At 34.0% G+C, this 72089-nt stretch overlaps 1 protein-coding gene and 2 non-coding genes across 6 annotated transcripts; all 3 read right to left on the reverse strand.

Moving 5' to 3' along the window:
• Nucleotides 1-12535: 12535 nt before the first annotated feature.
• LOC147404375 (small nucleolar RNA snoR8a) lies at nucleotides 12536-12625 on the reverse strand. The gene has a single exon (XR_015178151.1). It is a non-coding gene; the product is annotated as a small nucleolar RNA snoR8a (small nucleolar RNA).
• Nucleotides 12626-12663: 38 nt separating this feature from the next.
• On the reverse strand, nucleotides 12664-12763 carry LOC147404376 (small nucleolar RNA snoR126). Its single transcript, XR_015178146.1, has one exon. It is a non-coding gene; the product is annotated as a small nucleolar RNA snoR126 (small nucleolar RNA).
• A 4034-nt stretch (nucleotides 12764-16797) lies between these two features.
• CW7 lies at nucleotides 16798-58637 on the reverse strand. Of its 4 annotated transcripts, XR_015177737.1 has the most exons (14): nucleotides 58376-58636; nucleotides 52367-52556; nucleotides 52181-52255; nucleotides 48163-48269; nucleotides 47092-47152; nucleotides 46246-46380; nucleotides 45815-45874; nucleotides 45647-45721; nucleotides 29430-29582; nucleotides 27282-27336; nucleotides 23553-23675; nucleotides 18848-19083; nucleotides 17597-17694; nucleotides 16798-17072 (listed from the first exon to the last, which is right to left on the reverse strand). XR_015177737.1 is itself a non-coding variant. In XM_086440309.1 (13 exons), the coding sequence occupies exons 1-13, from the start codon at nucleotides 58405-58407 to the stop codon at nucleotides 17671-17673; spliced, it is 1188 nt and encodes a 395-aa protein (XP_086296435.1). In that variant the 5' UTR covers nucleotides 58408-58637; the 3' UTR covers nucleotides 17392-17670. The 4 variants fall into 4 exon arrangements, 3 of the variants coding, with proteins under 3 accessions (XP_086296435.1, XP_086296433.1, XP_086296434.1); XM_086440309.1 differs by lacking the exon at nucleotides 16798-17072 and having other exon boundaries at nucleotides 17392-17694; nucleotides 52367-52418; nucleotides 58376-58637; XM_086440307.1 differs by lacking the exon at nucleotides 16798-17072 and having other exon boundaries at nucleotides 17392-17694; nucleotides 58376-58635.
• Between the last annotated feature and the right edge of the window lie 13452 nt (nucleotides 58638-72089).

The raw sequence follows: 72089 nt of genomic DNA on the forward strand, positions 1-72089 counted from the left end.
TTTGTAAAATAAAGTAGAAAGTAAACAAAATATAAATTTTCGAAGGTTGAAATGAAAACTAACTAAACAACTTCTCAATTACTTAAAATTGAAATATATAAAACACATGAGCTTGAAAGTAAAAATTGGAGTGACTATAGATCTAAACTCAGTCAATTCGATCAGACCTGGGTGGGTTGATTTAGCCATAAAAATTCTCTTTATTTGCTTTTTTTTAGTTTATTTTTCTTTAGAAAATCATGAGCAATTTGTTCTACATCTCTTTTTGAAGTATCTATCAACCTTCGATGAAGGATCTATTGTCCCTTTAATGGAGAGGTTGATTGCATTGGTATATTGAATAAACATGAAAAAAATCTGAAAGTTTTGCTCCAAACCCAAACAGGTTTGACCGCATTTGAAAATGGTTTGTGGACTTTTGCAATGTATATCATCCTTTTAGGTATGATTTATTATCACTTTGATTGAAGGTTTACTGCATCAATATTATGGATCAGAACATAAAAAACCTTGATATTCTCGTGACCATATGAATTTTTAAAAAATAAAAAAATATTGGTAAGCTCTGCTACAATGACTAGTTTGTGAAGGATCTATGAACACAATGTAGACATACATGTCTTTAAATGTTAATAGAGCTACCATAATTGACAAAATTTATGATTTTTGAATTTTTCTAATGATAGAAGTCTCAAATGTTCGATGAGGTACATTTTTAAATAATCTGCTACTTATAAAACTCTAAATCAACGTCAAATTATGTTAATAATATTGTCTAAATTGATGATTTTGAATTTTGCATTGACATAATTCTCAACCATTTGATTGTGATCATTTTTAAACATACATACGATTTTCATTGCCCTGAAAATACTTCAGATTTTGTTATTAATTTTTTAATCATTTATTAGATTAAATACAAATCAATGCCTATCTCAATAAAATTGGATGGTTTACTATCTAGCCACTGTGTCACATTAATGTCAAATTTTTTGATAAATGTGTAGATACAATTGCTTTTCAATTACTTTTTTTTTTATGGCACGTCAATAATTCTCATTAGGTATAAATAGGGCTGGCAATGAACCACTTTGTATCCATTATCCAATTAATCCAAAAAAATTGATTTGGATCAAGAGCTTGGATGGATCGGATTTAGATTAAAATATATAGATCCATTAAAATTTTGGATCGGATTGAGATCAACCCCAATCTAATTTGATATATACCCAGTCTGATTTTTTTCTCAATACATAACCCATTTATCTCACGTTAAAAATAAATAAATCTTTTTTTTTATCTCTCTCTATCTCCTTTTACAAATAAATGTCTTTGGTAACACTTATGAAGTCTAAATGGAGGTGGTCCACCATTAAAATTCAGACTTCAGAGGTTTGAAACATGTTTGTTTAGGTTCAGACTTCAAAACAAGGAGATTTCAGACAAATAGAATCAGTGATGGAAAGTCGCTGGATGAAACTTCTGAAATCTAAAAAAAATAATCCTAAAATTCCCTCCTCAAAACCTTGATTTCTATCACTTATCTCTTCTTCTTTTTGAACCCAAAAACCCTTATTTTTAACTTTTCTACCTCTTCTTTCTTTTCCGCATCTCCTTCTTCTACAACTGTGTTGTCAAAGTCTCTCCCCTAACACAGTAAGATCTCACTCTATCTTTGAATTTGGTGAGTTTGAAATCATGCATTTTTGTTTCTGATGGGGTCTTACTGTTGATTTGTTTCAATTAAAAAAAAATACATATCTGCTGTTCTATATCTTGTCCACCAAATTTAAGATTTCTCTATTATGGATCTTCATGATTTGTTTAATAGAATTGAGAATCTATCTAGAAAAATTAATAAGCTAGATAATCCATGGCAGAATTGTCTATGATATTTGTAGGGATTCTTCTATAGGACCTAAAGACTATGTTTTAGAAGGTAAAGTCTATAAAGAAGCCTATCAAGTAAAGCTCATCAAGCAAAGCTATAAAGAAGTCTGTAAGTCTATAAATAAGCCTATCAAGCAAAGCTCGTCATTTCTACAATTCATAATCTTTTTTTTGCCAAATTTTGTGTCATTCTTGGTCCAACAATACCAATATTATCCTTGAATTAACCGCCCACTAGGCCCAGGATTTTGTTTGTGGGCTTTTACCCCCAAAAGGCCTAGGTACTATGTAAGGTCGATTTGCCCCTTATGAATACTTCAAGCACTGCATTCCTTGGCGATGTGCGACTAAATCCCTCACCCCCGTGTAGTGCTACCTCCAGGAGTAGGTTACTACATTTTGATATTAGGTTATGCTTTAAGATCGTAATTGATTCAATTGGTTATCTATGTTGATAGATTTTGATTTTGATTTTGATGGGGGTGAGATAGATTGCAAGTTTATATCATCATGATTTGATACATTATGTTGAATATGGATTTTAATCAATCTAATCAATTACGATCTTAAAGTAGAACCCAATATCAAAATTTGGCAAAAAAAATATTGAGCCGTAGAAATGATGAGTTTTGCTTAATAAACTTCTTTATAACTTTGAGTTAAGATTGATGAACCTGAAAGATTTCACTTTTTTTTTTGTCTTTTGGGTGGATTATAACTAATTACATTCATGAAATATGCTAACCCATGTTCTGATTTTGCTTTTGGGCATTATTTTTTGGGTTTATGTTGGTTGAGATTATGTTGGATATTCCTCCAAGTTGTGTAATTTTTTGGTTTGGTGATGAAGTTCTAAATTGTTAATCTACGGTGGTTTTGATCTATTGGTTAACAATTCCTTTTCAGATTTACATAGCTTATGGTGGGGTTACTTGTGGGACTCCCATGTTTCTATTGTTCTTCTTAGTCTCCATTTGATTGCATTCTGTGTCGGCATACATTTTTCTCTTATGGATGAATAGACCCCTCACAGTCTCAACACATTTGGAAATGTGTAGTAGATGAGTGGGTTAGGCTTGGGCCAGGGTGATTGGATGTGAATATCTCTAGTAGAATGAGCGAATGATCGATCTCACTAGAATTGATAACACCCAAAGCTATATATATATATATATATAATGACATGTATAAGAGCCCATTATTAAATTCATGGGTATATAAAGAAAACTAGAATCTAAATAGATAGAGAAGTCTTGATCATCAAATGAATATTAGATGATGTCCACTATCCATGCTCCATGTACTTTTGATAATTAGGACAAAAATGGTTAGATTTAAAATTTGCAATATACGACATGGACGAATTTCTTATGACAAACTGAAAAAATGAAGATTGACCATACAAACTTTGGAGTTAAAAATAGTTTTCAAATTCATCAAAAGTGGATCATGTTTCATTGTTATTCATACTTATGACTTCCAAAAATAAGGGTAAGAAAAGAGTAATCAAAACTCTCAACAAAAAGAGTGTTGATAGAGCTGATTTTTCTACGGACTACTAAAAAAAAGCACTTCCTTGAGTTGTGCTTGAGTAAGGTGAACAAAGAAGGGTATAGAGGAGTATCCCTTATACTGCTTCATGAAAAAAACTAGAATCTAAATTTCATAAGGTATGTGGGTAAACTATAATCATAAGGTGTTCAAAAATCAATATGATTACTTGAGGGCTGATTATAACATATAACAAAAACTTGTTGAATTATTTGGGCATGGACTTAGTACGGATAACAATACTATAAATTGATCTTCGTAGAAGTGACATGACATCTTAGAGGCAAGTCTCTACCCTTAACTACATATTTTTAACTTGATTAACTAGTTTAAGTCTAATTATTTTTATATTAATGTTTGAAATATAGAATCCTCGAAGCTAAGAAATTTAGGAATAAACCTCTCGTATATGTTAAAAAGATGATGGGTATTTTTTGAAAACACTTTTTCAAATGGGGATAAAGCATGGAGCCCCTTCTTATTAATCCCGCACCCCACTGTTGATAGATATGTGAATGGTCCTAAACCTGTGGAGTACACAAATTTAGATAATGAAGATACTAATGATGACCCATTTTTAGGGGAAAGAGATATATACTTTCAAGGTGTAAGTGTGGAAGGCACCCATAATATCACAAGAATGAATAATGACATCAGTGTCATCCTACTTGAAAAGAATACATCACAAGATCCGATAAAGAAGAAGCGTAGGAATTTGAATTGTGATGACACCATTGAAAAAAACTTAGAGAAACTTATTAATATTGTTGAAGAACAGATTAATGAAGAAAATGCTAGCAAGGGACCTTGTTTCAAATATGTGAATGAAGTTATGAAGGATTTGAAAAACTTAAAGGTGAAAAGCATCCATACTTACCATGTTTCTCTATTGAAATTTATACAACTACCAAAATTGAAATAAGCATTTATGGACTTGGATAATGAAATAGAAAATTCAATTTTTTGGAGTTTATTGTAAATAATTAGTTGAAGTAACATATCTCTTTTTCTATGAAAATCAATGATGTATTGATTATTTTGATATTTTTGGATAGTTATTATGTATGATTTTTTGTGTTGTTATCATATATGATAGTAGGAAAATTTTAACTGTTTAATTAAAATTATTATCTTATTACCTAATTAAATAAACATGTTATAACTTACTATATGAATTACATGTTTGAATAATCCCTTTTTATAGCTTCAATTAGTACTAACTTTTATAACTTTTCATTGTATTTTAGTGATAATGATGTTAAAGTAATGGTTATTAATGAGATTGATAACATTATTTTTTATGCTTAAACTAAAAATTCGTATGAATGTTTAACAAAGTTTGTGCATATCATTACTTTCTGATAAGGCATATGTGTAGAAATTTTTGGAATGATCTTCGACATAAATGTACATGATCTTTAAGATGAAGAAGAGTGTTTTCGTACAACTATGTGAATATTTTCGACATAAATTTGACTAAATGATAGTAGGTATATAGACGTAGAAGAAAAAATGACAATGTTCTTGATGACAATATGTCATAATTGTCGGAATCGATTAGTAAAATATCGATTCCAACATTCTGAAAAATTGTAAGTAAGTATTTTCATAAAATGTTGGATGCAATGATATAGTTTTCACGAGAGATAATAGTACCCCCCAACATTTGACAAGTCAATGGGAGAAATTCGATCTCATATACATCTGAGAGAATGGTTGTTTAAGGGTGTTGTCGGTGCATTGGATGGCACATTAATTGATGCGTACATTCTGCTTGATCAACAAGTTCCATTCAAAGGAATAAGACAGGGAAAATGTTTTCAAAACGTTATAACGATGTGTGATTTTGATATGAAGTTCATATATGTGATGACTGGATGGGAAGGAATTGCACATAATTCAAGGGTATTAAATGAGACATTGCGTAATTCGTCCAACAATTTTTCAATCCGTCAAATTATATTTTTGGAATTAATCTTACAATCAATAACAAAAGTTTTACATATTTTTTATATTTGTTGTAGATATGTATTATTTGTACAACACTGCATACACACACACACACAAGGAGTTTTATGACTCCATAATGCAACACACGATATTGGCGAAGAATATATATCGAGGAACGCATGCAATGGATAAAAAAAAAATATTTTAACCAAACACACGCTCGGTTAAGGAATGTCATTAAGAAGACTTTTGGTGTATGAATTTTTTTTTCTTCCAATTTTGAACAAAATGTGTTCATATCATTATCACACCCAACGAGGCATTGTTATTGCATGCATGACAATACTAACTTCTTACATTTTATTTTTTTCCATGATGAGTTGTTTCGACAATACAACGTTGATGTCGACCAAGCGAGCAATCCTTTAATAGATTCCAAACCGTCAGAAGATCCATCATATTATAATGAAATATTCTCACCGATACACAAACTGATATGATTACCTTATGTGTCAGATTGCAAATCAACTAGAAATGCATGATTATTTATTATTTGAGTATTATCTTGTTGGAATATAGTTTCTTATGTATGAATTCAATTTGAAAACAATACTTTTGGAGTGTTTGATTTATTAGAAATCGAAATTAAATGTGTAAATGATTTCCTTATGCATAACATTTTATGTTTTGCAGTTAATAATTTATTAGAATTACAAAAGGGTAATATTGTCAAAATGACCATTATGTTTTAAAATTATGTTTGTAACCAGAGATTTTTAAAAATGAGAAACAAACAATTTTTTCAGAACCAGATTTCAAATTTCAAATTTCAAAAAATGGAAACTAAACTTTAAACTTCAAATTTTAGACTTTAGAAGTGTTATCAAACATACCCTAAATTTTTTTTTATCTCTCTTCATGTCTTGAGCAGACTAGAAGCCATGAATGGGGAAGAGATTGTTTTCCTCTCAAAAGCCATGAATGTAACTCTTCTCCTTTTCACCCTCTCCAGGCACACACACACACACATACACACATACTCTTCTCTCTCTCTCTCTCTCTCTCTCTCTCTCTCTCTCTCTCTCTCTCTCTCTCTATGGTGTTCTTTTTGTTCTTGAAGTATTCGCAGTTTTCTTCATAATTTGTGGAGGTATTGTTGCAGATCTAAAGGAGATCGAAAGAACCAAATCTCAAGAAGTGTAGAATAAGTGATCGAATAAAAACCCTAGTCTTTTGTGAGAGAAAAGGATCAGAAACCCTAACCCTAGAGTGATTGAATTAAAAAAACTTAAAATATCTCTTATATTTTTTGTTTCAACAATGGACATGCTTTTTTTTTTTTCAATTTGTTAATGGATTTCTTTTATTTATTCTATTATTAATTTCTCTCAATTGTTTTTTTTTAAATTTCCTTGGTTTTATTTTCAATTGATCTATGTTTGTTTTTGAACCCTAATTTCTCAATCGATTTAATGGTGTTAATTCTGTTCGATTTTGGATCGTATGATAGCTTAATCGAATCTAGTTTGGTATGAAGTTTTATTCATCCGATCGGATCAGATCTAGATCATATGATAAAATTTTTGAATTGACAACAGGTTGATACTAATTCGGTACCGAAACAGGTTGGTACTAATTCGGTACTGAAACGATCCATTGCCAATCCTAGGTATAAAGGTACTCTTGTGATTTATTATTATTTTTAATCATTTCTTGAACGAATATAAAACAAAACATATCTCAATAAAATTGAATGGATGACAATCTAACCATCGTGTCACCTCAGTGTTAGATTTTTTGATAAATGTGTATAGAGGCAATTGCTTTTCATGAGTAATTCTCATTAGGTATAAAGGCAAAATATTGATATTGTAGTGAAATAAATTGTATTTAATTATTTGGGAAATTTCATTTTAAGAATTGAAATTAGTAAGTAAATTTTTCTAAGAATATTTTTATGATTTAATATGAATGTATTAACAATGCTTAACTTTCTTTCATTAAAACAAACAAGTGGGTGGCATGTGCAAAGCTCACATGTATCAAAGGGGCTTATTTTCAATTTAAAATAATGATTAAAGGGTTTTTGAAGATTACATAGTAAAAATCATAATTTTATAATTTTAAAAACTAACTATGTGTTTGGATAGAGCTTCTAGACGACTTCTGCTCTTGCAGGGAGCTAGCAAACGTTTGGATAGATTTTTGCTCTTACGGGAAGAGGTTTTTTGCTTTTTGTTGAGAAACTCCAAAAACGTACTCTTCCGCGGAGAGGTTTTTTACTCTTGAGGGGAGAGATTGAGTCTTTGTTCTTGCGCGGAGAGGTGTATCCACACAGGGCCTAAGTCAACATGATTAAAGGTTGTGGGATAAATTTTTCTTAGTTTTTGACCAAAATGACTTTAATTACATCTTTACTATTATTATGAGAAGAGGCAAGTAGAAGTGGACAACAAATTTAATATAATCAAGGTGAATAAGAAAATTGCAACCTGCAACTATATAATCATGTTACTTAGTTTTCAAAATTATAAAAGTATCCTTTTTTAATTTTTAATCTTCAAAAATCTTTTAATAAATATTTCAAATTACAAATAAGTCATTTTGATACATGTGTGTTTTGCACATGCCACTTCTTGTTAAGTTTTAACGTAAAAGTGGAGGTAGTTACGAATAGGGCTTAAAATGGGTAAGATTTTATTTAAAATCCGAGTGATCCAATCTGAATTTAGTGGGTTTGATTCCTTCAAGTCTGTCTAAATTAAGAAATGGGTCAGATATGGGTTGATATCCCTTGACCTGAGACGGATACGGATCCATCCCTTTATTTGCCTACATCTGAATGATATATTATTTTGTAAGTTATATTTTTATATTTTTCAAAATATCTTTCTTCAACCAACAAATGTTGGGCACAGTGGCCAAGGCCTCTTTTCAAAATAGAAGAGGCATTGAGTTCAAACCGCCTTTTGACTACAGTTTTAGCAATTTTCTTTGAAATAATTTTGAATGGTTCGAAATTATTTGACCTGACTAACCTAAATCAATTAATTTGATCCGGTTAGATTTGGATTTAATAAAAGTAAAATAGTTCGGAAATGGTTTTAGCTAGTAGGATTCGAATCTGAACTCTAATAAAAAAATTTGGATATGGATATGGATATACTCATATCTGACTTGAACCCAACCCATTTTAAGTTCTAGTTGTGAAATCATTTCCCTTCCCACTTTTATCATTGTAATTAAGGTTTAAAATGGGTCAGATCATATCCGAAATATGAGTGATTTAGATCCGAGTTTGGTGGATTTGGTTCCTTCAAGTATATCTGAATTAAAAGATAGGTTGGATATGAGTTGACGTCCCTTAACCAGAGTAGGATCCGGGTCAAATACGGATCTATCCCTATATCTGCCTAGATCCGAAGGATATATTACTTTGTAAGTTATATTTTTATATTTTTCAAGGTATTTTTCTTCAACTAACAAAAGTTGAGCATAGTTGTCAAGACCTCCCTCTAAAAGGGATGATGTCTTGAGTTCAAGTTACCTTTTGACTATATATTTACGATTTTCCTTAAAATAACCTTGAAAATTTAGAAATTATCCAACCTGACTGACCCAAATCATTTAATTCGATCAGATTGAATCCATATACAAGTTTAGTTGAAGCAAATGATTTAACTACGATTTTAACTTGTAGAATCCAATTTGGATCTGGATAAAAAAATTAGATATGGATATACTCATATTCGCTCAAACCTGACCCATTTTAAGATGGCATGTGCAAACGCACATGTGCCATAAGGACTTATTGGTAGTTTAAAATATTAATTATGGGGATATTGAAGATTACAAAGAAATTTTTTGTAAAATTTAGACAACCAATCAATCAACCTAATTATAAAATCATGGCAGTGTAATTTTATTGCTTTTTGACAAAAATGATCTTTGATAATATTAAGCTAAAATATAAAGGTGAAGGCATTTTGGTATTTTTCACTTAAAACTCTTTGGACAATAAACAAAATGTGCCAAAGCAAAGATATGGAAATTATGGGCCCATTTTGTTACTAGTAAAAAAAATAAATAAACAAATAAATATAATTCTAAATTTTATTTTATATTATTATACATAGATACATAGATCATTCTAAAAAACTTAATAAATTTATCTAATTTTTTAAAATTTAAATAATAGTAATTGTATTAAGCCAAAAACCATATTACATAATTTTTAAATTAAAAAAAGTACTTTTAACTAGATTTATTAATATTCATAATGATATATAATTATTTCTATAATAACTTAAAATAAAATAAAATTTTAATCTTTAAAACTCCATTGACAAAAAGTAAAATGTACAACAACAAAAAATACAAAGAAATCATAAAGCACATTTTATTACTTGTTAAGAGAATTTTAAAAAATTAATTTTTTTTTTTTTTTTTTTTTGCATTTTACATTATTATTATTTGTAAAGCATTAAGAAATTTATGTAAATATATCATTATTATTATTATAATAAGAGAAAACAGAGTTGGAGTGGATCGACACCAAAATTTGAATGGCCATAAATGCCCCCACTTTTATATTTGAGTTTAATAGAATCAAGGTCATTTTGATAAAAATCAAGAAAATTTTTGATTTCAAAATTTCAAGTATCCTTTCAACAATATAATGTACAAAAATCATTTAATCAATGTTTTAAATTACAAATAAGCCTTTTTTGCTCATACCACCTTCTAGTATTATATAATTTAAAATTGATAATTAATGAAGTTTTGTGTGCACAAATACCCTTTCTCGTTTGGCATCATTCACAACCACATTAAATAAAAAATTTTAACTATAAAAATACCTTTCAATGGATCCCTTATAGCATTCTAAAAAAAGCAAACAGACGAATTTTTTCTCTCTTCAACTTCATCGCCTTTTCTTTTTTTCTTTTCCAACATCTTGGCGAAAGAAATGATGGGCATGGTATGATCAAATCTCTCAAGATTTAAGGTTTTATCTCCATTTACTCGTATGGACAAACTATACTCCCAAACAAATCATAGATCTCAATTTTATTTACCAATAATTATGTATAAGGAGTATATCTTGATTGTCATTTCCTGCTCAAGCCCATCCTCTCCCTTACTAAACTAAACCTAAACCACACCAAAGAATATAAAAAAATACTTCAGATTTCATTCTAACTATAAATAAAAAAATGCATATGTTTTTAAAATCACCTCCATTTCTTAAAAAGTAACAACTCTAGCTCAAATTTCCTAGAATGGACTCTTTTCTTTTGCCCTCCTATTCTTCTCCACTGCCGGTGGTTGCACCAACAACCTACTCGAGAGGATGATTTTATTATAATGATAGAAGTGATTTCAAATATATATATATATATACAAAAAGTGGCATGTGCAAAGAAGGCTTATTTGTAATTTAAAATATTTTTGTATATTAGAAAAGATATAATAATAAAAGTTATTTTTATAAGATCAATGACCTAGTGGGGGACACACCGGGACATTTTGACATGATGACGCACACATGTCCATAGAAGCATTTTCTCTAAAATACAAGTAAAATGCATCTCGAGACGTGCACCACCACGTCAAGATGTCCTCATGTGTCCCCGTTGAGGCCATAGGTCACTCTAGCATTTACTCTTTCAATAATTTTGAAAACTAGGCCACATGGCATTTTTCTGAGTTTTTTTACTAAAATAATCCTAATTATATTAAATGTAAATATAAAAGTGGGGGCATTGATGACCAATTTTATTGTCAAACCACTTATACTTAGAAGGACTAATCAGTTATTTCTTTCATCGCCCCAAACATGCCAATATTAGCACTGATAGTGCGTAAATGTAATTCGCTGTTCAAACAACTATTCAGAGTTACTAGAGCTCCTTGTAAGGCTTGTTGGAAAACTCGTTGGCGGACTTGATTAATCGCTCTTTGTTGTTCAAACTGAATGGTTTCATTTTTGTAATTTTCTAATCGTTCCAAATTCTTAGAAGTTGAATTAATCAAATTCAATTTTTCTCATCTGCCCAAATTGAGCGAAAATAGAGCCAATTACTAATGGGATGCCCCGATACATTACAAAATTTCACTTGAGCCAATGATCCAATCAAAGGAATAATTCGAACTATGGTATCGAACTTCTTAATAGAAATATCTATAATAAAGATATTTTCTAATATTTGACTCCTTACCACTTAGTCATACATTTGAAAAATAGCCCAGAAAGTTGATGGAATGATTGGATAATTGGTTTATATGGATCCTATTTTGATACCACAAGTCAAAATAACATTGCTAGAGTAAGAAGAATTTGAGAATGACATACAAACCTTGGCCTAACATATTCACAATTCGACAAATCCTCTCACAAATGCAAGAATACCAAATGAATTCACACGGTGACCTCTTATCGAACCCATTCATAATATATCTTACAAATTTGTCATGAATGTATTTTGTAAGAAGCCACCAAATAAATCAATCTGATATTTTTTTTTGTTTAAGTGGGTTGAATCATGAGAATGGCAAGGCAACATGTTAACCATCAAAATCATCTATCCTAGAGTTAGTTTCTAAGGGTCTTTTTATCTACCAATGGAAAATGATTTTCCATGAAAAATCACATCTCTTGTTCAATTGCAATCTTTTCATTGGAAATTGATATTTCATTCTCTTCAAAAATTCCAACAAAAGTTAGATTTCATTTTCCGAATGATTTTTCCATTCCAAAAATCAAAACCCTAATCACCTCCACTTCCCCATCATCGTCCCCGACCACCTCCCTCTTTCTATCACTTCTCTTACTCTTACTCCTCATCCACCTCCTTCCAATTCCAACTTTGTCAACTTGTCCACCCCCTCCATCCCTCTCTATTCTTCTATTATGTTTAATTTCCCAAGTACAATCTAACAATGGAATCCACTTTTCCAAGGTTCCCAGTTTTCACTTAACATTTTTCAAGGATTCAAAAATCCATAGAAATTAATTTACATGCAATCAATCAAACCCTTGGTTTTTGAAAAATCTTATAAGAAAGAGTTTGTGTCAAAATAACTTGTCCAAAAAAAAATCTTCCTTCTTGAAACAAAGAATACTAAATAATAATAATAGTAATGGTGCTCATATTCTATGGGTGTATAAGGAGTCTATCATGCCATGGCAATAGCATTCAGAACGAGGAATTTTTATAATCATCGCACCACCATTTATCAATATTACGAAATAAATAAATAAAAACACATTAGGCTCAGACACGCACAAATACGGTCATCAAAACATTGGTCTCTTTAACGAGAACAAAAAATTATCAGAATCGAGAAATAAATTCAGTCATCACGGCCACAAATCTCTCAATGAAAAAAAAAAAAAAAAGTTTAAATGATGTGGAGGCGAGCGTAACCCTAATCTCTGGATTTGTTTAGTTTGACAGATTAGGGCTTTAAACGCCTCCAATATATTATTAGGAGTTGTTGGATCACAAGGCATCTGATGATAGAATCGATGCCCTGTTTTATTCACAAAACCTCACTCCTGCAAAATCAATAAACTCAAATAAAAAAACAAATAACGAAATCGAAATTGGATCTATTTATCCTTTGGGGAAAAAAGGCAGAAACCCTAAGCTAGTTGTGGCCGTGAGCAAGAAGGGAGCAATTGATAGATTCTTTTCTCGTTCGTTTCGATTTATATAGATAGAGAGGTAGTGATGAGTTATATTTCTACGAAACCCTAACTCCCTAACCCTAGATATAATTCATGGAAATGACGAATGTATCCTTTTGCTTTTCTTAGGAGTGTGAGCTACTGTGACTTTGGGTACTTGATTTCAACTTTCAAGGGTAAATTACACTTTGACACCCTGTGGCTTGTCATAATTTCATTTGACCCCTAATAGGTTTGCAGTAATTTCATGTTGATCCCTAATATTTTGACAATTGCACTTACCTCACTTTATAGTCTAGGGGTGTCAATGGGTACCCATTTAATCGAAAACCCCAGTTCTAATTCCCTTTTTATTAGAATCGGATCTAAAATGGAATCTAACCAATAGGATCCGGAACCGTTAGGTTCTATCCAATGAGTACCATAATCGATTTACTTTGTCATTTCTTTCATACTATAGATGATTTAAGGAATTTTCTTTATCAAAATTAATGCATATTATTAAATTTTTTTAATTTTTCATATAAATTATTGATTGGAAATTAAAATGAGTTATATCTTCTAACAATTATTACTTTTAAGTAAGGAAAAAAAAATCATTAATTTGTATCTTTAATATAACAAGTTATAACTGAGTTAATATGTTACTTTTTTAAAAAAAAAAAAAATTTATAATGATTTTGAAAAAAAATTTCTCATTCAATTCTTGAGAATCGAAATCGATGGATACTTGTGTTTATTGGTAGTTCCAGTTCCAATTCCATTATTTTGGAATCAGAACCAACCCATTGACACTCCTACTTTACATAGACAGTGTTAAAGTTCAGATGTTATTTTACTTTTTTACCTTCATTTTATTTTTTACTTTTTTTATATATAAAAAGTCAAATTGTAAAACTATAAAAATATCTCCATGTATGCATTCACAAGTAGTAATTCGATTCTTGATAATCGGAACCAATGGATATCTGTGTTTATTGGTGGTTCCAATTCCATTTATTTTGGAATCGGAACCAACCCGTTTTGAAGTTGAGATGTTATTTTACTATTTTACTCTACCATTCATTTTATTTTTTTTTTGTATAAAATATGTCAAATTTTATATATAAAAAAAGTCAAACTATAAAAATATCCCCATGCAGGCATTAACAAGTAAACTTATTTTTCATAGGAATATTTTATTTATAAAAAAGATAAATATTTTTAAAAAAGGTAAATATTTTAAAAAAGGTAAATTGGTCTAAAAAATTATTTTTTAAGTGTTTGATTGATGACAAGTAGTCGGAAAGGGGGTAAGTGAATATGTTAGATAACTATGGGGAAGGTAAGTGCAATTGTTGAAGCGTTAGGAGATTGATATAGAATTATGCCAAATTATAGGTGGTGAAAGTGTAATTTACCTTGGTTTCAAATCTCAGTTTGAATTTTCGTCTTCTCCATGGACAAGATCAAGTTGTCTCGAGATGAGGCCAAGTTGTCTCAAAAGTGTCAACTCATCTCGTATGATATAAACACCTTTAACTCCATTTATAATTATTTATAGATTAGAGAATGTTTTATTATAAAATTATATTCATTTAAAGAATAAATGTTTAAATTCTAAAATACATTAATTATTTCCATTAAATCTACAAAATCCCAATTGACTCGATTGAACTTTACTAACTTGGCCCTGATTTTCAAAATATCATCCAAGTACGTTTATCTCGCAAGATTCTACAGATGTGAGATGTCATGAGTCATCTTGATCTCAAGCAAGATTTAAAACCATACTTGCCCAACAAAGCTTTAGGCTGGCCATGGTGTCACGGCCCTATTCTTTCGAAGCGGGGTCGTGCGGCGCAAGGGGGTCAAATCCACTTGCAAGCCTGTAAAATGATCGTACACCACACACACGTAGCTAGCAAACAAGTAAACGAGGCAACACGAGATAAAGCCCGAAGGCAACTTTGTTGATATAATATTGATTACACGGTGTAACGCGGTATAAAAGCAAATAGATGCGTTACAAGCAATTGATGATCCTATGACACGCGGGACCTCCACGGAGCTGGGCTTCAAGGGCTTCAACAACGTGGGTGTAGGCCGGGGATTGGGACAGCACTGACACCCTTCCTACAAAGTGTATGCTAAGTCTTTACTAGATTTCCAGAAGGAAACATCAAAAGTAGAGGCCGGTCATACTCCCTTATTACTAAAATGCCACTAAGCTAACAAGTGTGCCCTGGCACGGGGCTGACACGTACCCTAAGCTAACAGATATGCCCTGGTACGGGGGGGACATGGCTTCATAACGAGCCTTACATGATATTACATGGGTGCTCCCGGGTAGCTCCGGGGCGAGCTTACACCTAACTCTAGGTGACAGATGATTTGGCCGTTACACATGGGCTTTAAAATTCTAGCCTTTCATTGTTTGAAGTGGACCTACGTAATCTGATCCACCAGATCTATTCATTCGAAGTCTTTGTGAGTAGAGCATGGAACAAGTGCACGGTGGGTAGGAACGAGAATGCAGGAGCATCAAGTTCAAAAATATCTTAAGGGGCACACCCTCATCACATAACCATAGATCATTTCCTCGGGATACACAAAAAAGGATTTATGATTATATGTATCCCAAGGCAAATGATCTACCATTCTGTGATGGAGACGTAGGGAGGCATGTGTCAAAGTAGGGCGTCATAAAATCATTACACTATTATTTTTTATGCTTGCTAACTAATTCCATCACCACTCATCTTCTATTGCAACGAGAGAAAAAAAACTTCGTTTACAAATTAGAATTGACAAATTTTAAGAAAAATAATATATTTTATTCAATAAATTTGACATAAAAAATATACAATCATCCACCATTATCCATTATCCATAGCTATCGTATTTTCACTCGCCTTACGTCCCTGGATTGGTTGTATTTTTTTATTTTTTTTATATATATACTATTTTTATAACTTGACTGGTATCACTTCCCCCACACTAGTAAGTTATAACAACACGGGGGTTTTTCATAAATATACCAATCCAAAGATCAAACATTCAGTCTAATTGAACCGTGCTTCCCACATTGTATCCATTTTCTATTTCAAATTTGCAGACTGTTTACATTCATATTTTATTTGTGCCCTTTTATAACAATGAGAATAATTTCAAGTGTCAGTCTGAGATCCTTGAGCTTAAAATATGTAGATGATGTAAATTAAATGGGTCCAGATGTGCATCACGTGACTAATCACATGTGAGATGGAAAAAGTATAGTGAATGGGAGAAGGGCAATTAAGTCATTTATTCCTATAAATAAGACAAGATGGTCACATTTCTCTCTTTGGAAGGATTATCACCACTTCTCTCCTACAGGGCCCTCTCTCACCGGACTTCATTCTCTCTATCTATAGTTTTACTCCTCTCACAAGGGAGTCTCCCTTTCTCAAATAATGTTATATTGTAATAACTTCAAATATAGTGAAATGGTTCTTCGGAACCCGGAGAAGTAATCTGGATTTGGACGAAGCCTGTGAATAAATCGTGTGTTGTCCTCTCTCTCTTTTCCGTTCTCTTTAATTATCTTTTTACAACTCATACCAACATAATACCATCACCGAATGGTCTTTAAACATGATTTAGGTGGTAGCAAGATAACTACCCAAAGTGCCACTCGGCACACGACTAATATAAAGGCCTTATCCTCCGTGCATATAACCAAAAAGTTGACATCGACAAAAGACGTACTTAAATATCCCTCAAGTTCATCAATCTTATCCCCACCATTGTCCAAGAGCAAGTTAACAACAAACAAGACGGTTAAATAACTATTACAAAAAATTGAGGGTTAATCACAAGTGATGAAAATCACAAAAAATAAAGGAGAATCAGAAAGAAACTTGAAGGTACCAGTTTGCCAAGTTGGTTAAGTTTGTCACTGTTGATACCATGACTTGGCTTCAAGATCGTGCTCACCAACTAATTACTGACCACTAATCTCACTTGCCTAGCAAAAAAAAAAGAGAAAAAAAAAAAAACCATTCTCAATGGGAGAATGCCTTTATATTAGTCACGTGATTGGAGAATAAACACATTGACCTGCATGAACAGCTTAGTAAGAGGTGACTTAAAACTCCAACTAAAGTGTGCCATGTAGACATTGTTTCTATTTTATAGGAACAGGACGCTGCATTGGATCCTGAGTCTTCTTAGAATGCATCAGCTTATTAAGTTGGTAAAGTTCGTCAATGCTGATACTTCTTGCATGAGTTCAAAATCAACCTTGCACCTTTGAGCTACCAGTATCACTAGGAACTGGCTTCCCATTATCAGCAAATCACTAACCCAAGAAGTGAAGTTTGATTCAAGATTTGATTGATTTTATGTAAATCTTGTCATTTTTGGCTGGCTGATCATTTACAAGATAGCCCTCCACTATTATGGTCCCATGACTCAAGTTACCACGAGAACACCACAAATATCAAGACTAAGGAGTTCAGGGAGACAATAATAGAACTTTAATTCACATACATTGACATTGCTGTATTGGTAGAGATCGAAGCTCCTGTCTATCCTGAACCTTCCAAAATAAACTTTGATGATGATCACAATTCCACTGGAGGGTTTCCCTGTGTAAGCATCGAAGGGAAAATTTTAACTCATATGGGTACACAAGAATGAAAAGCCAGTGCATTACTGATCCACAAAGAAAAGTTTCAAACCCATGACTGAGAGCAATTAGAATTGCTATTACCTTCCAAAAAAAATAAAAATAAATAAATGAATAAAGAATTGCTATTCCCCTCTATAATGGATTCCATGTAGCAGGGAATACTGTCAGGGAGACCTATTGAGATGAAACTTGGTATAATTTCTGTTACTTCAATTGAAAACCATTCTACTGTCAGAAATGGAGTACTTTGTGTCTATGTAACAAGGGCCTGACACTTTAAAAAAAATTCAGTGTCAAACATGTATGCATGTTGACACACACCTATGGTTATCAAGTGGGAATACAGGTTTAAAACGGTAAGAGAAAACTTTGTGATGAAGGTATATGAAGGATAAAGGTATATCGAATGAAAAAGAGGAGTATTGCTTTAATTTACCTGGTTCATCGGTTTGAATTCAGGTTTCATGGTTTGCTATTCGCCAGCCTAAAATGAACTCAGTTGGTAGGGGTAGATAGAGATAATTCTTTTCTTGGTTTGCTTAGGTTCACACATTCAATTTGCTAGTTTGGCTCATTTGTGCATAGATATAATGCATGCATTCAGGTTACAAATACAACTATAATGTTACAAAAAAATAAAAATTATAAAGGAGTTAAACAGAAGTAAGATTGAGAGATGTAATTGAATTTTTCAAAAAAAAAAAGCATGTATCATCACTATTTGATTAACCAAACCCAATGACAATTCAGCGAAACAGAATGGTTGCATTCACAAATTGGTTAGTACTGGGGGCAGGGTTCATTGAATTCAATGGACCTAACGGTTCGTGTCATACCTTTTCACAGTTCGGTCCTCTAGTAGGAAGAAAACATGCGTTTTGCTTGCATAATAGGTCAACATAATAAGTAAATAAGAGTTTTTGGATGTTTAATTAATTTAATAACTGAATTCAAGAGCATGTTGCTAATTTAACGAAAACAAAATTGTAACATAATCAGCACTCCAGCCTCTACTTGTGCATTGTGAAAGATTAGAAAAAAAAATACTTGCACATCACCCAAAGGGACTTCTATCATAATTCTCAGCAGACGGTACAACTTCAACTCACCTTGAACAAAAGATCATGTATGATATGTTCCCAGGGTAGTGTTATAGACATTAAGCAGCACTTGAGGGGCAACATCTCCTCATCCGATTTCCTGGTGGAAGCAGCCGCATATGCATGCTTCGCAGCCACAGAAGCAGCTTCAGCTGCCTTACGGACTATTGTACCCAGACCAATCCCAAATCCTCCCTTGGATATCTGAAGTGGTGAATGCGGGTCTGAGAACCGTTGGCTTTGATCTACATCAGAGTAAGATATGCATTTTGGTAAGTAATTAGTGGGTGAATGCAGGTTTTGAACCCAGGTCGTGGTATTAACACACACAAATGAACTTGGCAAGCTGGCACCTACAACTTAGAATATGTTTTTAAAGATACAGTAAACACCCATTCGGCCATTCCACCATAGCATTCAGGAGTATCATCATCAAAGCCTTGTCCCAAAAATTTGGGGTCCGCTTAATGAATTATGTTCCCCATTTGATTATGTCTAAAGCCATGCCTTCCTTTAAGTCAAGTGTGTTCATATTAGTTCTCACTACCTTAATCGGCATCTTTGTCATCTTCCCTGCCTCTCTTCAGAACCTATTCCTTCTAAGTGGGTGGAAATGTCTTTTAAAAAAACCAATAGGTGGTAGGAATAAATGTAGCTGTCTTATCTCTCAAAAGCAACTATGCTCACAATCTTGAGAGTTATGGATGATTTCAGCAAATTGATCTAAAGTCCACTGTACCCCTAAAGACTCCATTTGGGTATTGATATTTCTTCATTTTGGGTTTGGTTTAGGTCATACTTGGGTCTGTGCGATTGGTGCAAATGTCGACATATTGCCGCTTTCTCAGCGAGATGGCATATTCTATGGGGCTTGCTTCGATTCATTATTTGTTTGAGGGATTTGGAAGGAGAGAAATCACAGGGTTTACAAAGATAGAGAAGAAAATTGCTCACAAAGGTCTTCATGGATTTTAAAGGATTGTTCAAGGATTTAGTGTTCAGATGGTAAACAACTCTTTGTGGGATTACACATTTCTTTGCATCATTTCAAAAAATTTCACTTATCCAAAAAAAGGCTTTAGAATAAGTAGGACCAAGACTATATGGAGTACTTCATTTAGCAAAAAAAAAAAAATAGTTATGGAGTGCAACTTTACTAAGGACACATTGAGAGAAGAGTGTCCAATAAAAAGTGAAGCAAACATAATGCAAAGCGCAAATCAAGCCAACGGTCAAGGGTTCCAATAAAAAATTTATAATTATTTAGGTTTTCATTTATATGGATATAGATTTATCGTTTTTCATTCAGGATTATTTTAAATTAGTTATTTATTTAGTTTTTGATTTTCAGACTTTAATTTTATGTTTTTTGGGCTTATTTTCATGCTTTATTTAGGGGCAATTTAGTAACTTTAGTTTGTCTTTATTTAAGTTATTAGGATTTGAAAATTAGGAGAAAGAAAGTTACAAAAATAAGGTTGTTTATTTTGTATTTTAGTTTGACTAGGATTCTAAGAAAAAAAATTTATATATAAATTGTATTAGAGTTTTTTTTTTTTTTTTTAAATGAGAATGATGACTAAAAAAGAAAGCTTGAGCTTGATCTTCCTAACAATGGGTGTGGCATGAGATCATTTTGGAGTAAATCCAATAACATTCTTTTCTTCTAATCTTTATTTTTCTTTTCAATTATTCTATTTTTCCTGATTTTCTTTTAATTCTTTATTCTTGATTTTCTAGACATTGATTCTTCTTCAAGATCTAATAATGATGCCTCACATACGTCAATCTCACTCTCGCTTCAATCAGGCTCATAGATTTCTTCCTCGATTTCTTCATTACTCGCCTTGAGTTTGGGTGGATGGACTTTCATCCACCCTTTATCTATTATGCAATAATTGAAATAAAATTTTTATTTTACCGTTTGGGTTTACCCTATCCTAATCCAAATTATAAACCCAATCTTAAATCCTTAATACTTATCCAAATTTCCTAAGCCCCATATTTCTTTTCTCCCCTTACGGTATGAGATAGTGATGGAACAATTGAATCATAAATAAAAATTGTAGATGTTGTCTCCAAAAGATCTTCCTTAGGCTCTTTTGACGTATTTTCCACTTCATTATCTTGTTATTGTGTTGATTCTAGAGCTATAGACACACCATCTTCTAAAGCCGATGTATGATCTATTTTTTTTTTCCCTCATCGTCCTGCATTAGATTTGATATCAGAGCTAAACCTGGAATAGATAGAGATAGTATTGGAAGTAAAAAACCAGATTATTTTTTTTACCTTCTAGGAAGTTATTCAGGGTATTATGCAGTGATGAATATGAGGAAAACTTAATTTCGACAAGTTTTTTTGAGAAGATTTTGCAGAATGTTGAAAATAACTTATTGTGGTTATCGTGATTACGGCTGTGTCATCCAGTTCCGTCAGGAAAATTTTATCCATGGTGCTGAGTGCAAGGTGGTTCCTCTAAAAGACTGTCATATTGTGTTGGGTCGAGGTTGGATCTCACATGTACAAGCTACGTTCAATGCGGAACGAAATATTTTATGTGCTACTTCAGGCAGACAATATCTACTCAAGGCATATCCATGAAAATCAACTCTTGTGGTACCATTAGTCCAAGAGCAAATTGAAAAATAATCAAATTAGACATTAATTAGAAGATGGTGTGCCTAGAGCTCTAAAATCAACGCAATAACAAGATCATGGCGTGGAAAACACGTCAAAGGAACCTAAGGAAGATCTTTTAGAGACAACATCTATAGTTTTTGTTCATAATTCAATTGTTTCATCACTACCTCAAACCATCTTAATCATCTCAGATGAGTACAATAAAGACTTTGCCAAGATAGAAGATCACAATTTGAAGTTAATGGTTCAACACAACATTAAGATACGATAATGAATTTTCGCCAAAAGGGATGAACCATAAATTTTCATAATCATTCTCAAGCACTTTAAAACTCGAGGAAGAATTTTCTCCAACCATATGAGAATAATGTGGAACGCAAATCAAGCCAACGGTCAAGTGTTCCGATGAAAAATTTGTAATTATTTAGGTTTTAATTTATTTGGGTATAGATTTATCGTTTATCATTTGGGATTATTTTAGATTAGCTATTTATTTAGTTTTCTATTGCATGACTTTGATTTTATGTTTTGTTTGGGCTTATGTTCATGTTTTATTAGCCCATAGTCTTAATAAAATATTTAGGGGCAGTTTAGTAACTTTAGTTTGTCTTTTATTTAAGTTTATTAGGATTTAAAAATTAGGAGAGAGAAAGTTACGAAAATAAGGTTGTTTATTTAGTATTTTAGTTTGACTAAGATTCTTAGATTTATCTTCTTTATATAGATTGTATTAGGGTTTTTTTTTTTTTTTAATGAGAATGATGAATAAAAAGAAAGCTTGAGCTTGATCTTCCTAACAATAGGTGTAGCGTGAGGTCATTTTGTAGTGAGTCCAATATAACATTCTTTTCTCCTAATCTTTATTTTTCTTTTTTATCCTTTTGTTTTTCTTGATTTTCTTTTAGTTCCTTGTTCTAGGTTCTAGAAACTCTTTCTTGATTCTTGATTCTTGATTCTTGAAACTTACAAACCTTAGCCCTTAATCATTTCCCCATTTTCTTTAACCCTTATTTCATTTCTCTCTTTTCCAAATCTTTAACCCTTAATTTTTTCTTTACCCTGCAAACCTTTAACCGTTTTCATTGGGATTGGGGTCATACCTACAATCATTGTTTTTATTTTACCTTTTGAGTTTACCCAATCTTAAACCAAATTCCCTAGACCCTCATATTTGCTTATCTCCCCTCATCGTCCTGCGTCAAAACGACTATGTCCATGGTCTTGGTTCTATTGTCCGTCAGGATGGAGAGATTGAAAAGAATGTTACGCATAATACTGGGGCTGGATGGTTGAAGAGGTGTGGTTCTAGATTACTACCTGACCAACGCATCCCAATCGAGTTAAAAAGGAAAGCTTTATAAGAAGACAATAAGTCTGGTTATGCGTTATGGAGCTGAGTATGATGCAATCAAGAAACGACATGTTCGCATATTGAGTGCAGTAAAGATTAGGATGTTGAGATTGATAAGTGGGAAAAACAAGAAAGATAAAAATTAAATATGAAGGTAATCGTGAGAACATAATAGTAGTCCCTAACCCCAAGGGGTTGGCTCAAAGGGAATTTTGAATCCAATAGGCAGTGAGTGTTCGATACCCATTATGAGCAATGGCTCCTCGAGGCCACCCGTGGGGGTGTACCCTCACTTACCTGGTGCGTGTGATGTGCAAGCGTTGCACGTGCCCAGGGCAGGGACCCATATACCTTGGTCCAGGCCCTGATTCACCCAGTCCCACTAGTCGGACGTAAGTTTGGATTAACCCCATTAACAAAAAATAGAGTAGTCCCAATAAGTGATAACTAAGGGAAAGTCATTTGAGACATGAAAATATAATAGGAATCCCAAATAAGTGACAAACTAAGAGAAAGTCTTTTAAGATGATTGTGGTCTTGTACAATAAAAATATAAAACAAACTCATATAAAAGGAATGTTCAAATTTTCTCATTGTTCATCATCAAATCTAGGTTGTTTCAGATTAATGTTTCAAGATGTTATACTATGCATAAAACCAGCAACTTGAAATGCAGTTGAACTCCTACAATATATTAAGTGGGTGGAGTATTATGTTCACCTGCAATACCAGATACAGCTACTTCGACTTCTCCTCGTCCTCCAGGACCTTTCATGAAAAGCCTGTCTGTTTTAGCAGGAACATGACCAATTGACAGAAGGCTCCCAATGCGAGATTTCCCAGCTAAAATGGAAACAAATGAAGATTTAATAATTAAAAATATCAACAGACGTAGATAACAATTTATCATGTAGAGTTCTTGATAGTTGATACTTAAACGTAGAACATGGGAATTCGGAAAAACTAAATGATGAAGCTGAGAAGGACAAGTAGCTGAATAAGCGATAAATTAATCTGAAAAGATTCAATTTGCGCATCATTTTCACATTGCGGTAAGCATGTAATAAATATTCAAGCAAAAAAATAACAATTTACAAGGCTTTGGTTTATAAGTCTTCTTTGCAAAGTCAAAAAAAAAAATACAGCGAAATGTTTCTCTTCTGGTAAAACATATGGAGAACCCACAATTAGTATGCAAAATTGTCAAGCTCAAATGATTTTGGCAGAGGCCGGAATTAGAATAGGTGAACATTTCTCACAAATTTCCCAATTCATCAGTGTGCCTACATTTGAACTAGAGGAAAGGTAATACTTATTAGAGCATTAGACTATGGTGCAGCTAGGCCAAATCATTATCTTAGATTAGGATAGACAAAATACTTGGGATAATTATGGAGCTACCGAAGCATATTCCTATTTCTTCATTTAGTATAATCTAACAAAGATCACAACTCTCTTTCATTATACAGTTTAATTATAATTCTAACATGATATTAGAGCAAGTCATCCAAAGATCTATGCTTTACTGATTGTCACTCTCGGTATGTCCCCATTCCGGTGGCAACACCATTGATGTCCATCAAACGTAACACCATCTCTATTTAGAATTTTTTTCATTAATAAAATCCCCACATCCCATCATACAGTTGCTACTTCCCTCATGATCTCAACGTTCATAATTCATAATCTACACTGAGATATAAACAAGCGCATGATTCAATCAAATGCTCTAGGGAAAGATCATGACGAACGCAAACAGAGAAGGTGCCACTATAGGGGGATACGAAAGAGGAGATCATATTATTATTATTATAGTATATTAGGTCTGTTGGTCCTCCCAGAAGGAGGACGGTAAGAGTTTTGGCTCGTTCCAACACATTGAGGGAACTGATCAAGTGGATCACTGACTATGATATACACCAAGAGGGATGAGATGCACCAATGGTAGACCTCACAGGAGAGCGATGACCACTAATAGCATGATCGATGTTTTTAAGAAACATCAAGAATCCAATAAATGAGGTCAATGGGTATGATACTGAAAGTAAACAAATACATGTTCCGTTGTCAAAGGAACATGTGATTCCAGAAGGGTAATAAAATGATAGACAGGATGCATTGTAATGAGGTGCTTCTCAATAAACCAGTTGATCTTCTCATGAAGAATAGGACAAAAATCTTATTATGATCAAATTAGTTTAAAACTAAAGTTTAAATAAAATTAGGATTTCCTTGTATTGTTTTCTAAATAAATCAATAAGGTCATTGTAAGTTAACAAGAATCAAAGAATCTTTTATGTATTAAGGTATCAGAGATATTGCTTGTGTGATCAATCTCAAGATCCTGGCTATCATCCCCTGGAGGCGGCACCACAACCACTCGTTGGGCCCCCTTCGCAGCACCCAAAATTGTCACCATCATTATTATCCATCAACATAAAACATCATCACTGAATTTCAATTGTAACCGGTGCGTTCCTCATCTCACCACCTTTGCGGTGTTATCACAAGTGCTTACCGGCCAAAACTTTTCTCTGATGCCAAGATCGTACATCTTAGCTTACTTCCAAAGGATGGCACCTCTTGCACAAAGACAAAATTAAAAGGTTGTAGTGGATGTTGCTAACCATTGTGTTAGTTCCATGAAAAAGACTTTCCTAATGGGTTTTCCAAGGAACATCCCATGTGCACAGATTGATCCCTTGAGTACCCTGCTTCTTGCTATTGTTCCTCTAGGTGAGAATAGTTTTATTCTGATTTTAGAAGAAAAGAACAGAGAAGAAGCCACCTCCATGTACATTTTCACCCATTTTCATTGTTGCAAAACCACAAGGAGTCATGTATTGATCCCAAAAAGCACCATCAAGCTTGTTGTTGAAGCATTATCATTCGGGCATCCTAGGCACTGCAAACAACCAGAGCGAGCATCACATCATCACCATAATTGTACAAGAAGATTCACCCGTTCATGACAATTGAGATTGCCACAATTGTGAATAATCATCGTCATTGTTCATCCGACCTTACATTTTCTTTGATTTTATGATGAAGCTATTATTGTTGTGCATGCCCTAAATTTTCCCCAACAAGTCATCTGCTTCTACTGTTGTTGGACACTAGGATTCATCATCGTCAGAATTGAACCCAAAACCACTACCATGCTGCCTTGTCATGTTGAAGGCAAAGGTTTGGGATAAACTGCCCTCGGTGGTTGTGAGGTTGAAGGCAACCTCTTTGGTGTAGTAGAGAACTAGGTATTGTCTTTTATAATGATACCAACCGCCTATTACCAAAAAACTAGCCCGCATAAATAAAATCCCAGATCATTATTCTATTTTATGGCCCAATACAAAGGTTGGCCCAAAACTGACCAATATTTGTATGGAATGCCCATCTAAAAAAAAGCACATGGGTTTAAAGCCCAAATCAGGCCAACGATTGAACCCAAGATGGAGTCACATTGAGCCCATCTAAGACACAAAAGAGGCAATGGCCAATGATAGAGCCCCCAACGGAGCCTATATTGAGCCCTTTCTAAAGCCCATCCAAATATGTTTATTTTCAGGCTTGTCTCATCAAGTTTGGGTTCATTTGCGCTATCACTTTTCTCTTCAAGTCACTGATCATTGCAAAAGAATGGGAAATGCACCTTTGGAATTGGTGGTCACATTCTTCAACAACACTTTGTCAGCAATGTTCTTCATAGGCATCTAATCCCTAGGATTCATATTCCATCCAGCTCACATAGATCATTGGTCCCCATGGGTTATGGAAGGGTATGAGAGTATGATGCAGTACAATAAAGTGTATTGCAATACATGAAATCATTATCTCAGGTTGATTAAATAGTTAGACTAATTATGAAACTGCCTATACTTTCCATATTACTTTAATTAGTGCAATTATTCAGTTTGATTATAATTTTAACATTATGCACTTATGATTTTTCTTTTAAAGTTACAGGAGAAACCCTCCCATTCCATTCAACTCATATTAAGTCATAGTCACAATACATCAATAATAGGTTCACTTCACATAATCAAGCAGCATAGCATACAGTAATGAAAACTAATTAATGTAATACAACTAACGGGAACTAAAATTTGATAAAACATCAAATAAACCTACAATGCTTAAAACTCCCGCTCAATTTGGAGCAGAGACATTAATAATTCTCCACTAACATCAAATTGTACAATAGTTAAATAGTTATTGTTCCTTATTTCTCTTGAGTAATTCCTCACATTTCTCAATGAAATTGATGTTCAACATAGTGCGATAAAATTTATAACAGATGTGTAACTTGGGAAAAATTGAAAAGCACACCTTATTTAAAATCCAACATAAATCAGAGAATGATAAACCCATACACTACTGCATGTTAGTATAGGTAAATCCAAGTTTGATCTAAATAACTCAAACAAATATAATTTTGTGGTCAAGGGATACCATCATACGCTTCTCTAACCATTTGATGGCTAACGAATCCTGAAAATAAAGTAAGCTGCAATCACAAATAACAATGTCAAGAGATCCAGTAAGGTACCATTGCCTAATATTCTGCAAAATCAATGGATCGACAGCCAAGAACTCATTTCAAATTGAGCTACCCCATAATAAATGTCACTCTCTCAACTGAAAGACATTTGATGGGAACTCTTTAGTAAATGATTATCATGTGTCACATTTATGCTTACAAATTCACATTTACATCAAAGGTGCAATATTAATTAGAAGTGACAATTCTAGAGGACAACTGGAGTATTTTCTTCTTTTTTTCTTTGTCACAAGTCACAGATGTGGAGTTTAGTTGCACACCATCCCATGTGTGGTTATAGTAAGAACAATATCCTCCAACAACATTGTGTTCGGCTTCCTTTGATGGCAAGCATTATAATCTCAGCTTACAAAACTACCCCTCACCAATTCAATAGAAGAAAAGAAAACTTATATGAACATATTATGTTCTTGTTTCAAAGAATACAAACTAAGCTAGAGGAAACTTGAACCTACGAAGACATAGTCCAAAAGGAATTTTAGCCAAAATTGTAAAGAGTATTGACTTGTTTCCAGGAAATTTATTTGAAATGCTTGTGGCTTCCCACATGAACAAGTTGGTTGTCCAATTGTATTCTTTCACATAGAAAGGCTTGCATATTTGACACTTAATTGGTTTGTGTTTACGTGCATAAACATACGTACATTAGCCATGTCTTTGTTGTAGCTGGATAATATAGCACAAAACTAACTGGGAAAGTCGACCGTTGAGGTTATTATCATTGTTATTTAAGTTTTCACTATGAAAATTGATTGAAAAGTTAAGAGAAAAATGGGAGGGAAATCTTGGAATGATTTTTATTGACCTATAAAACCTTATAGCAGAGTTTCCTGAAAGATAATTTGTGGCCTTTGGAAGAAAATATTTTTGAGCAAATAGATTGGTATCTCTGTGGACATGTATTTGGATCATAACTAGCATAAAAATAAACAACTCATACAAGGTGATTACATCTGATCGCTTTGTCTTTGTCTATGGGTTAAAAGTAAAAGTTTCATAGTGGGCTAATTTTTTGTGAGAATGATCTCTATGGTGAGGAACATCCTCACAAAAAATCAGTCATTCTGAAACTTCTAACCCCATCAAAAAGTGGTTTACAAATTGAAGAATTGTGGACCATCAATTTTTACCGTTAATTTGTAAATCACTTTTGATGGGGTTGGAAGTTTCAGATTGGGCTGTTTTTTTGTGAGGGTGATCTCCTCACCATAGGGATCATCCTCACAAAAAATCAGCCCATACCAAAACTTCTAACCCATATAGGACAAAGTGTTGGCTCCATAACATTGGTTGCCAAAAGGGACCCATATATATATATATATATGGGTAGCGTTCGGAGGCCCTAAAGAGAGCCAAACATTTTTTCAATGTATGGGTTAGAAGTTTCGGAATGGGCTGATTTTTTGTGAGGATGATCTCTATAATGAGGAGATCATCCTAACCAAAAATCAGACCCTTTTGAAACTTCTAACACCATCAAAAATGGTTTACAAAAATCGGACAGCCCACAATTCTTCATCACTTGTAAAGTAGGTTTAGAGGTTTCAGAATGAGCTGATTTTTGGTGAGAATGATCTCTTCACCAAAGAGACCATCCTCACCAAAAATCAGCTCATTCCAAAATTTCTAACCCCTATTTCAAAAAATGTTTGGCATAATGTTTGGCTCTCTTTAGGGCCACTGAACGCTTCCCTATATATAATATATATGAACTCAATTTAAGCACATCCGTATCTGCATTGTAAGAAAGGTGAGAAGCAGGCAAATCATTTATATCCAAAATTTCAAACAACACTCTCCTATATGCATGTAATCTTGCAGCATATAGTAGATATTCCACCCTGCCCAAACATTTGGACTTTCTAGCTTACAAAGCTTAGATCTTATCACATAATGACTTTCAACATAGTATATATCAAAAGCTCAGAAAAACTTCAAAACATTTTCAAAATACAGAAGATATTTTCATCAGATATTACGACAGATAACTAAAGCTATTCCATATTCTCACCAAAAAACAAATGAGGAACAATTCAAACCTTGGTATTCTTGGACCTTCCAGAATCAGTGTCAATTCTCAAGGAGGAACCCTCACTAGAGTTGCAATCTTGTACTGCATTTTCAGTTGGAAATGCTGCCCCATCATGTGCATTGAGTAGTACACAGTAGCAATGATCTGTTTCTGTCAATACCTGCAATAAAGAAGACATTTGAAGCTAAATTAAAAAAAACTCTTTGCAATGGTGTCAAATCACTATTAATCGAAGAGGATATGAAAATTTTGATGGGTAAGCATCTAGGCAGGAAACTTGAAGAAAAAGAGAAAATCATGAGTCTTTGCTTAATTAAAGACAACGATTACTGGTAGAAATAATATGACCAAGGGAGCCACATCTTAGTCGTCTATCTTATAAAAAAAGGGACATTAAGACAGAGAAGGCAATGAAAAAACGATTAACCTTTATTTTCTCAATAAGTGGATCAAAAGGGTTCAACCATAGAGACCCACTTGAGCATACATTCAAAATGGGACAAGTAATCATGTCCAAGACATGTCTGATCCAACACTCAGGACTGGACACATGGAAAGAGTAGTACTTCAATGTTTTAATCCGCAGGTTGAGCAGAATATCACAAGGCTTCCATTACGTATCCTCATAAGACTCCATACAAATTAAGTATTAGTAGTTAGCATCCTTTCAATCAGATTGGGAATAAGCATCCCTCCACATCGGAATTCATCTGATAAGAGGGCTGTCTGGTGGCATGTGTGCCCCTGCATCCTTGCAGGATTTGTCGTTGAACAGTGTTATCAACAGATAGGCCTACAAGGGGCTCTGACATCCTGTAATATATGTCTTGTAGGCGTCATCTTATACACCAACATCTTGTACATTTGCTTCTAATTAAACCATTCAATGACCATGGACTTTAAATGCAATGCAAATGATTTCAGCCAATGAGATCACAGCATGTCTGCAAATTCATTTAATGTTTGTGGTAACATGTGGATGTAGCACCTCCCTTATAAACCCTAACAATATATAAAGATTGACTTCATATTTGTAAATCATACTAGAAGGTGGCATGTGCAAACACACATGTATCAAAAGAGCTTATTTGTAATTTAAAATATTGATTAAAGGATTACATAGTAAAAATATATACTTTCATAATTTTTAAAACTAAGCAACGTGATCATACGGTCGTCTATTGCAATTTTCTTGGGTTTTTCACTAAAATGACCCTGATTATATTAAATTTAAATATAAAAATGGAGATTTGTGGCCACTCAAATTTTGATGTCCAACCACTTCAAGTCCACCTTCTCTCATTATAATAGTCAAGTTATGCTACCAATGATGAATAAAAAGTTCACAGCTTTTTCTAAATGTGAAATACTTTATTGCAGCTTTGGGAGGCTTTAATGTGGGTATAGACGAAACAACCATCTCCCACTTAGAGTGCCAATGATACTCCTTTTTGTTTGGGCTGTGCTACTGATCAATGCACCTTCCTAAGAGACCCTCTTTGTTTCTTCGAGGCAGATTTAGGCTTGGATACTAATCTGAGAATAAGTAAGGCAATAGAGGTCAGGCCTATCAGAAATATAGTTTTGCAAACACTTTTAGGTTTTGGTTTATATTCTTCCATAGGAACTAAATGCGGCTTCCTGTTGGAGCTAGTTATAGATCAAAGGAGTTGTAGATACAAAGATTTTAGTTGGAGGTTGGCCTATTGGAAATCTACATATTTATAAAATGGATGAAAATTGGTTTTGATCAAAAGCACTTTGGCTTGCCTTCCATCTGTTTTGCGTCCTTACCCTCTATGCCTATTACCGTAGTCAAAATATTAGAGAAGGTGAAAAGTTTTTTTCGTGGAACGCCTATGATGTCATTTAAATACCATATTAGTTAACTAGAGGTCTATTCATGTTCCCAAAAAAGGAGCAAATCTGGGGATGCATGATCTACAGACATGAACAAAGGCTCTCCTAGGAAAATGGCCTAGAACTTTGGTTAAGAGTCTTGTAATCGTTAGAAAATGTTCATTTGTTCAAAACACAATAGCAAAAACTGTAGGTGCCATCGCAGTGAAACTCATCTCCCTTGTGGGTGTGTTGTGGGCATGTAATTTTTTAAAGGTATTCACAACAATGTCGATAAAGGGATAGGGTCAGGTAGTAAGATGATAGATGGTGTAAGGTCTTCTCCTAAAGAGAATTTTTTGTTGTTTTCTCTCTTTTTTTTATAGGAACATAAGTCAGTGGCTTAACCAAAAAAAAAGTCAGTGGAGATCATTATATGGGGCTTGAAAGTTATCTCAGCTCCTTTGAACAAAGATGAGAAATTGTGGGTCAGGAATCGGAACGGTACTTTTTCAGTGAGTTCCTTCTATGCAACACTTCATTTCATGCCAAGGTCTGAATTTCCTGTTCCCTTTGTTTTGGCAGTCAAAGGTCCCATCTAAATATGCTTTCGTTATTTGGACTGAATGTTTGAACAAAAACATGGTTGTGGTTAACTTGATTAATCGCAAATTGATTTAGGTTCAATTTACCAAACTAGTGGTGAATCCGGTAAGCATCTTTCTTATATTATAAGCCGACTTAGCAGATCTAGGGCATACGTTGGAGAAGTTAGCAATAGTCTGGACCATACCATGCTTGGTTCTAATGTGCTTCGTAGTTAGTACACCAGTATCAAAGACATTTGTTATGAAGGTTTCCTTCACTTTTGTTCTTTGGGTTTCCCCAAAAGAAATCAGTTTAACTTTTGGTAAGGAGTAACAGGTATTCATGTTATTGTTCTTTCGATTAAGGATCATATGTTTTAAGTGGTCATTGATTGTTTTTTTTCTGAAGTACTTTGAGGATTTTGTGTTTAGGTGGGATCTCAATGTTAATGGGAAGTATAGCATTTTTTTTCTTGCTTTTATTCTCTTTTCCCATCTTTTTTTTTTTTTTTTTTTGAAAGGTAAAAAAAGGATAGGGAAAGAGAATATATCATTCCGAAATGAGATGAGACTTTGAATCATGATTCTAATAATACACACACACACACACACTCACTCACACACACACATTGAAACACTGATATAGGAAAGGGAAAACGAATTGTTGTCAGCAAAATGAAACGAGCGTGTGAAACAGTGTGAAAAATGAAAAATGGGAAACAGTCTTTAAAAAATTACACCTAATATAGGGAAGGGAAAACGAATTGACATAGTTCAGAGGAAAAAGAGACAACGAACTAGGAAAATGTTAACTTAAGATTGAACAACTTGAATGGTTTTGTCCTAAATTCCCCTTTGTAAGGACTTGAGAATAGTTTCAAATTAGACTACTTAAACTTTTGATTTTTGATCAAATCAAACTATACACCATCAAAAAACTTAATGAAGGTGAACAACCCTTTCTTGAACATGTATTAAACAAAGCCAACATGTCCAATCCCAGAATAAAGACCACAAATATTGCAAATATACATACACCTAGCCTGTACTTGGAAGGTTTAACAATTCTGTTTGTGCAACAGAATTCTATTCTGTTTTGTTTGTTCGACAGCCCCTAGCGATTTTACTGTTTTTTAGTGGGCTTATTATGTAATGGGGCCCATCTTATGTTATGTATGTGGGCCCCACATATCTTTTTATTAGTAGACTTTAATATATAGAGAGGTGAGAGATCGTACCCTACTGTTTTAAGTGAGTTCATCTCTCTCTCTCTCTCTCTCTCTAATCTTCTTCTTCTCCTCTCTTTCTCCTCCTCTACTTGCTCTAGGTTATTGGTTTTTTACTTGATATCAGAGCAAAGCCCTTTTTTTTTCTCTCCCATTTTTTTGGGGTTTAAACCCTTATTTCTGCAGTTGAACTTTTTTCCTGCAGTTTTGTGGTGAAAAGAACTTTGGTTCATTGTCGTGTTGCAAGATAAACCCTAGATGTGTATCTAGGGCATTGTATGCTTGTGGTTTGTTGTGACTGCGATTTGGGGCTGCGTGGTGCTGTTTTCGGACATTTTAGAAGTTTTATTCATGGTGGGTGGTGTCTAGGTCAGCTTTTTTGGCCAAAATTGGATTTTTGATTTACCTAAAGTTGGTGGAGTTTTTTTTTTTTTCTTTTTGCGCCTCCTGCCCTTGCCAGCCCCTCTCTTAGGTGTCTCTTATACTGCTTGTTGCCTCCCTCGTTCTGTGTTTGCTTCTTTTAGTGGTTATTCTAATGGATGAGCATAGCTATTCAAGTGCTGATACGGCCAAGCAAATTACTTCGGTAAGGTTGAATGGAAATAACTACCATTCTTAGTCCCATGCTATAAAGGTGTTCCCACGAGCCAAGAAGAATGTGAAATACCTTATTAAAGATCCTCCACTTACGGATTCAAAGAACTATGAAGATTGGTGAAGTGAAAATTCATTGGCTATGACCTGGCTTTGGTTAAGCATAGAACCATCTGTGGCTTCCAATGTCCAACTCCTTGATACTGCAAAGAATATATGGAGCTCTCTTGCAGAGATGCACTCTCAAGAGAGTAATGTGACTACGGTGTTTGAGTTTTTTGAATGCGTGATAAACCCCTAAATGAACATTACAGTAATCTGAAAAGTATGTGAGAAGAATTACTACTTTATCAACCTCTGGGCACTGATTTAGAAGTTTAGTGACACCAACGGGAAGAGTTCCAAGTTGCTCAGTTGTTGTCCAGTCTTAACTCAAAGTATAATGTTTTCAAGGATTAGATTCTAGTTGGTGAACTTCCTAATGCAGCCCACGCATATTCTCGCCTTCAAAGGGCCTCTCTTACACACTCAGCTCATTCTCTGTCGCAATAATTAACTGATCACTTTACCAACTAGACATTAAAAATGCATTTCTTCATGGAGATTTACAGGAGAAAGTGTATGTCGATCAACCCCTAGGTTATGTAGATGAAGGGAAAGAACATCTTGTGTGTAGGTTGAAGAAGGTGTTGTATGGACTGAAACAGACTCACGTGCTTGGTTTGACAAATTTAGCTTTGTGGTGTTTCGGTTACCTTTGATCATTCTATATTTACTCGGCATTCTATCTCAGGTACTATCGTTATTGTGTATGTGGATGACATTATTATCATTGATAGTAACTCTGTTAGTATTGCCCAGTTGAAGACTCATTTGGGTACTCAGTTCCATACAAAAGACTTCGATCTTCCTCGTTATTTCCTTGTGATTGATTTTGCACGTTTCAAGGATGGACTCACTCTATGCCAACGCAAGTAGGTGTTGGACTAATTATCTGAGACAGGTACTCTAGGATGTCATCCAATTTATACTCTCATGGATCCTTCTGTCAAACTTGATGCTAAACAGGGGGAAGTTTCTGAGGACACTGGGAGGTACAGGCAGTTGGTTGGCACGCTCATATATCTCACAGTTACTCGTCCTGACATTGTTTATGCTGTGGGAGTGGTCAATTAGTTTATGCATGCCCCTTGCTGACCTCATTGGGAAGCTATCTGTCGTATTCGACACTATATGAAGGGTGCTCCCGAAAAGGGTCTTTTGTATTGTCCTTTATCTTCCTTGACTATTTTTGGATACTCGGATGCCGACTAGGCTAGGAGTCATTTTGATCGTCAATCTACCTCTAGGTATTGCACATTTGTTGGTGGAAATAGAAGAATTCTGTCAAACCCTAATCTAAGACCTTGGCAAGAATTTATAATAATAAAATAGTTAAAATACAAAAAAGCCCTTACAAGAAATAAAAGAATAAAAACTATTATTGAACAACTAGCGCTAAAATAACACTAGATTATTTCCAATATTCCCTCTCAAGCTGGGGCAAATATATTAACTAAACCCAACTTGACAATGTGAGAATTAATAATAGGACCAACAAATTTTGTAAGCATGTCGGCAAGCTGATCAGGAGATCGTACGAAGACTATCTAAAGATCACCAGATCGAACATTCTCCCTAAGAAAGTGAACATCAACCTCAATATGCTTAGTTCTTTCGTGAAGAACTAAGTCAGAAGCAAGCATGATAGCAGACTTGTTGTCACAGAACAAAATAGAAGAACTGAAAATAGAAAAATCCAACTCTGTCAACAAAAACCGAAGCCAAATTAGCCCACATGTGCCAAGGGCCATAGCACGATATTCAGCTTCAGCAGAAGAACGAGAAACCACATTTTGTTTCTTACTTTTCCACGAGATAAGATTATCACCATAAAATATATAGAAACTAGAGGTAGATCTCCTATCTGTAAGAGAACCAGCATAATCAGCATCTATAAAACATGACAAATGCGGCTGAGCAATAGAAGAGTAGAAAAACCTGAGACTAGGACGTGATTTCAAGTAGCGAAGAATACGATAAACAACATCAAAGTGAGAAATACGTGGAGGATGCATGAATTGGTTGACCACACTAACCGCAAAGGACAAGTCCGGTCTAGAGTTAGTCAGATAAATCAAACGACCTACAAGTCTCTAATAAGAAGAAGGATCCGATAAAAGATCACTAGAGTTAGCATGAAGACGATGATTCTGATCTATAAGGGAGGAAGCAAGACGACAACCAAGCATCCCCGTGTCCTAAAGAAGATCCAATATGTATTTACGCTGAGATAGCGAAATATCACGACGAGAACGGACTACTTCTATCCCCAATAAGTACTTGAGTGGACCCAAAACCTCAAAAGTGCAATCCAATAGCGCTTAACCCTGTCAATCTACTGTGCATCATCTCCAGTCACAATAATATCATCCACATAAATCAAGATATAGTGCAACGACCATCCACTCCTCGATGAATAAAACAAATATGATATAAGTGGCATCTAGAAAACTCCATAGAAAAAATAACCTCAAAAAACCGCTAAAACCAGGTTTTCAGGGACTGCTTCAGGCCATACAGAGATTTAAGGAGACGACATACCTTCCCAGAATACTCCCCTTAAATATGAAACTTACGAGGGGGGTCCATATAAATAACCTCAATCAAATCACCATTCAGAAAAGCATCATTCACATCAAGTTGGTGTAGTAGCCAGGAGTTACATGTTGCTAAAGAAAGCAAACAATGGAAAATTTGACAACCGGAGCAAATGTGGGACCAAAATCTTTTCCAAGAGTCTGTGTTTAGTAACGAGGCGTGCCTTGTACCGATCAACAATCCCATTGGCGAGATATTTCGCAGTGAAGACCCACTTACACCCAATAGTACACTCCCCAGATGGAAGGGTAACAAGTTCCCAAGTGTTATTTTTCTACAAAGCATCCATCTCAGTAGTCATAGCTCTAATCCACTAAGGGTCTCATAAAGCCTCTAATACAGACCGAGGAATTTGAATAAAATTAGTGACTGCGACGTAAGCTTGATAAGAGAAAGAAAGATCCTGATAGGAAACTAACTGGTCAATAGGATGATCAGTCACACACCCCCGCTTACCTTTGTGAATAACAATAGGCAAGTGAGAGTCAGAAATCGAAAGGGTAAGAACAAGTATATATATAGAGATAGGAAAGAATATACTTGAGTCCAAGGAGGAGGTTGGCACAAGTGGAGGAGGATGAGGGCGACGAGTGTAGACCTTAAGCATCGGCGAAGATAGAAAAAAAACTGGAGAAGGAAACATTATACGAGATGGGTCCTGCAAAGTAGAAGGGTACTGTAAGGTATAAGAGTCCTGCAAAGTAGATGTGGCATGAAAGTATGGAGACATTTTCAAAGAAAGTAACATCAAGAGAGTGCATGATCCAATGAGAAATTGGATCATGACACCTATACCCTTTTGACATAGAAGAGTAACCTAAGAAAACACACCGAATAGTTATCATCCAATTTGGTACGATTAGGAGTTTTGTCCTGAATAAAGCACGTGCACTCAAAAACTCGAGGTGTAATGGGAAAAAGTATATTTACAGGTTAAAAGACATGAAGAAGCACTTGTCCCTCTAAGGTGAAACTAGGGACGCAATTAATAAGGAAAGCCGCAGTGAGGACTGTCATATTCTAATATGCCTTAGGAACATGCATTCCTCGAAGAAGACATCAAACAATGATCATGAGGTGGCGGTTCTTACGTTCTCGCCACCCGTTTTGCCCAGGAGTATAAGGACAAGTCAGTTGGTGAAACATACCATACTCATGAAGATGGGAACGAATTCCATCAGATATATCCCCCCCCCCATTATCAGATTGAAAAGATTTAACAGTAATATTGTAGTGAGTTTGAATCATTTTAAGAAAATTGACAAAAATAAGACGCACCTCAGAACGAAAACGCATCAAATAAACCCAAGTACAACGAGAATAATCATCAATAAAGGTAACATAATACTATGACCATTAAAAGCAGTAATAAGGGAAGACCCCCTCACATCCGAATGAACTAAATCAAATATTGCATTAAATCAATGCATACGAGGAATATAAGAAATACGTGTGTGCTTAGAAAGTTCACATACAGAGCACTGAAATTTGTGTCCATTACAAGCAATTTTTAAAGTAAGAAAGAAATAATGTAAGTACTAAAAATTGACATGTACTAAACGAGCATGCCATAAATCTAGGGTCAGAGAAGAAAACGTGTGACTCCCAGAAAAAGCAATCGAAATAGCAGTAGGCAGAGATCCAAACAAATACAACCCATCCCTCTCATACCCTTACCAAAAATCTTGCTCAAAGTTAGGTTTTGAAAAATGCAATGAGTAAGAAAAAGGGTAATTGAACAATTTAAAGATCTAATAATACTACTCACAGACATAAGATCAAGAAATAGATGAAGGACATGAAGCACAGAGTCTAGTGAAATCTTACAGGATATGGAGATGGTACCCATGCTGTGGATGGGTGTAAGAAATCCATCAGCAAGGCGAACCTCCTTATAAGTGATAGGAAAAGTAGATGAAGTAAAATGACTAGACTCACCAATCATGTAATCAGAGGCACCAGAATCAATAAACCATGTCAAAGGAGCAGAGCCAGACTGAGTGACATGGAAGGCAGAGGATGTACCTGGAGACACAGGGCCTATTCATTTGAGCTTCAGAAGGCAGCTCTTTTCGCTTTTTCAGCTTTTAAGCCAAAAAAACCAGACGAACAATGTTCGTTTGGGGTTTTTTGACTCCCACGAAGTTCAACAAAAGCCCAAAAGCAACTCTTTATTAAAGTCGTATAAAGGGGGCTTCTCTATTTAGCTTTTGCGCAAAGCCAATTACCAAAAACGGCTTAGGTATAATGACCAAAATACCCTTCTTCTTTATTTGAATTTCCAACAAAAATGTAAACCTATACTTTCTTTCATTTTATCGATTTTCAGCACAAACGCTCTTCTCTCTATCTCATTACAGCTCCCAACCTCAGCCAACTCCTCTCTGTAATTTCTTCTTCTTTCCCAAAGCCATCGTTTTTCAGCACAGACGCTCCTCTCTCCTTGCGCAAAGCCATCAATTTATCGATTTTTAGCACAGACGCTCCTTTCTCTCATTGAAGCTCCCAGCCTTAGCCAACTCCTCTCTGTAATCTCTTTTTCTTCCCCAAAGCCATCGTTTTTCAGCACAAATACTCCTCTCTCCTTGCGCAAAGCCATCGTTTTATTGATTTTCAGCACAGACGCTCCTATCTCGTTGCAGCTCCCTAGAACTTCTTCTAACTCTTCTTGACGGGATTTTCGCCAAAATTATAAGTATGCCACACTCACAGCTCGACATTTCAATCTCTCTCTCTCGCTCCTTCCTGTGTTTTGATTTTGATTTTGTTTTTTTCTTCTTGAAATAAAGTACAACTGTTTTTGCTTTTCTTGAAGGGAAGCTAGAATCATTGTCAACTCTTCTTCCTCTACTTCGACCGAAGACTCGGTTGCAAGAGACAATCGAGAATGGTTCGAAAAAATCGAGAATCGATTCTTGAATTTCTACTCATCTATGTTATTGGTCGAGTTCTTTATAAGGTAAAAGCCTTTTAATTTCTTTTAGGAACTTTTGAATTTTAATGGCCTCTACTTCTATTCTAAGTTCTAACAGAGTTTTGCCTCAATTAGCATTCGATTCTCTTATTTTCGATTCTCTAACTACTTTTTAATTCTAGTTTTTTTAATCTTTCAAATGAATTTGAGTTACAGACAAGGTCTATGACATCAAAAGCAGGTCTGAGGAAAATGGGATTTTCAGAAAGATCAATTATTTGAGGATTTTGAACTTTTTGGGTGATGGGTTTTGTTGATTTGTTTGATTTATCTGTTAATAGATAATGGGATTTTGAACTTTCTAGGTCTCGACCCTTCTTACAAATTTTATTATATTTTTTGAAGTTGGGTTCGCCTGCAATTGGGTTTAAACTCATCATTGCTAATTTATTTTTTGAAGTTGGGTTCGATATTTAATTGGGTATAAACTCACTATTGCTAGTTTTTTTTTTTTTTTTTAAGTTGGGTTCAACTGTAATTAGGTTTAAAGTGGGTGTAGTTCTTGCAGTCGAGTAGCGTATCAATCTATTGCTGGTCTGTTTCTCTCTTTTTTTATTTTTGTTTTTTCGTTTTATTTATTTAAACTCACCTCACATGCGGAATTTATATAGATAAATGCAAATTTATATCGCTATTTGCTTTATGAATTTAGGGACTAGATTTATTGACATTTTTGTAGATAATTTGTTCTAACAAATTTTTTAACCTGCTACGATTTATTGATTATTCCTTATCTATTATTTTTTTTTTAAATGAATATTTAAGTTGCAAGATGCTGAGACAAAAAGTAACAGAACCAAAAGAAACAGAGTCAAAAATTGATTTCGCAAGATGGACACCCTATCTTCATAAGATTTGGGTTGATATCTGCGTGGAATTGGTTAAGGAAAAAAGATTCGGTACTTTATTGTATGTTAATGTGTATGGGATGTTGCGTGGATGTTAGATTTTGTATTATGCAAGTATTTTTTTATTAGGAAAATTTCATGTTCATTTGTAAGAGGACGTGTTGACGAAAATTCGTTAGAATTATAAAATTTATAAATTTATTTAAATTGAAAATATTTATTTTTATAATTTTTTAATAAAATTTTCTTATATTTAAATATATATTTAGTGTAATTATATATTTATTAAGGTATTCTGGTCATTTTACCAGAATCTAGCAATAAAAAACTGTCAAACGAACATCAATTTTTGGCCTATGTGCTTTCAGTAACGAACAAGCTTCTGTTGAATGTGACTTTTCAGGTTCTAAGCTTCTGCTTCTTCCAGAAGCCAACTTCTGGAACTGGAGCTGGCTTTTGTAAAGAACAAACCCGTTGTAACTGAGGCCACTGTCGAAAAGGGGTGAGTGTGAACATGAATCTAATCTCGAACAATAGTGACAATCTAAGTCTGTAATTGTTGCAAATCAATTGTAATAAGTGAAGAAGGAAAATTAATGAGAGGAATGGATGATAACTCCACTGCAGCAGCACAAGGAGAAGATTATCCCAAAAACATAGTGGAAGAAGATCGTGGTATCAGATGAGGATAAAGCTGAAAGCAGCGCGCCTTCTCATGACCAGTCTTTCCACAATGACTACAAATGAGGTCATTCCCTTTACCACAACCACGGCTGCCACAACTCCCAAATCCCGAGATTCAAGAATCAAAGAAACTCAAGTTGGCTGTTAAAATCATCTTATCTATAGCCAGAGCAGAAAAAATACCAAGTGCCTAAGAGAGAACAATACGACCATGACGCTCATCACTGTCAATGGTCGCAAATGTCTCTAATAGAGAGGGCAAAGGGCTGATATTAAAAATCTAGGTCTAAAGTGTCTCAAACTCAGGATGTAAACCCATAAGAAATTGATATATCTGATGTCGAGAAATCCTCTTAACCACATACCCAGCTGCCTATGCAGACAACTCAATCGTAGGCTCTTAATGGGAGAGCTCCTCCTATCGAAACTGAAGAAAACCAAAGTAATCAGCTACTCCCTTGGGTAGCCTGTGATATGTCTCTATAAAGCTCATAAATCCTTGAGTCATTCTCGGCATGCGCATATGTTTGAATGAGAGTTGACCACAAGATTGAGACAGACTCATGATACATAAACATGGTATAGATGCGCTGCTTCTTGGAATTAAATAACCACCCAAGAATAGTGTGGTTGTCGATTTCCTATTGTTTAAATTTGGGATTAGTGAGGGGTGGTTTAGTAATAGTACCCAAAAGCCATCCAATTTTCCCTCTTCTACCCAAATAAAGACGCAAAGACCGAGACCAGGATTGAAAATTCTGACCATCTAATAGAGAAGTAATGATACGCTAGGCTGAGAAATTTGCCCCAAGAGTTGTATTAGAATCCTTTAGACTCTAGATTCGTCGCCATTACTTGTGACTTTGGTTTGAAGGGAGATCAGTGTGTAAAAAAAATCGCAGGTAGAAGGAGGGTAGCAGCGCAACAAGTAGTCTAGAAACTGTACGACAAGCCCCAAACAGCAGTTATGTTGTTGCAGATCCTCAAAAACAACCTGTACTAGCAGACCTACTGTTGTTGCACCCATATAACAGTCCAGAAACTGCTGTACAAGTTGCCTTACTGTTGTCGCAACCTCAAACAGTCCAGAAACTGTATCGCAGGCCCCAAACAGCAGTTATGCTATTGCAGATCTTCAAAAACAACCTGTACCAGCAAACCTACTACTGTTGACCCTCAAAACAGACCAGAACTGTTGTCGCATGCTCAAAAACAGCCCAGAAACTGTATCGCAGACCCCAAACAGCAGCTTTGCTGTTGCAGATCCTCAAAAACAACCTATACTAGCAGACCTACTGTTGTCACACCCCTCAAAACAGTCCAGAAACTACTGTCGCACCCTCAACAGCAGTTATGTAGTTGTTGCAGGTATACTCAGCCCCCAAGAAGCTTATCGCAGACAATAGGAGGCACTCCTGCAAACACTACTTCTGAGATGTTGTGGATTCATTTCCTTCTTTGCGACATGGGAGTTAATTCTCCATTACCTATGCAGATGTATTGTGACAACTAAGCGGACATTTTTATTGCTAGCAACCTTGTCTTTCATGAGCGCACCAAGCATATCAAAGTTGGTTATCACTTTGCTCAGGATTTACACATGAGCAAATAGATTGTCACACCCTATATGAAGTCAAGTCATCAGTTGGCTGATTTTCTCACTAAGCCCTCATCTCATGTACATTTTTTTTCTTCATGTACCAAGCTGAGCATCTTTGATATGTATGCTCCAGCTTGAGGGGGAGTGCTAAAATTTTGTTTGTGCAACAGTCCTAGGGCTATTTTGTTTGTGCGACGACCCCTAAGGTTTTTACTGTTTCATGGTGAAGTTATTATGTAATGGGGCCCACCTTATTTTATGTATGTGGGCCCCACAAACATTTTTATTAGTAGACTTTAAGAGGTGAGCCCGTACCCTACTGTTTTAAGTGAGTTCGGCTCTCTCTCTAATATTCTTCTTCTCCTCTCTTTCTCCTCCTCTACATGCTCTAGGTAATTGGTTTTCTACCGGAGTCATAGAAGGAAAAGAAGTCAATCAAAAGAAATAAAAAAATCAACTCAAGGTGAATAGAATCCAAAATAAATCCATGTGTTTCTATTGCATTTTCAGCAATGATTTCAAAGTTGGATCGATAATTGAACTGAAGTAAGATCATCGTGCATTAATAGTCTTAAAGAAAAAAATGACAAATTAAAAAGAAATACGGTACAAAAAATTGAAGAAAACTTAAAAAATAAAAATATAAATAAAAATCTTATTTCTTTTTAACACTACAAACAATATATCTTGATAGGTATAATGAACTGCAAAATTCTTGTGGAAGGGAAATCAAAATAACCCTAATATATGTTTTTTTTTTTTTTTTTATCGTTAACCCTAATATATGTTGACAAATCACTTACCCCAAAAGACCAATCTGATGGGGAAGGTGCAACTATGAATATAAGAGGGTCATGAGCCGAGTTGGGTGACGATACGTGAGCATGTGACACCAGGGAGCGGAGGTGGATAACACAACACTCAACACTCCCCCTCACTCATAAGGGTGGAAAATTCCTTTGAGGAGACTCGAACCCGTGGCCTATACAAACCTAGCACTCTGATACCATGTTAACAAACCATTTAGCCCAAAAGAACAATCTTATGGGGAAGGCGCAACTATGAATATAAGAGGGTAACGAGTCGAATTGGGGCACAATACGTGAGCATTTCACACCTGGAAATGGAGGCGGATAACATAAGTCAACACTCCCCCCTCACCCATAAGGGTGGAAATTTCCTTCGAGGAGACACGAACCCGTGACCTATACAAACCTAACGCTTTGATACCATGTTGACAAAACCATTTACCCCAAAAGACTGAATTGATGAGGAAGGCGCAACTATGCATATAAGAGGGTCACAGGTTGAGCTGGGGCACGATACATAACACCCGGGAATGGAGGCAGATAACACAACACTCAACACTTCCCCTCACTCATAAGGGTGGAAAATTCCTTCGAGGATCCGTGACCTATACGAACCTAGCGCTTTGATACCATGTTAACCAACCAACTACTCCAAAAGGCCAATCTTTTGGAGAAGGGGAGAACTATGAATATAAGAGCATCACGGGGCTTAACTGGGTCATGACTCACTCAAGAGTGGAGGAAAACATACACTCAACGAATATATCCATCCATACGATATGTAGTGAAATCAAGTAATCCAACCAATCTAGCTGTTCGAATTGGACCCTGGTTAATACATCAAGAAGACAACGACTAAGTGAAAGAGAGAAGATAATGGAATGTGTTTCAAAAAATTAAATCATGAGTATATTTTGATTAAGATAAACATTAGAAACCATGAAGGAAAAGTAAACATGAAAATGAAGAATTATCAATATATGTGGCTTCTTTCTTTTGGAAACCACTTTTTATTTTGAAAAAATAATTATATTTGTCATTAGAACGAGAGTTGGAGTCCTTGGAAGGGAAGAAAATGAGGTTTTAGATACTTCTGAGTTTGAATGAATAAAGAACATTTGTGCAATCATTTTAATAGTCGAACCACCCTTTCTAGCAAAATTTTCAATTCTTCAATTTCAATAAATAATAGTTCAAAATGAAGTAGACCGACATTTTTTATAAACCCAGATTAACCGTGTCCAATTGCCGGGCCAATGCTGCTTTTGTAACACATTTTTTTATATGTTTCCCATGACATTTCCTAAATGTTTCCTATACCATCCCACTAGTTTCCAATAATTGGGAAAACCGATCCCATCATTTCCAAGGAAATGCCCAATCATGTAGGGAACACGTATGCTCCTAACAAAAGCCACAGTTTGCCAGCATTATCAGATCAGGCAACCTCTTTTTGACGCTGACAACTGAGCAGGTGGCTTAAGTTACAATTAACATAGTGATCATGACAGATGGTTGTTTTATTCCATACCATCCACCGCACCGAAGTATTAACTTCCAACATATTTCTAAGAAATACATCAAAATATTTCCATTTCCAATGGCTTGACGGGACAATCAACTGGCATTTTTCGTATATATTTTGGTGGAAATCACTGTTCATTTCATAAAAGACTTCGGTGAACAGGAAATTTCGATAGGAATAACCCAATTTCAATTGTAAAATGCAAGATTTAGGCAAAATATTTTGATCAATAGTAAATTTAGATTGAAATGTATATTCAAAAAAAAAAAATTCAAAAAATATTAATAATATTTTATTATATAAATAAAAAATAAAAAATAAAACAGAAACAGAAAATTTTAATCACTTGCAGAAAGGACTTGTAAATTATAAATACATATATACATTCATTCATCTTTAGAAATGAACTATGATTGGTAATATATATATCACCTTAATTTGATATATTCCAACCCTGTTAGCCTGTATCTACCTATCTGTCTAGCTGTATATATATATATAATCTTATTTTGATGTACTTTAATCAACATTTCCATCAATATTGTATTAATTTCCACATTGATCAGAATATTTCTATAAGCAAAAACTTAATACCTTGATTCTAACCTTTTATCAAGCTTCATATACCCAATTGGACAACAATTGCTTATAGTTGAGGAAAAACAAAGATTCTTGAAAATTAATAATTCAATATCTCTAACCATTAAACCCAGTAAACCATCAATAAGGAAGAAGATTAAGAAATGAAATTCACATAAACAAGTCATGAGAACACACCAAATTCAACCATGTCATCTCAAGAATTAGTCCATTACATTGCATAAAATACATATCTTACCACTGCATCAAAAGTGGAATCGAAGTCATCAACAGAAAAACAAATATCCGGATAGGCAGGAACTGTTTCTACTTCCTGGTAACATGTCTGTAAGTGTTAGAAAGAAACTTAAGAAATTAAAAAAATCAGATGAGGAAATCAGATCTGATTGATGTTAGAAGCACAGACCTTTTTTGAGTCCAAATGAAAATTGACACGACTGGGAGATGCATAGACAGTCTTTACAACCTGCAGAAACATTAAATATTGAAGTATGGCATAACTGCAAGATATGCACATTTAGAAAACTTAATTGCCAAATCATCTTAATAGATAGAATGAACTCATAGTATTATTTATTTAAGAAAACTTTTCCAATCAGTTTAGCTTTTTCTATAACAGAAAGTCACAGGCCCTCAATGTTCCGGTGATATCAGAGCTACTGTGTGAAGAGCAGGAAAGATGTTGAAACTTCAAACTAGAGTTTAGATATCAAAACTCGACCATTACTGCAGAATTTTTTGTAGAATTGTGTGAAGGGATTGCTACTAGAAATGCCAGTAGCAACACATCTAGAATTATCCAAGAAAAAAAAAAAAAAACATTAATAAACAATACACTGTTGGCTTGCTTGAAAGTTGAAACCATTGCAATGGGAGTACGCAAGGTACTAGAATTCCATATTTTCGGGGAAGTTTAGCAAGATATTTCTCTTTCCCCAAATACCAACCTCGGAAGACACTTGATTTTCTTTTCTGCAAAATTTCAGTTAAGAGCACTTCATTTCACAAGATTGAACAATGCCCTTCCACCAGCAACTTGAAAATGAAATATATAAATTGCAATATTTCCTCGAAATTATATAAAAAAAAAATTGAATTTTGGGAAATTTGTACCACAAGACCCTATAAAACCCATCTAAATGCAGCTTACCAGATTCACTCATACAAAGCAAATTTGCGGTAGAATTCGTTTTGGGTTCGTGGAATACACAAACCATGTACCAAAAGATCTGCGAACACAATCGTTGTGGTTCACAGAATTTTTTTATTGGATTCAGCAAACCCGATATCAATGTATTAAAAGGCATAAGCCTTGAGGCATGAGGCTTATGCCTCAAGCGAGGCGTGGCCACCATCCCTCAAGGCTTAATGATGATTAACGATTAGAAAAAAGATGGACATAATCACAGAATATATCAGTATGACTGAGATGCATCCACTAAAAAGAAAACAATGACATGTTATATCCTACTAACAGCTGGCCTCTATTTCTCTTTATAACAGCATTGTTGCTTCTTTTGTTCTATAAATATTATTTTGTTACTTTCAAGAAGATTTTAAGGGACGGAAGGAGCTTTTTCAAATATAGTCAAAAAGAACCTTGGAGAGGGAGACTCACTAAACAAAAAATCAATGCTTGCGTACTAGATATTAGTTCCTAGAAAAGTTATGCAGCAGAAATACCTTATATATAGGAGATAATGGTGTGTCTGCTCCATTTTGATGATTCCGAAGATCCTGAATACTGAAACACAGTAAAATATATACTCATTAGAGAAGAATGATGCTAGGAAAACAGTAAGAAGATGTCTACATCAGTGGTTGAGAAGAAGATTCCAATTATTCCAAAACAGAACAGGGACAAGAAAAACAATCAGATAATTCTGCATGGTGTAGAGAACATAATACCAGAGTTCATAAAAACATCTTCTCTTTTGAATTGTAGGATACATGCCAAAGGTTTACAGAGGAGATATGGCCTCACAATCTCACTTGGCCTTCTAAATAGAACAGCAAAAGATGGGTAGTTTTGTTATTTTTGGAAAAAAAAATGAAGAAGATGAGTATGCAAATATTGGGAAAGAGTTGCCTGAGATTTTCACATTCTACCCTTCTCCAACCACTGCAGTGAATGATTCAACTATCTTTGCAATAGAATCATTCTTATAATACATAGGATAAGGCACAGAATTCGAAACACTAAAATTACTTGCGTGCAAGAGAACCACATGGAGATGAGCAAAGGGCTAATATTTTGTGAAGATGATCATCCCACCATGTAGATCATCCTCACAAAAAACGGCCCTTTCTGAGCCTTCTAACTACAGAAAATCTAGGACTCAATGTAATTTGTAGTCGTGTTTTGATAAGCTTCAGAATGAGCATATGTCATTTTAGTGTCACAATATCCCAACCTGGATAATGTCTTACTGAAGTGCCACCTCACACTTTCCTCCTGTGAGAAGTTGAGCCCAGTAGATCATGTAAGTGTGACATGGTCAAGGGCACTATTAACATGGTCAGTTCAGCATTGTCTATTAGATGGATGATCTAGTTGGTCCCATCGACCCTCCACATGCCAAAAATCAAAAAGTAACTCATTTGTGCAGTGATGAGGTTTGGACCAACACTTAAAACAAAAAACAAAACAAAAAAACATCTATGTGTGTGTGTGTGTCCATGCATGCACCAAAAAACATCACTCATACAAGATAAAGAACGTTTGCATCAATAAAATGAAAAAGAAAACTATACCTGCAAATAGCAACAGTTACCGTGAATGTAGTGTGAGCTATTAAGTTCAAGTAAAAGGAGCGCCTCCAATCCACATCGGCATAATTTTCACCAACAACTTCTTCCAACTGGATAACGTTAAAAGCAAACTAATTGGATTTGTTTATTTTTCATCACAAATGATTTGGGAACTATTTTTTGAACATTCTTCTATCCTAGAGTACATTAAGCACTAAAAACGAACAAGCATAAGCACTTCTTTCTTACAAATAACCAAAATTTATTAAACTAAATAAAGAGGGAAACAATTTCCCTTTCAAAGCACATCATCACAAACAAAATATAATAATCACCTGAAAATGACATATAATTAATCATAAATAAAACTCTCCCAAAAATAATGAAACCGTCCACCCTGATACCCCCGAAATTCCTTCTTATAACAGCCATGGTTTAAATTCCCATTTCCTTTTAGAATGCATCGACTGAGACGTCTCGTTTTTTCAACATTCTAAGACCATACAACCACAGAATTCCGAGACAATAAAATAATAGAATTGAAACATTGATTGTTTCGGTTATGAATTTCCAATTTCGCCAGTAACTGAGTGTGTATGAGCATTCGAGGTTTCGAGCCATCAAGTTTAGTTCCTCTTCACTCTTCCTCTTCTTCTCTTATCCTCTCCTCCCTTTCTTCCCCTTCTTCATATCTTCTTCACTATCTTCTCTGTTTTTTATTCAGAGAAAAGAGATACCTGCTTTTTTAAACTGATGACATGCCCTTGACCTGAGTGATGTAGGGTACCCCCTACATGAATCAATAAATATTTGAGAAAACCCTTGTATTTTCAACCTAATGACCTGCCCTGACCTGAGTCTCCTCTGAAAGCCTCACTTTTTAATGTATCAAATGTCTCGTAAGGTTTCGGTGATGTCTCAGAAATGTTTCAGTATCATTTTGGTTTTCAAAAAAAAAACCAAAACATTGAAATGAAACGAGATTTTGAATAATGATAACAGCCCAGTCCTCCAGAAGATTCCCAATTAATTTGTAGATTTTGGATCGCCCACTACTCTGATCTTCTAATATGTAGTTATTGTGCTCTTTTCAAAGACACTAACAAACAGCAAACAGCAGCATCCTCCACAGTAGTTCCCCCTTATTACCCAAAAAACAACTGACCAATAAGCAAATAGATCCACCACATCCTTGGGAAGAAACTCAAACCACGTGAACAATGTTGCAATGAATAAATTGATGGTTCACATTCACCTAACACTCCTTGCATATAATGCATCAATTAGGGATCGTCACTCAATAATGATTTACGTGATCAACCATCAAATAATGTCCGTCACTACCGTCCAAACAAAACCTTACATTCCAGGAGGCATTGTGGACTCCCAAATACAACTCACTTTCAATTTCTCCCCTATAGCATAAGCTCGCATATCATAGAAGTATTGAAACAAGATTAAAACTTTGCAATTGTGAAAAGTTTCACAAGGCCAATTGGCGATATTTTAAAGGGTAATTACAAATTTTTGCAATAGGGCGTTGATATTAGGTTTAGAGGTACTTTTTCTAATTGCAAAAAAAAAAATGCAATAGGGTGTTGCAATTAGGTTTAGAGGCTTGAGCCCAACTGGTTTCTTTAACAGCACAAGAGGTTTCAGACAAGGTGATTCACTTTCCTCGCTTCTATTCAACATTGTGGTGGAAGCTTTGGGCAGGATGTTCTTGAGAACCACTTCCTTGGGGGCCTTGTCTAGCTTTTGTGTCTCTGAGGAGGAGCCAAAAGTGACTTACCTCCGGTTTGCAGATGATACTCTAGTTTTCTTGGAGGCGGAAACGAGTCAGGTGTGTTTCCTAAAGGAATTTTTGTGTTGGTTTGAGGTTGTGTCTGGCCTTCCCATTAATTTGAGGAATAGTAAGATTTATGCTATAGGAGAGGTCCCAGACATTGAAGCTTGGGTTGAGTTTTGGGGTGTCAAGTTAGTTATTCACCTAGTTCTTATTTGGGTCTCCCTTTGGGAGTGGGGTATAGATCAATCACGTAATGGGAGCCTTTGATTGAAAGGACTAGGAAATTTTGGTTTCTTGAAAAGCAAAGTATCTTTTAAAAGGGGGTACATTGACTCTAATTAAGAGCATTGTTTCTAGCATCCCTACATATTAAAAAAGAAGAAAAATACGCCCAAAAGACCCACAAGAACAATCTTTCTCTTCGAACAAGATTTGGAGTTAGTTGATGATGATATCAATAGAAAAGGAACCCTAGAGCCAACACATTAATACCAAATTGAATTTTGGGATACACACACTAGAGTTTGCCCATGCCAATGGCACAGACATCCTTTTTGGGGTTAAGGGGTAAAAGAGGTAAGACAATAAAGTTGGAAAGGGTATTCTAGGAAAGGGGAGAAGAGAAAAGATAATAAAAAGTTGTCCTCAAGATATATTCTTTATGAGGGGATAAAGATTGAGACAAAGGGAGGGGACAATCATCCTATTTTATCATTGAGTCGTGCTAGAGTAACATTGCGGGGGACATTGTTGACGTGGATGCGTGTCAAAACCATAAATGCTTGTCATTGAGATATGAGTGAGAAGCATCTTCGATACAAGGGAGAAGCATCTATGGTTTTGTGCACACCAATGTCCCCCACGATGTCAATTTCAATGTTACTTCAGCATTTTCCTTTATTATTATATAAAAGGATATATCATATGTAAGTTGTAACCACAATTACTATATACATACTTAATATATAGCAGGGTTACTATTCACAATTGCACATACCAACAATTCTCCCCGTTATAGGTAGTGGTTCAGTCAACACTCTTTTGCTTCTTATGATCCATTTGCAAACTGTTTAGTTTTGTGGGTGGTGAAACACATAAGTATTTTGTATGTTCATCCAGTTGTAGATGTAAGAGGAGAACATCCGTAGTGTACCTACCTACAATTGTATCAAGATACAATTTGAATTTCTCTATACCATCATTTAAGATTGTCTATACAGCTACAATAATTGAATCTGTATCAAAACTGTTTTGGTATTAATTCAAAAAAAATTGTGCTTCTATTGGTTTGCATTCAATTAATTTATGTACTCTAGCGGTTGTTGGTTTTGTTGACAACCATTTACCCCAAAAGACTGATCTGATGGGGAAGGCGCAACTATGAATATAAGAGGGTCATGGGTCGAATTGGGGCACCATACGTGAGCACGTCACTTGGGAGAAGAAGCAACTAACACAACACTCCCCCTCACCCATAAGGGTGGAAAATTCCTTCGAGGAGACTCAAACTCATGACCTATACGAACCTAGTGCTTTGATACCATGTTGACAACCATTTACCCCAAAAGACCGACCTAATGGGGAAGGCGCAACTATGAATATAAGAGGGTCACGGGTCGAACTGGGGCACAATACGTGAGCCCATGACACCCGAGAGCGGAGCCGGATAACACAACACTCAAAAAGTTTAACCAATAAAATATTTGTTATCACTAGTTCACTAGGTAAACATATTGCTTGAAGTAGATACACCATTGGATCACATTATATTCAATTAAACAAAGAAAACCTTTTGGTATGCCAACCACAAACATCATAATGCATTTCCAACTTAAAAAGTCAACCATATGGACCCAAGCAATCAACAAATGCAATATAATTGAAGAAAATGCATAAAACCATAAGTGGAAATTGTGATTTAGTGGTTACAACTTACAAGCACAACACTAGCAATGAACTTTCAATTAATTACAAGTTTACAACCTTGGGAGCATTCCAACACCTTAACACTTACAAGACAATCATGAAGAATATTATATTAATGTAACACAGATAAGCCCTAGCGAAAACAGGTATTTTCTAGTAAGTTACGATAAATCGGTGATCTCATTGTTGTGGTCCAAAATATCAGCAAATAAAAAACACTAGCGTGAGTCAACAAATCTTGACGATGTGTCATAATCAACCATAGCAAATATGTGTAGCTTGAAATTAATTTCATGTCACATTTACCTTAGGTGCCCACCTGCGTACAAAATATGGAAGGGTTCCTTCCATATCATCATTAAAACCATATCCATGCAAGCTCTGCAGAAAAAACAAAACACTTTTTCACGATAAACTGGTTCCCGAAATTGTTAAGCAGAACAACATGAGAATAGTAATTATGAAATTATATATATATATAAAAAGACAGACCAATTTTCTCACGAAAAACATGAGATCATCATCCGGGCGTCCTCTTGATTCTCTACCAGAAATAAAATACAGATCCAAAACATCATGCCAAAAATGTGAATCCAATTCCACATCTGATGCATCTTCATCATCAACTATTGTTTTGCCTAACAAATTTGAGTGCTTCCTCACCATACTCAACAATTCATACCTGCACAACAAACATTTTTAAAATGGAACCTTATATTTACTTGCATGCAGATCTTTCATTGAATAAAGACTCATGAAAAGTTGTCAATAACAAAATTACCCAAAAAATTACAAATTGACCATCTATTTTAATGACAAATATTTCTAAATTGATTTCCTTATACATATATAATAATTTAGTATCAAAGGGTGAGGTTGAGTGGTGTTGAAACCCAAACCACTTAACTGTATATAGACATTATTTTCATATAGGTTTAAGGCAAATTAACAACAATGATTTTTTGCCCAGGAAGAGAGCTGGAAAGGTGCATGTAAGTCAACATCACCCCTAGAGTTGCAAATCATTAAGCTACACACAATTAATATGGCATAGTGAGGCACCAAGCGCACACCTACATTTGCAAGTGAGAGCATGGCTCAAAGTTTCATTCCATTTTGGAATGTTTCAACATAACAAATCCACTACCTCTAAGTCTGGATCAAAACATTGAATGTTTGTGAAACGCTTTGAATTGCCACGGAATTTTTTGTAATGTTTTGGAATATTTCAGCGCAAAACAACCCAGATTTTTCTCCTGACCGAAAAATTGCCTCAAGATGAGATTGTAAACCTTGAGAGTGAGCACAAACCAATAGGCATGGGCATTTTGCATGCATGCATCATTGTAGAGTCCGAATCAAAGGTCGATTGAAATTTTTTGACCAAAAGACGTGGAACCTCATGTTGGGATCAGATCTGTCTAATTGACACCCATAGATGAAGGCCTTGCAATGAGCCAAAGCTCAACCCTCAGGCTTGACTATTTTCCAAACATCCTTGACCACATTAGGACTTGATGGACATATGAAATGGTGGCAATTGGGGATCGAGACCCCTCTAATTGAACTTTAGAAAGGTGGGGCGTTTTACACACTAAACCAAATTAAATCTGTCCCACGACCTCTGTAAGTAGAGATGGAAGGGATAGAGTCTGGGTCATCAAGAACCAATCTTTACTGCAGAAAATATAATGTTCTTTACAGAAGCCAGCTTAAGTTCTAAAAGCACATAAGTCAGAAATCGATGTTCGTTTGACAGCTTTTTATTACTGGATTCTGGTAAAATGATTAGAATACCCTTAATGTTGATAAGACACCCAAAATGCACCAAACATGAGCAGAATACCTTAATAAATATATACATATATATATATTAAAAAAATTTAAATAAATTTATAAATTTTATAATTCTATCAAAATTTCGACAGCATCTCTTAAAAATGAACATATGAAATTTTCCTGATAAATAAAATACCTGCATAATACACAATCCAACATCCACATAAAGATATAGGGTGTTTTGGTAATAAAGTTGTGATGACGAATTGCTTTTGGTCTTGCTAGTAAAGATGAAGGGTATCATTTTGTTTTTTAAGGTTAGGTTTGATTGAAAATTTGATTAAAGATGAAGGGTATTTTGGAAGATGAAAGGTATTTTGGAAGATAAAAGGTATTTTGGTAAAGATGAAGGGTATTTGGTAATTTCCTTTTTTTTTTTTTAAGGTTAAGTTGAGTTGGAAATTTGATTAAAGATAAAGGGTATTTTGGAAGATGATGGGTATTTTGGTAAAGATAAAGGGTATTTTGATAATTCCCTTCTGTTTTTTAAGGTTAAGTTTGATTGAAAATTTGATTAAAGATGAAGGGTATTTTGGAAGATGAAGAATATTTTGGTAACCTCCTTTTGTTTTTTAAAGTTAAGTTTGTTTGAAAATTTGATTAAAGATGAAGAGCATTTTAGTAATCTCATTTCATTTTTTAAGGTGAAGTTTGGTTGGAAATTTGATTAAAGATGAAGGGTATTTTGGTAACTACACTTAAGCCGTTTTACTTTTTTTAGCTTCCCGCAAAAGTCATTTGAAGAAGCCCCTCTTGGACGACTTCTTTTACAAGCTACTTTTGGACTTCAATTAAAATCCGCGGGAGCCAAAAAAGCCTAAACGAACATCATTTATCTGGCTTTTTTGGTTTAAAAGCAAAAAAAACAGGCTCCTGAAACTCAAACGAACAGGGCTTACGCTTCTTGAAGAGCTAAAGAGAACAAGACACTGAGTCTAGAAGGCCTATTACATCCAAGTCTATTCTTTGTCCCATACTGATTTTTGTATGACAATAGCAGAAATTTTGGTGTGTTCTCACTATTGCAAATTGATGCAGTGCTCCAGGTCATTGAAATTTTGTATCAATTCATAACAACCACATCTATCAATAAAAAATAATAATAATATAAAACACATCTAAGTATATTTGTGCATTGCAATATATGGGAAGGTGTTCAAGGGCCATATCCAAAACCAAACATTGTGCCAAACATTTTTCAATATATGGGAGATCATCCTCACCAAAAATCAGCCCATGCCAAAATTTCTAACCCCATCAAAAGTGGTTTCCAAAAAAATTGACAATCCTCTATTCTTCAACTTGTAATTTGGCGTTAGAAGTTTCCAAATGGGCTGATTGTTGGTGAGGATGATCTCCTCACTATAGAGATCATACTTACAAAAAATCAGCCCATTCCAAAACTTCTAACCCATATAGGAAACAAACTGTTGTCATACGTATTGTCCCTTGAACCATCCCGTATATATATGGGTGGTGTTCAACGGCCAACGTTAGGGAGCCAATCTTGTCTTATATGGCTTAAAAGATTTGGATTGAGCTGATTTTTTGTGAGGATGATCTCCTCTCCTCACAAAAAATCAGCCCAATCTGAAACTTCTAATTACAAATTATCGGTAAAAAATTGACTGTCCACAATCTAATCACTTTTGATGGGGTTAGATGGGGAATGTTAATGTCCAAGACCTCATGGGGACATTAGCATTCTCCACCACATTCACTTTCCAATAATACCCTTACCCAGTTTATCTTTTAGTGAAAAAGACAATGGTATGCTGATCTTTTACATAATAAATGTTTAGGGTATTTTAGTCTTTAGATTTTGTAAGCAATAGTGTCACATCGCCTGGTTATCATGATCTTGGGCTATATATAAACCTGGGGCAATCCTCACCTTACAAGCCGGTTTTGTGAGAATGAGTTAGGCCCATGGGCTTCTACATAGCATCAGAGCGAGTAACCATAGGGATGTAAGAGACACGTTAGACGTGAGGAGGAGTGTGAGTGATAGTCCTACATCACCTGGGTATCATGACCTTGGGCTATATATAAACCTGGGAGAACCCTCACCTTTCAAGCAGGTTTTTTGATGATGAGTTAGGCCCATGGGTTTCTACCGATTTAAAAACATTTTTGGCAGTAAATGTTTTGGCAATCAATGCGAACAAGCATTTATTATATATAACTAAAAAACAAAATGGACAAGAGTATTATTGAAAAGTAAATGCGGTGGAGAATGTTAATGTCCCCATGAGGTCTTGGACGTTAGCATTCTCTTATATATATATATATATATATATGGATTCGTTTCGACGATCAAAATTAGGGAACCAAAATTTGTATATGTGAGTTACAAGTTTCGGAATGGGCTGACCATAGAGATCATCCTCACAAAAAATCAGCCCATTCGTAAGACAACTTTTGGCTCCCAATTTTGGTTGTCAAATGGGGCCCTATATATGTGTGTGTGTGTGTGTGTGTGTATTTCCTAGATTTCTCGACTTCAGTATTTTCATTGTTCTAGGACTATTTGTGCACAATCAAATAAATTGATTTTCTACACCTAACAAAAGTGAGCCTAACATTCATAAGGTCAATGACCCAAAAAGTCTTCATGGAATTTATGAGGTGTAACATCAAACTTTTGGTGCCATGGGGGCATCAAAATTGAACCGTGCATGTGGGCGGGGACAAATAAATTTGGGTGTGGAGGTCAGGTGTGCGGGGATTAGTTTTCAAAGACAATGAAAAGTGGAAAACATCTTAGACCTTTTTTTAGGAGATTATAGGAAGTCCCTCTCTTTTGACCAAAGTAGGGGAAAACTTATTTTCCTTATCTATTTTCTAATTGACCCAAACACCAAAAAAGCCTCTTTTCTAGAGAAGCCTTTTGTTTTTTTCTTTATTTGGTTGCAAACCAAACAAAGCCTACGTGCATAGTCTCCATTGACTTGAATCTACTTCCAGATGCACTGTGGTTTGTTTTCAATGAGATTTGGCAAACTATTAGGATCAAATATTTTTGTTAATATTTATCAGCATCATTTTCCTAGAATAAGTCCAAGAATGTCAAGCTTTGTCAGACTCAATCGTTTTTTGTTGGAATGACAATGAATACAAATTTTCATGCAAGTGTCATCTTTCTAAACTTCCACCTTTGTCAAAGGACCAGAAAAACAAACTCATGCGCATTAAGGAACCTAAACCTTGATCAAATTTTTCATCTATGCTTTTTGAGTGTTGTAACAGAGACAATAGATATGAGTTGGTGACTAACACTCTTCTAGTGGAAGGAATGGGACAAAATGACTGATCAGAGGCTAGACTAGGGAAGAAAACTTAAAGAATCCTTCAAAGTCTAGATGACAAGGAGAATATCAAAATAAAATTTTCTTTAGTTTATCAAGAAAAATATTGTATTTATAAGAAAAACATTAACAAAGATCCTTCTTTTCCAGGAATAATCTGAGGCTGTTTTACCATCTTTCTAAAGTATCTTCCTTCATTTGGACTGCAATGATGGAAAAAAATACTCATATTGGATCACATATTCCAACTTGCAATTGTGTGCTTGATGTGCCAAGCTATGGAGCAATAAATTCACCATTTTTCATTCACAACCACTTTGCTCTTGGGTTGTGGATCATCTTATGTAAGTTGTTTTGTAAATTGTAGGTATGGTCTTCCCCAAGAAAAATTACAAATTATTCCTTGGTTGGCAATCTAACGTCTTTTCTCCTTGAAGGAACATCCTATAAAAACTTTTCTCCTTTCACCATTGCTTGATCTATTTTGATTTGGAGGGAGAAGAATTATTTTCCATAAAAATAATGAATGTTTTTTGGATGTGAAATCAAAGATAAAGGCCATTCTTTACAAATGATCTATATCAAGAGTAAATTTAAGGGGCCTTGGTTTGATGAATTTGTACATAGATGGGATGATATAATGTGAAAAGCTTCCTTCTAGCTCTTTTTATTGCGACTTTGTGATAACCTCTCTCACTAGAGTTTCCCTATATTTCTAGCATCTATTATACTCATATAGGCTTTGAAACAAAAGTGACTGTTGTGTTTTGTTTAGTATGTGGGACTATTCATAACATATCTCTTTAGTTTTTTTTTTTTTTTTTTTATGTAAATTGTAATTTTATTGATAAGTCGAGAAAACCAACGCGGATACAACTGATAAAAGCACTACATGTCCTGAGTCCAAACATAGACGATGCCATTTAAACAGAAAATTCTCAAAAAAATACCCCTTTGGCCTCCTCAAAAAGCTTACACAAGAAGAACAAGAAAACTAAAATGTTATTAACTTCTTGGAGAGATTGCACATTTACTTCAAAAGTTCTGCTATTCCTTTCCTTCCAGAATATTTCCTTATTAGTTAAATTGATTCAAAGTGACTGTTAATGAACATTTCGTACATTGAAACTCTGATTAATTACTTCTTCTTTTTTAGTATTGGAAAGGGATCAAATTCACTGAATTCAATTCAATCTTGTACATGCACACAGAAGTGAAACAACAGATCAAAATTAAACCAAACACAATCAATTAAAAAACAAGATCACCCATTTTTCAATTAAAACAAAAAACCCTAATTTTGTAGAAGAAAGAAACCCAATAATGGGGAAAAAAATTAGTAAGATTAATGTACCTGGAAGGGGTTTCTCCTCCATCTCCAAGCATTTTTTTTTCCTGTTTTTGATCTGTGAGATCGAAATCAATCTCTGGTTTTCAAAGATCTTCCTCTAGGGCTTATCTTATAAGAAGAAATAGAGCAGAGAACCCTAGAATTTAGTTGTAGAATCGTCAAGAAGACAAACGTATCAGACCTTCAAGTTGGCCAAAGTGTTTGTTTTTTAACAGAAGCAACGGAAGCAGTAGTTATTATTAACTCCCTTTTCACGGAAACTGACATGAGTACTCCACAATGATAAACTAGAGTGCACCGACAGTGGTAGACTCGTGCACTAATTCGGTCCGGTTGTAATCCAAAAACCATAGACTAGGGCCTAAAATGGGTTGGAGTCGGGTCGGATCTATGTATATCATATTCACATCCTGATTTCTTGATATCGATTTGGATTCTAATAACTAATACCGTGTCAGGATCCAACTTGATTGGTTGGATAATTTTCAAACGTTTTGACCTTTTTTATCTATATTTTATTTTTTATTTTTAACTTATAGTACTATTCGATTTTATCATTAATTCATTATGCTCTTTCATTTTTTAAGAATTCGTGTTTTAAAAAGATAGTGAAAAAGAATATTTTGAAAAACTTAGAAGTATATTCTTTAAAGTAATATATATTCCACTCCGAATGGATCCAGATTGGATCTAGACCCAAGTTGGTCAAGGGACTTTACGGGTCTATTCTTTACAAAAGTCAACTTTAGCTCCAAAAACTAGTTTTTAGAAGAAGCTGAAGTCTAAAGCCTGAAAAGTCACATCCATCAGAAATTTATTCATTACAGAAGCACATAAGCCAGAAATTTATGTCCGTTTGATAATTTTTTATTGTTGGATTTTGATAAAATCACTATAATACCCTTAATATTTATAATGCACAAAAAATGAGTAGAATACCTTAATAAATATATAATTACATTAAATATATATAAATTTAATAAATTTATATTAAAAAATTATAAAAATAATTTTATAATTTTATAATTTTATAATTCTATCGAAAATTCAACAGCATCTCCTCTTAAGAATGAACATATGACAAAGAAAATACTTGCATAATACACAATCCAACATCCACATAAAAATGAAGGGTGTTTTGATAATAAAGTAGTGATAATGAATTACTTTTAATCTTGGTTGTAAAGATGAAAGGTATTTTGATAATTCTATTTTATTTTTTAAGGTTAAGTTTAGTTGAAAATTTGATTAAAGATAAAGGGTATTGTGGTAAAGATGAAGGGTATTTCAGTAATTCCCTTTTATTTCTTAAGGTTAAGTTTAGGTAAAAATGAAGGGTATTTTGGTAATTCTTTTTTATTTTTTAAGGTTGAGTTTGGTTGAAAATTTAATTAAAGATGAAAGATATTTTGGTAATTAGTAAAGATTATAGGTATTTTGGTAATTCATTTTTATTTGTTACAGTTAAGTTTGGTTGAAAATTCAATTAAAGATGAAGGATATTTTGGTAAAAATGAAGGTTATTTTAGAATATGAAGGGTATTTTAGTAATCTCATTTCATTTTTCAAGGTTAAATTTAATTGGAAATTTAATTAAAGATGAAGAGTATTTTCGTAACTATACTTGAATCATTTTACATTTTTGACTTCCCGCAAAAGCCATTTGAAGAAGTCCCTCTTGGGCGACTTCTTTTAAGAGCCAATTTTGGGCTTTAATTGAAATCCATAAGAAGTCAAAAAAGTCCAAACAAACATCATTTTCCTGACTTTTTTTGGCTTAAAAGTAGAATTAAAAAAAAAATAAAAACTGGCTCTTGAAGCTCAAAAGAACAAGGCCTAAATCTTTCTTATTTATAATTTAAATTTGATAGGAAAAGATTGACTCGATCGCGTTGAATCAGAATTGGTAGTAGCCATTCCGATCCCAAAGTCCCTTATTTTTGAAAAAATGACACATTGGAGTATCTGATAGTTCAGCTAGAGAACTAAATCATTTGCCCCACATGTCCTTCATGGGTTAAGCTTTAACATGAAAGAAATAGGGTATTGATCACAAGCACATGCCTCGTGTGTTGATCCGGTCATACCACTCCTTGTGACACATTTTTTTGGTCCAATGACCCATTAATTGGCTAGTAGCTATAGGGCTATCAATAGATCGGATCATATCTGAAATCCAATCCATGTTTATCATATAATTAGGGGTGGCAATGGGTCGGGTTGGGTCATGTTTGTGCAATGTTGGGGTAAGGGTATTATGAAAATTTACCAAACCCAACCCATTAAATACTCGTGTCAAAAACTTAAACCCAAACCCAACCCATTTGCAAATAGATATACTTGACCCAACTCATGTATAACCTATTTAATAAAATTCTAATCTTTATTTGAAATATATATATATATATATATATATATATATATATATATATATTTTCTTTTAAGTTTGTAGAATTTTTTTATCATGTTTTTTTATGGCTTAAGGTGATATGGTAGTTAATAGGGAAAGTGTTTTTCAATATTATTATTGTTATAACTATTATTATTGTTGTTGTTGGTTAAGCAAAATGTATTTCATTATCACATGAGACATAATGGCCTTATTTGAAAGATCTTAAATCTTATTGATAGTTATTTTGTCAATATAAGAAATCAAACACTACATACCTTTAGATTTTAAGGGAAAAAATATATATAAATATAAATAAATAACTTATTAAGAAAAATATATTTTTTCTCAAACTAAAGCTTAACCATTTATTAATTTAAAAATATCTTAAAACATCATTTATATTTTATAGAATTTCATATAAAAAAATGTATTATGAAAAAGTTCTGGGAAATTTTTAAAAAAAATGAGCAATTTAAAAAATTCTTAAATAATTATTGATATATTTAAAATTACATGTTAATGACAGAATAACTAAACGTGTCTGAACAGGTCGGGTGAGTTGATTGCCAAAACCCAAACCCACCCCATTTAATAATTGTGTTAGACGGATTGACATTATTTTGACCCAAACCCACTAGCTTCATGTCATGTTCACGGGTCATATTGAGATTGCCACCCTCACATACAACTCTCGAGAATGAATCAACCATGTCTGATCCAATAGGGATCCGATATGACAAAATATGAAAAAGTATGTAAATTATATTATAAATTTTATTTTAGAAAAAATTACTTAATAGTCCTCGATGTTTACTTTTCGTTCAATTTATTCCTTGACTTTTACGGGTTATCAAAATAGTCTATTTAGTAAATCTCTCTTTTCAAAATGGTCATTGAACCTTATTCTAAACATTTCTCATTATTGAAATGTCCAGAGTGGGATTCATAGACTGTTTTGAAAAGAAGGATTTATTAAATGGCCTACTTTGATAACCTATGAAAGTCTATGACTAATTTGAAAAAAAAGTTAGCGTCAAGGACTATTAAGTAATTGTTCCTTTATTTTATGCGTAAGTTTATCTAGATTTTCTACATCAAACTGGCTTTGATCTGATCTGGTTCTCAGATTAGGTGGATGCTAATATTGAGATCCAACAAAATCCAATCTAACCCTCATCGGATTGGTTTTGGGTCTAATTCGATCCAGACTTGATCCATTGACATCCCTACCAACTATGGCTGCCAATGGATCGGATAAGATCTGAAATCCGATGATTTAAGTCATGGATCAAAGATTTGGGATCATATAAGGATTTTATCTTTTAAGAATCTGATTCGATAACATATTAAATCGGTATGGATCAATCATATATAAATTTATGAAATTTCTTCATATATTGTATGACAAGTTTAATTTTATCTGATTCGGATCTGTTGGATCAGATCTGGATATTTTGATAAAACCTAATCCGACAATGATTCAAAATAATTCTTTACAGAACAATTGATAGCCCTAGCTAAAACGAACACTTCAAACAAGTCAGATTAGTCAAAAGATTGATAGGTAACGATCATCGATCAATCAAAATAGACAGATGTCACCATGTGATGGGACATGGTGCAAGTGTGCAATAATCACGTTGATGCTTTCTTTGACGACACACTTAAGTAAGTACAAATAAGAGCAAAATTAAAAAAATTAAAAAAAAAAAGCATTAATTCAATAGATTTGATTTTTGATCGAGATATGCGTTAATCATATTTGACCATCATGATTGAGTTGTATAAGGTCTTAAGGAAAAAATGCTAATAATATTGGAATTATTAGTCCGGCAGTAAATAAAATTACATTAAATCTTATTTAAAAATTAAAAATTAAAAAATAATTTTCAAATAATAATTATAATAATAAATAAGATTCTTGTTACTTGGGAAATTTGATTCATACTCAGAGAATCCAATTATTGTTCATAGTCGGATTTTAGAATCCAATGCTTCGTTGGATTTTGAAGTTACTCTCAATGGAATCAGAAATCAGTGAAAAATCAAAAATAAGGCAAAACTTGTTTCTTACAAATTTGAAATTCGTTTAATGTGCTTTTGAACTTTCGTATATAATATATCATTTTTCAAATTTAGAAATAAGGTGAAGAAAATGAGATTTGTGACTCTCAATTCTAAAATCTGTCATCAAAAATAGCTAAAAGATATGTGAAAAATCAATTTTGATAATTTGATTTTGAAAATTTGAAAAAGAGAATATGGATTCAAAAGCTAATAATCCAAATCTAACGTCTACAAAGTTTAAAATATTCGATTAAAATAATTTAGTCTCAAAGAATATTTCCCTTTCAAGATATAAAGTAGAATACGCAGTTAATCCATGTTGCCCATGTGTTCCAATCCATTGAATGACAATTTGAAATGTCCTCTGACAAGGTCTTAACGCCTCGGATGCTTTATGGCTCAGATGTTCTCACGATTAATAAATAATTAAGGCCCCAATTATGTTCATTCCTTCGTTAATAAGACGGGGGGATAAGATAGAAAAAAAGATTGGGTGTGCAACACTAAATCAAGAATTAAATTGTGTGCCTTCTTTGATATATTACTAAGGATTTGTTATAAATAGTAGACTTTGAAGAATTTGATTTTACTAAGTACACATTGCACATGAAAAGAAATGATTGATAACATCAACAATAAGTTCCAAAGTTGAACCATCAAAGTTGAAGACTAAAAAGAAAACGAACCAGAAGTCAAGTCAACTTAACTGGAGGGAATATATCATAATTACACCTTAACTTTTACTTATTACACCCCAATTTCTTAAATTATTTATCACACCCCAATTAAAGATTAAAACACACTCTTCAAACATTACAATGTTTTGGCTCAAATTATAGTATCAGCATTACAAAACATTATAACACTCGTTCAAACAATTTTAATTTTACTTTACAATTATGTTTAGGCTTATATAAAATCTTAAACCCCAAAAGTAGAAATCTAGCAAAAGGAAAACAAACAAATAGGAGGAGCTTTTATTGGCATTCCAACTTTTACTTATTCTCAATCATTCACTTTTTTTCTTTTTTTTCTGTAATTGGGGCGTGATAAGCAAAAGTTGGAGTGCTAATAGCAGCTCTCTATTTATAATAGGATAAATTACACTTTCATCCCATAGGACTTGGCATAATTCTATGTTGACCCCCCTAAACATTTTGATGACTGCAATTACCTCCCCTATAGTTTTGTAACGGGTTCACTTGCCCACTTTCTGCCTACTGGCCGTCAAACTAACACTTAAAATAAGAATAAGATTTTTGATTTTATAAAAGATTATTTTACCCTTATTATAATGTTGTCTTTTTCATAAATAATTTTTTTTTTCTCTAAAAAAATGGGTTGATGTGTGAGAGTTTGAAAATGTTTAGATGTGACCATTTTTATTTTACCTTTTTAATAAAAAAATAAAAATAAAATAAATAAAATAGGAGGGTAAACTAGTAAAACGACCTTTAAATGAGGGTACAAATCTCATCTTGTTAAAATGAATGAGAGAAAAGAGAAGAGAGATCCGATGAGACTCTCACTCTCTCATTTAGGATTTTGTGAAGAATAATGATCTTTGGACCCCACCTCTATATGCTTCATATGCTCCTTGACATGGCATGTGCTAGAACTATAGATTCTTTTCCTTGGGATACACAACTGCACATATTTATGGGGGTGTACAATTATATATCTTGAGGAAAAAATTTATAATTCTAGCACATGCCACATTAGGGAAAATGTGTCAGAGGGGCATCATAAAATCACAATTTTTTGTGAAAGATTAATGTTGGAGTGACTTCAATGGTGGACATTTTGATGTGGTGGCTAGTGCATGTCTGTAGATGCATTTTACTCGTATCTTGGAGAGATTCATTTATGGGCATGCACACACCACCATGTCAAGATGTCCCCCGTTGATGTCACTTTAGCACGATTTTTTATGAAATCTCTCTCTTTCTCTTAAATCCATCCAACTCTCTTTTTTCACCTTATGACAATGAATATTATTCCAACATTTCATCTAATTAAAATTTGTAGTCCTAAATAATATCAAACCTATGATAAGAATTAAACTTATAGGATTCATACTAGGCCGGGTATCACATGTGCATTAGAGATTTGGCATATATGGTACTCTAAGAGACGAATTGCCTCGCCCTGCTAATTGGACCTCCTCTTTAAAAATAACCATAATAATAATAGTATATAGAAAGTTTAGCCATTTTTTTTGGGAACCTAATAGTTACCCATAAGACTAAAAAATGATAATATGCACCACGTGACATAGATTGATACTTGATGGAAGAGATCATGTTGTAATGCACTGTAGCACTATACTTGTGTGCATCACTCATGACCATAAGCAGTAGATCTGTCTGTGTGGGCCCTTTCATTATTAGCTATTCTAGGGCTGTCAAAGGATAGGTATTCGATCGGATAGTGGTACATCTGAATCCAAATTTTTTTAGTGATATCCGAATTCGAATCTGAATCCGATCGGATATCACTAACTAATATTCGAATTCGTATTCGAATAACTTATCGGATATCCAATATTATTGGATTCGAAAATTATCTGAAACTTATTCGAAAATTATTTACTATCCGAAAATTATCAATAGAAAATAAACTCAAGAGAGATTACTAGAAGAACCACATATAAGGTTTTCAAAAGCCCATCATAAATTTTGGGAGATTTTTAATCTCTTAAGGATTATGCATTTGATCATGAATATATATGAAGTGAGACTACTTTTGCTAACAACTTAAACCACTTAACAATCATTTTTAGGCTTAGCATTTCTACCACATTTAAAAACACCTATTCAAACTTCATTAGAAAGAAAATTTATGATCTTTTCATTTATTTTTATCTCTTTGAAGTATTTTCACAAACACTTGCAGAGCAAAGTTTAGATACACTCAAACAATAAACCAAAATCACCATTCAAACCCCTATTTCCGTCAAGATTACTATGCTATTAAAAGAACCCAAATTCAATTAAACCAAAATATATATATATAAATAATTTTACTAAAAATCTAAAATTAGGAAAACAATGGGCTTACTTACCTTTCTGATTAAATCCTGATGTAAGTTTAAATAAAAGCGTTACTAAAAACCTGAATCAAAAACCAAACCCACTCATGATGTAAGATTACTTACCTTTCTGATTAAACCCTGATCATGCTTAGATCACCCTCTCTCTTAAGCTCTCGTTCCCTCTCTTTCGATTTCCCTTTTACTTCCACCCCCTTTGTTTGCACACCAAATCTTATTTATAACAGACTAATCCTTTTTGTAAAGGGGTTGAGATCGTGACAACGAGGGGTTGAGGTCGTGAGATGATGCCGCGATGAAGAAGAATAGTTGAGCCACTGCCTGAGATCGTTGAAGAAGAACGACAGGGCGAGGGTTTTCGACTTCGACAAAGCTTCTCTAAGTTCTAAGTTAAAACTTCTAACATAAAGAAAAACAAATTTCTTTAATTTTAAAATTAAAATAAAATAATATTTATTTATTATTGATTTTGGATCTGATATTATTGAATAGAATTCATCGATATCTGAATCCGTATCCGAAACATTATCGGATATTTAAAACTATCCGAATCCGATATTCGATATCCGAAAATTTCGGATAATATCCGATTTTTCAAATTCGAATTCGGATTTCGACTATCCATTGACACCAGTGATCTACTCTAAAAGGGAAAAGATATAATGAAGTGCAGATGGACACTACAAGTTCACCATCATCCCATTCTTTAATGTAGACTTTAAGGTCTGGTCTGCAAAACGAGTGGTCCACATCCTAGGAGAAAGCTGTGCAATCAAATATTTGACCTGACGCTGCACTTGCTGCCACTATCTTTGATCAAGAACTGGTGATACCAGATCCGTTGGGTCTCAAACTGCTTGCTTCGGTCGAGATCCAAATTCTTATAGTGGTGATCGAGAGCCTGATTTTGACGTTCGTGAGCGTGACCCTGTGAACTACAAGAGTGAGCCAACCGAAAACCATATACGCAATAAGCAAAGCAAGCACCAATATGTTAGTCAGTTGTTCCATATCGAGAACCAGCCCTAACAGCAACAGAGGCCAGGATGGCAAGAGCAAAGCAAGCAGTAGACCTAGCAGCTAATCCAGTGTTAGATCAAGACCATAAAGTGTCATAGTTTTCAAACTCCTTGAGACAACTCAACTTGATTGAATTTCAAGGTGACTCAGCCCCCCAAACTAGGTGTTCTTGGATGGGAAAAATTAAATATCTTTTATTTATTTTAAAAGATTTTTTTTTAAATATTTATAAAATTAATATATTTTTGTTAGACTTGTTAAAGTTTGCTTGCAAGTTTTAAAGTTGACTCGACTAGATAAACATTTGAGTTTTAAAATTATATTTTATTTATGGGTCAGGATCAAGGGCCATATGAAAAAACATATGTAAAAACAATGTAACATTAATAAATTTTCAAAATATAGGTTAGAAGTTTCGGATTGAGCTGATTTTTTGTGAGGAGGATCTCTATGATGGGAAGATCATCCGGAAAAAAAATCAGTCCAATCTGAAACTTCTAACCCCATTAAAAGTGATTTAAAATGTGGATCGTCGATTTTTTACCAACTTTTATCAATAATTTGTAAATCACTTTTGATGGATTCAGAAGTTTCTGATTGAGCTGATTTTTTGTGAGGATGATCTTCTCATCATAGTGACCATCCTCGCAAAAAATCATCTCAATCCAAAACCTCTAACCCATATTTTAAAAAATCATTGTTTTTTTCATATGTTTTTACATATGGCCCTTGAACCGCCCCCGTTATTTATATAATAAATATTTAAATTTTAAAAAAATTAATTATTTTAATCAAAATCTACAAAATCTCAATTGACTTAGTTTAGTTTTACTAACACGACCGAGATTTGCAAAATCATTTCCAAGACATCTCTCTTATCTCAAGAGATGATGTGAATTTTGAGATGGCTAGTATATTTGTATTGGTTGGTGAATGAGATCAAGATGATTTGGGCGAGTAATCACGATCTTGGACTAGATTTAAAACCATGATGTGGAAGTGAATTTATAGAGAGATTCTATTGGCACACCAAATTTTACTTACATGGATTAGTGTGTTATAAGTTAAAGTTGGTGAGTTAATAGAATCTCTCATTTTTAACCCATACTCGTAGACTTTAATCAATTTTTAGTATTCGGCGGCACATTCAAATTAAGAACATAATAAAATTGTAAGTTATCTCATTTCTACCTTTGTTAAGGAAAAAAAATGAACTACTTGAAATAACACTCTAATTAGCACTACTCAAGAACTAAGGCAGTGTTTGTTTGCGCTATTTTTCAGCGCTTATTACTAAAAAAAATTAAATTAAGCATTTTTTGTCAAAATAGCGCTGTTTACTCTATATTTTTAGCGCTTATTGTTGAAAATAAGCGAAAAAAATTCAGCACTATTTTGATTCTGAAAAAAAATGTTGAAGTGGTAAGCACTTCACTTTTTTTGACACGGACAAGTATGCCCTTCATTTTTTTGAGCATGGACAAGTATGCCCTTATTCTTAAAAGGATATTACCTCTTATATCCCATGGATAAGTATATAAGTACCCCACAAATTAATAAATCCACACCATAGCTAAATTATTTTGTCTTATATGAGTTAAAAGTTTTGGAATGAGTTGATTTTTTGTGAGGATGATTTCCTCATTAGTATACAAGCACCCCACAAATTAATAAACCCACACCATGGCTAAATTATTTTGTCTTATATGGGTTAAAAGTTTTGGAATAAGTTGATTTTTGATGATGATGATCTCTACAATGAGGATATTATCCTCACCAAAAATTAACACATCCTGAAATTTCTAACCCTATCAAAACAAGTTGAAGAACAGTAAATCGCCCAATTTTTTTTTTTTTTTGAAAACTATTTTTGACGAGTTAGAAGTTTCAAAATGAACTGATTTTTGGTGAGGATGATCTCTAGACCATCCTTACTAAAAATTTGCCTATTCCAAAAACTTTAACCTATATAAAACAAAACAAAAATTGGCTATGGTATGGGTTGCCCTTATTAATTCATACGGTGCTTTTATAATTACACATCCTTCATTTCCATCGAAAATTATTCATCCAAAACTAAGTTCTTTTAATGTTGATTTCAAATTTTGGTGACTTGTATAACATTATTATTTTTAATTTGAAATTTGTGGGCTTTTATAAATAGAAATTATTATTATAAATTGAAGATTTGAGTATTATTTATTATTTAAAAATGAATTGTATTTTAATTTTATAAGAAATAATATATTTTATTTTATTTGATAAGAAATAGGCATTTGAAACATGCAAACAATGTATAATATGATTGTAAGGGTAAAAAAGACAATTTACCAGCTTCAGTAATGTGTAACAAACATGATTCAACATCTAAATAAACAATTTTTTCAGCACTTAAATTCAGTGCTTATAAGTTTCAGTGCTTAATGCTATTTAACACTTATTTTTTTCAGTTTAACAAATAGCACCTAAGTGCACAGAAAACTATAGATGCTTTTTTCTTGAGGCGTACACGATTCTTTGCACACATAATATTAGTTCGAGTCATTCATAACAAGGCTTTGTCTTTAATTAGGATGGATATTAGATTCCTATTTTGGTGAAAATAGTATCAAACAACTCCCAAAGATGGTTAAATATGATATTTTTTTGTTAAATCTAAAAAGCAATCCAAGTCAAGTATGAATATATCCAGACCAGGCATAAGCTTAGTTGACTTATGTTGAATGGACGTTAAAGGTTGATCTAAGATAAATCTCACCATTTTACGAGTGGGTTAGGGCTCATCTAAGTCGGGCCCAAACCTGCCCAATATGAGCATTAATTCCTCAAAGGCCACCTGTGAGAATGCACCCTCACTTAGCTGGTGCATGTGATGTGCATGCGTTGCACATGCACCGGGACTAGTCTTTGGATAAGACCATGGTCTATGGTTTGGACAATAACCTAGATACAGGCCTGATCCAGTGTCTACAGGGACAACTAGTTAAAATTTAAAAAAAAAAAAAAAAAAAGTATCATCGAGGATGATAGGTTAATTTTAACTTACACTAAGGGTATAATGGTCTTTTTGAATTTTTCTTTCACTTACTGTATGATGGGTTCAAGTTTTGTCACTTGTTACATAAAGAAAAGATGGATCTTGATTTCTAAGATTATATGAAATGATTAGTAAGAAGATACATCAAATGGATGTAGAAGAAATTTTTATAGAACAAAATGCTGAAGAACTTTTGACTTGTAGTTTTAACAAGTTTCTTTATGGATTAAAGCATGCCTCATGTCATGTCAGTTCATGGTACCTTAAGTTCAAGCAATTTATGGTTGAATGTGGTTTTAGATAAAAACCTATGAAAATATATATACATGTCTTTAGCAAATTCACTATCACAAAATTACAAATTGTTTAAAAAAAAAAACCCTCTTATTCTCAATCATTCACTTTTTTTTTTCGTAATTGGGGTGTGATAAGTAGAAGTTGGGGTGCCAATAGCAGCCCTCTATTTATAGTAGGATAAATTACACTTTCATCCCATATGACTTGGCATAATTCTATGTTGACCCCCTAAACATTTTGATGATTGCAATCACCTCCCCTATGATTTTGTAACGGGGTCACTTACCCACTTTCTGTCTACTTGCCATCAAACTATCACTTAAAATAAGATGTTTGATTTTATAAAGACTATTTTACCTTTTTTTTTTTTATTGAAAAAAATGGGTTGATGCGTGAGAGTGTGAAAATGTTTAGATGTGACCATTTTTATTTTACTTTTTTAATAAAAAAATAAAATTAAAATAGATAAAATAGGAGGTAAATTAGTAAAATGACCTTTAAATGAAGGTACAAATCCCAATCCTTGTTAACATAGATGAGAGAAAGAGCAGGTTGATCCCATAAGACTCTCAGTCTCTCATTTAGGATTTTGTGAAGAATAACGATTTTTTGACACCACCTTTGCCGTATGCTTCATATGTCCCTTGACGTGGCATGTGATAGAATTCTTTTTCTTGGGTTATGCAACTGCACTTATTTATGGGAGTGTACAAGTATGTATTGAGGGAAAAATTTATGATTCTAGCACATGTCACAAAAAGGTAAGTGTGTCAGAAGGGCATCATAAAATCACAACTCTTTTGTGAAAGATTAACGTTGGAGTGACCTAAGAAGGGAACACATTGGGGACATTTTGATGTGGTGGCTCTCACATATCCGTAGATACGTTTTACTCGTATCTTGGAGAGACACATCTATGGGCATACACATGCCACCATGTCAAGATGTCTCTCGTTGAGATCACTTTAGCACGATTTTTTGTGAAATCTATCTCTTTTTTTTAAATCCATTCACCTCTCTTTTTTCTCGTTACGGCAATGAATATTATTTTAACATTTCATCTAATTAAAATGTGTGGTCCTAAATAATATCAAACCCATGTGCCCGGAAGATTTGGGATATACTTGTGTGCATCACTCATGAGTCACGGCCATAAGCGGTAGATGTGTCTGTTTGGGTCCTTTCATTATTAGCTCCTCTCAAGGGGAAAAGATATAATGAAGTGCAGATGGACACTACAAATTCACCACAATCCCATTCTTTACTGTAGACTTTAGGTATGCAAAATGAGTGGCCCACAGTCCACACCCCAGGAGGAAGCTGTGCAGTCAAATATTTATAAAATTAATATATTTTTGTTTGACTTGTTCAAGTTTACTTGCAAGTTTTAAAGTTGACTCGACTAGATAATCATTTGAGTTTTAAAATTATATTTTATTTATATAATAAATAATTAAATTCTTAAAAGAATTAGTTATTGTAATCAAAATCTACAAAATCCCAATTGATTCGGTTTAGTTTTACTAACTCGGCCGAGATTTGCAAAATAACTTTCGAGACATCTCTTTTATCTCGAGAGATGATGTGAATTTTGAGATGGCTTGTATATTTGTATCGGTTGTTGAATGAGAACAAGATGATTTAGGCGAGTAATCGCGATCCCAGACAAGATTTAGAACCATGATGTGGAGGTGAATTTTTAAGAGAGATTCTATTGGCATACCAAATTTTACTTACATGGATTAGTGTGCTTTAAGTTAGAGTTGGTGTGTTAATAGAATCTCTCATTTTTAACCCACACTCGTAGATTTTAATCAATTTTTAGTATTCGGCAGCACATTCAAATTAAGAA

Source organism: Akebia trifoliata, chromosome 4 (genome assembly GCF_017979445.1).
Source record: "Akebia trifoliata isolate Shusen 1 chromosome 4, ASM1797944v1, whole genome shotgun sequence".
NCBI classification, from domain to species: Eukaryota; Viridiplantae; Streptophyta; class Magnoliopsida; order Ranunculales; family Lardizabalaceae; genus Akebia; species Akebia trifoliata.

Bases quoted from the DNA above. Each gene is read 5' to 3' on its own strand.
- CW7 (XM_086440307.1), bottom strand. From the start codon at position 58,407: ATGCTTGGAGATGGAGGAGAAACCCCTTCCAG. The intron at 45,875-46,245 runs GTGTATTGTTTA...ATGTTTCTGCAG, and splicing joins AACTTTCAAGCAAGCCAACA to GTTGTAAAGACTGTCTATGC. The intron at 45,722-45,814 runs GTCTGTGCTTCT...ACATGTTACCAG, and splicing joins TTCATTTGGACTCAAAAAAG to GAAGTAGAAACAGTTCCTGC.